We start from the raw sequence: 72,089 nt of genomic DNA, 5'->3' as shown, positions 1-72,089 counted from the left end.
AAATGTTATACTTGGTCTATATTTTTACCTTTCATTATAATGACAGACTGTTAAAAAAATGACATTGAGTTTAATTTAAAAATAATAAATCGAAAAACAATTTTAAAAGTAAAATCATACAGAAGGTATTTTTAAGTCTTTATTCTTAAATAAATTAATAGATTGAGATGTGGAAATGTATTAGGCAAGGTTACATGGTAACACCTTTCTTTATTCCTTTTTTTAAACTGTAAACCATGCTTGACTTCACATTTTCACCATCCTCTCAAAAGCTTTCATATCCCAGCACTCCTTCTCCCTCTAAGCTGGTTGCTAGGCAACACCACAGCTGTCTAAAATCGCCCCCTATACACCTTAAATTAGGGCACTATTTGAAGGGACAGCCATTTGTAGTGATGTCCGAAATAATGCATTGTAAAATTATATGATCAAAAGTTAGGTTGTATATTATGTTTTTACATTGCTTTAACTCATCAAAATAAGTTTGTTATTCAAAATTCTACTAATTTAAGTCAGTTTAATGTGATGAAGTCACTTTAACATCCAAGTTGATTGTACTTAATTTAAGGCAGCAACTTTTTTTACAGTGTGGTGGACGTTATCGAGTGCACTCATTCAAACCCATAATGCACTGCAATAACGAGTGTGCAACCGATGTACGCTCAACGGCTAGTAAATACCCAAAATGCACTGTGAGGGTCACGCCGAATTAATTCACGCATCTCACCAGAAGATGCGTCCACTGCCGAATCATCCATCCATCCATTTTCCAGCTGGTCCAATGTGGCTACTGCGTAATATCATACAGGTATAAATTCATTTTAGATTGGTTTATTCAATTGTTTATTAAGGTTTATACATTAGTTTCCTTTACAGAGGTATTGTAATGAATAAATAAATAGTGCCATTGCTACTGGAGCAGCCAGTTTGGTAAGTTTCAAAGGATTATTAAACAGCAAGCATAAACTGCAGCCCTTCCAGCTTCCAGTGTCCACATTCACTCCATCGTTTTCATTCACTCTTTCAAGTGGACTGTATCAGTGGAGTAATGTAGGGAATAGTGAATGATGGTATAGGGGGCAATTTAGAACACTGCTCAGGTTTCTCAAAAATGAGGCACAGAAACAAAGAAATGCCACTCTTCTCCATGTGGATTTGGTTTGCAAACAGAATCAGGTCATTGGTGCCAGTGCCTGAAGAGCGTCTGACACCTCTGCTCTGGTACATGTAAACAGCAGAGACTCAAGCAGGAAAGAACGTTTCACCGCAGTTGTCAGAGCTACATTTTGAAGAACAAACATTAATGTAGAAGTTGCTAAACATTTCCATGGCGTTATTGAAAATGCCGGTGCCAGGACCGCAGAGAACAAATCCCTGGCTAGAGACTTGCGGCACACAATATAGTGCTCTTATTGTTTGGAGGATGTTTTTCTGGGGGATTTTTTTTTTAAAAAGCATGAAAGGAAATGGTGTAAGCATCTCATATGTAAGGAATAATTGACGACAGGCCGTTGAATTATTAGAAAAATAATGCACACCCGAGGTGGTAATGCGGTCACGACGCGAAGCGGAGTGTGCATTATTTTTCTAATAATTCAATGGCCTGAAGTCAATTATTCCGCTTATACTACAGTTACCACACCTCAAATATTGTTCAGATGATGAATTTCAAGACGTTTGTAAAGTTTTTGTCATTAAAACGCTCTTGTATGTAGTAGTAGGCCTAATTCCTTGCACATCTAATGCTCCGTTGCTAATTCCAAAACGTCATTTTAGAGTTAGTAACGGAGGTTTGAGCCGCTGATATCAGACTAATGCTGGACACACACTTAACGACTAGAAACATTCTCTGACTGTGAATGCAGCAGATTAAAAACACCGCTGTGAACACAGACGCATGATCAGTCATATCAAATTACATTCATAACCGGCCTTATAGTAAGTGTGTCCACGGCTTTATGCAGTTATTAATGCAGTTATGAGAGAGAAGCATGTGCGTCAATATTATTATTTATTTATTCAATTCGTTTTAATTAATTCGTTCATTCTTTTTTTCTATTAGTGACAGTCGACTAGCCTAATAAATGTCAATTATTATTTATTTGTTATATTATTTGCAATAATTATGAAAACCCGTGCTGCAGGACTATCAATTTATTTAAATATTCAGTTTAATTTTCTATTGATTATTTATAGGACTATACTTTATTTATTAAAATTAAACTGCATGTTTCCATTGATTGTGAAGTTAGACATTGAAAATTGCAGATCAAGCGCATGGGGCTGCATGGGTTTTCTTGAATTGTATCCTATTTTCCGTTATTACAGTTGACTACGCGAAGTGATATGGAACTGTAATGCGGTTAAGATCTGCCTGGAACTACTTTAGCCATGTGGTTCCCTGAAAATAATTGCACACCTCAGAACGTTCGTCAACCAATCAGATTCAAGCATTCAACGGCCCTGTAGTATAAATAGCCATAGTCAACACTCACTGTATGAAGATGGACTGAAATAAACTGTTGGACATATGTGAGCTGAGGAGGACAAAACCTTAAAGTCCTAGAACATGCGGGAAATAATTTTCCTCATTCTTCTCAGATAAGGTGATTTAAAGGGAGGATCTTTTCCACATGCTGTGTCAGGTAAGCACCTCGCATGAACATGATCTCAGAAATTTAAAGCAGATGCGATCAAACAGGATTAAACAGCCACAGGGGGTCAGCAGTCTGCCTTATATTGCGGTGTTTATGTAGAACAGGATGGGCAGCGTCGGTCCTGGAGTCCCGCTGTCCTGCAGAGTTTTGCTTCAACCCTAATCAAACACACTTGAACAAGCTAATTAATGTCTGCAGGATTACTAAGGCCACAGGCAGGTGATTTTTGTTCTATTTTATTTTATCAGGGTTGGAGCTAAACTTTGCAGGTCATAAGCACTCCAGGACCAACATTGCCTATCCCAGGGCTGAACCCTCTAAATAAACTTTAGTACAATCCTGGTCCTGGAGTACCCCTAGTACTGCACATTTTAGGCTACGTTTACACGTGGACGGCTTTTTTCATAAACGGACATTTCACCCCTCTCTGTTTTAAAAAATAACATTGTGCATACCTGTCAGTTTTCAGAAAAGTGTTCGATACACGAACCCATGTATATGCCGTCTAGAGCATGTCAAACCTGTAGGTGGCAGTGTAACGAGAAGCTCAAGCCCACAAATCAGTTAGCAAATCAAAATCACGAAAATTGTCACATAATGTGGCGTCATCTAAAACTCTGTTTTTTCTCAGTTTACATGCAAACGTGCAAACAAAGTTTTCCAAAATCTCCACTTTGGTTGGAGTTTTTAGAAAGAATCGTTTGAGGATAATTCTCCGTTTGCATGTAAACGAAGGGCACAAACGAAGGGAAATGTCAAAATAACCATGTACGTGTAAACGGGGCCTTAGCTGTCTTCCTAATCAAACACACCTGATTTAACTCATCAGCTTGTTAGTGAAGACTCCAATCACATAGGCTGCATCCCAATTCACATACTATCCATCCTAAATATTCGAATATAGAATTAGTACGTCCCAAATCGTAGTATGTTGAAATGAGTGTTCCAAAGACACCCTATTTCCGGTCAGAATCCGAAGTGCAGATCGATGCGCACTCTAACGGCTAATATTGCCCACAACCCATTGCGCGTTGGACAAGGATTCGGTTAGAACTACAAACACCAGTGAAAAGTGTTTAAAAAAAAACACTACAGACATGGAGGATGCGCTAGTCCGGCGGTTATGCAGAGAGGTTTAGATAAAGGGGTTTAAGTTATTAATACTGATATCTAACCTGTCGGAAATGTATTTATTAAATGTTGTCTACATTATATTGCATCTGCAGCAGCATTGTGAACTTTTATAAAGATACGTTTAGCCATTAACTTTTAAATGCATCATTCAAATTGCAAACACATGAGGAGAGTATCCGCATTAAGGACCCACGACACGACTGGCAGATGAACATGCTACTACATTTCTCTCCGAAATGGTAGGACATTAAATTAGATTGAATGGAGGATTTTAACTGTGACAAGATGATTGACAGGGCAGTTTACGGTGTCAGGATGCACGCGACAGATCTGTCCGTTAAAAATTACGAAGTAGTATGTCCCAAAGCTTGCCTACTCTTTTGCTACACACTCAAAAGTATGTACTTTTTCTTCACAAAAAGAGTACATACTTTTAGGGCGTAGTATAAGTAGGCGAATTGGGATGCAGCAATACTTTCTTGAGTAGGTACTTCCTTTGAATAAGTAACTACTTCACAACCACTAAAAAAGTATGTCCTTTATAGAATGTGTATGAATGTAATCTTGACGTACTACTTTCGCCATGTTCTCATTATCGTGACCTAGCATCATTTGCATCACTTTACTGCCATTCATAAATCATCTGTGTCCTAATAGGATAGTAACTTCATAATCTCGCGGGAAGTAGTATGTGATGGGAGAGCGGGGTGAGTTGAACCACTTGTGGTGTATTTAGGTGAGTGCATGCCAGTAATGTGTCCAACTAAAATATGTACATTTCAGGATGTTGTGCATCCTTGGGAATAATCACTTTGGATTAAAAAAAAAACGCTTTCAAAAACATCAATCATTGGTCTCTTGGTTCAGCTTGCCCCCAGGGGAAAAATTGTGTCATTTATAATGCTGAATTAAAACGGAACCTTTTTAGCTCATGATATCAAAGCAGGAGAAAATCAATAGCAAACAACTTATTACATTCTGTGTGTGAGCCTTGTGATGGACTGGCCATCCATCCAGAGTGTTTCCCCGTCTGTGGCTCAAGACACTGGGTTAAGGTGCGTGTTCACACTACAAGCGACATTGTCGCTGCAGGTCGTCAGTGGCTGGGGGTTAGGTCGCTAGTGGGCGTTCCCACTACTGGTTGCCTAGTAATGTTTGTTGTGAGTGACGTTCACGGATGTTAAATCCACAAATCCATTTTCATGCTGCTACAAACAAATATTTTGGAAGGAAAAGTCTAAATCTAAATGGAATCAGTGTATATAACTCTATAATATTAAAGATGAATGAGAAACATCGAGTACTCTTTGCCATCTCGGCTATTTAACTGCAGCAAACGGCTAAATACTGGTCTATCTGGGTTCACGAAACCATTCAGGCTCGGAGTCAGCGCAGTGAATACACGGAGATATATCATAAATTATAGGACAGTTTCTGACTGCTAAAATTAGCTTCTCGTTCAACTTGCCTTGGTCAGACTCAGCACTGAAGAGTGACGGATCACGCGTGCTCCACTGACTTCACTCCTATTGGTTGTCGCTCCCGAAAGTCGCTCTTCATTTGCATAAAGTTAAACAGATCTCAACTTTGTCGCGTAGCTGGACACGCCCCATCCAGTCGCCATCAGTCACTTTCGCTTGTGTCGCCGGAAATCACCCGCTCTCCAATGAAATGAATGGTATCGTGTCGCTTTGTCGCTTGTAGTGTGAACACAACTTAGGCTCCAGCTTCCGTGAAAAAAAAGAAAGAAATGACTGCAATTGACCTTGAACTGGACTAATGCTGCGTTCACGCCATGTCGTAATTAACCTAAATAAAGAATTGTGGTACTTTGATGTCACACCGATCTGCACAAGATCTATTTAACATTTTCAGAACAAAATCCAGCTCAAAAAAAGAAGAAAATCAAAATAAATTGGTCTAAAATTCATGAAATACAATGTAAAATTACAGTAAAATAATACTTTTAGTAATCATAAGAAGAGGCGATCAGAGCCACTGGCTCAACTTAACCCTGGATTTATGGCTCAAATTATCACACTCCCACCATTTAACAAACTTATATTATCCAGCTGTTTAGAGCTAACACCATGCTACAGTATAGCCTCATATTATAACTTCCTAAAGCACTAACACATTATATTTATTTATTATATATTTATTTATATTTATTATAGACGCAAGAAGCATGAATCATTGAACAAAAAAATATCACTTGGAAAAAAACATATAATATAATAAATTATTATTATTTTACTTAAACATACTAACCAATTATTCCATGGTCCTCTCTCCATCAGAGGGTGAGTAAAATGGATCACTTTTTTTGTGGTAACATGACCAACTTTGCTTATTGTCCCACCGCGTCCCCCGAAGGTTCAGCAGCGTCCGGTTTTCCTCAGTGGCAGACAAGGATGCTCCTGTCCTGCGTGTGGAAATCGACAATTTTTATGGCCAGCAGCCATATCACCCTGTAGCCCAAGACTGGTTGCCCACTGAAGCTAAGCAGGGCTGAGCCTGGTTAGTACCTGGATGGGAGACCTCCTGAGAAAACCAGGTTGCTGCTGGAAGAGGTGTTAGTGAGGCCAACTACTCTGTGGTCTGTGTGGGTCCTAATGCCCCAGTATAGAGATGGGGACACTATACTGTCAAAAGAGCGCCGTCCTTCGGATGAGACGTTAAAACCGAGGTCCCGACTCTCTGTGGTCATTAAAAATCACCGGATGTCTTTCGAAAAAGAGTAGGGGTGTAATCCCGGCATCCTGGCCAAATTTGCCCCTTGGCCTCTGTCCATCATGGCCTTCTAATCATCATCCCCATATACTGATTGGCTTCATCTCTGTCTCCTCTCTACCAGTAAGCTGGTGTGTGGTGGGCGTTCTGGAGCAATATGGCTGCCGCCGCATCATCCAAGTGGATACTGCACATTGGTGGTGGTTGAGGAGATTCCCCCTCCTCACGAACGAGCTTGCCCAGTCCGTGCTGAACTTCTTGAATTCATATGCTTCAAATGAGAGTGCTTTAGCGCTGGCTTTACGACCGGGTCCCGAGATGGGCATGGTACCGCGGCACTCATCGAGTGGAAATCACTCCGGTCTGTCCCCGGACTTTCATCCCGTAATCGGATCTTGCTTTTCTACAGGCAGGTGTTCCCCTAGTAAAAGTGTGCAGGCATGTTGTTGTCTCAACAGATGCCTCCAGCACGGGCTGGGATGCTGTGTTCAACGGGCATGCAGCCTCGGGCTCCTGGACAGGACTCTACCAGCAATGGCATATCAATTGCCTCGAATTGCTAGCTGTACATCATGCCCTGCGCCGGATTCTACCGTTCGCTGCATGGCAAATGTCCTGGTCCGGTTGGACAACACTTCAATCGTGGCATACATCAGCCGCCAAGGTGGAACTTTCAAGCGCTGCCCCCGGAGAAGGCAGACCCAGCCCTCGTGTTGCTATGTTCTGTTCGTGCTTTGCGTTTGTACGTGGACCGCACAGAGAGCTTCAGAACCTCACTACAGCTCTTTATCTGCTATGGAGGCCAGCAGAAGTGAAAGGCTGTCTCCAAGCAGAGGTTGGCCCACTGGATAGTGGATACCATCGTCTTAACGTACCACTCTCAAGACGAGCTGTGCCCCCTGGGAGTGAGAGCTCATGTCACGGGGTGACAAATAATCCCCGGAACTAATCCCATCAGAGAAGTGTTCCCGCCGGGACACTTTTAGTGTAACACTGTCCCCGGGCTTGTGTGTGTGTCTGTCGTCATGACAACTAAATGGCAGATTGGCAACAGGTGCGGGGACTTCATTTTGAGTGCCTGATTGAGGTGGCGCCAGTGTTTGGAGAGGATAAAACACAAGAGGAAGAGAAGGCTGTGTGTTCTCCCTCCGCGTTGTGTGTTTGTTTCTTTGTCTTCCCCCGGCGATCTGGTGTGGTTCTCTCCTGTTGGGAAATGTTTGTGGAGTGTTGCAGCTGAAGGACCATCGTGAAAGAAGCGGAGTGTTGCTTGTGGGATCCGAGGGCAGTTTTGAAGAGTGGAATTCGTCGTCTGGACTGGGAAAGAGTGAGATGAGTGATTGACAAATTGAATCTCATAAACGCATGTTTTCTACACTAAATTGGATACTGGTTTGAAGTGCTTGGATCACGTTGTATACATCGCACTGAGTGAAATAGACTGATTCCTTGTCGATCTCTAGCCTCCCCCTCGTCCATTGAAACCAGCGAAGTGAAGCCGCTTGTAGTGGTGAGGAAATTATTCACCGCATCTGTCCCAACTCTGACTATCATCGGCTCTTCAGATCGAGACCTCTGGGTGAGTGTTGGCCTTACTTTGCACTTGAAGAGTGGATTTGTAGTGCTGAAATTGACGTTTCCCATCACGTTGCATGTTTGGAATTGGACTGTCGTGTGTGTGTGGAAGATTTACCTTTTATCGCCGTGCACTCCCCATGTGTTATGCTGGTCTACCGTCCATCATAAGAGTCTAGCAAGATCGATTGCAGTCACCTGTTGGATGTCAGAAGGAAAAGCCCCCGTGTGCACACTACACGTGAGAACTGGTTACCTCTGCTTGAAGTTTGTATGCTGTCTGTCCCAGTGAAAGCCCGGCTCAGCTTGTGACTCTGTCCCCTGCAACACACGTGAGAACTGTTTACCTCTGCTTGAAGTTTATGCTGTCTGTCCCAGTGAGAGCCCTGCTCAGCTTATGACTTTGTCTCCTGCCACCCCTGTGAGAGCTGTTCACCTCTATTCGAAGTGTTGATTCCGTCTGTTCCAGTGAACGTCGCTCAGCTTGTGACTTTGTCCCCTGCAACACACGTGAGAACTGTTTACCTCTGCTTGAAGTTTGTGTGCTGTCTGCTCCAGTGAAAGCCCTGCTCAGCTTATGACTCTGTCTCCTACCACCAATGTGAGAGCTGTTCACCTCTATTTGAAGCGTTGACTCCGTCTGTTCCAGTGAACGCCCGCTCAGCTTGTGACTTTGTCCCCTGCAACACACGTGAGAACTGTTTACCTCTGCTTGAAGTTTGAATGCTGTCTGTCCCAGTGAAAGCCCTGTTCAGCTATTGACTCTGTCCCCTGCCACCCATGTGAGAGCTATTCACCTCTATTTGAAGTGTTGATTCTGTCTGTGCCAGCCAAAGCCCCGCTCCGCTTGCGACTTGAGTCTGCTGTAGCCCTGAAACCCACCTGTATGGTGCGAAGTGCCCACCCTTTACAACTCCTGTGAGCCCTGATCCACCTACTCCCCTGCGATACTCACCTGTGATACTCACCTGTTCAGTGAGTTGGCACCAGAGCCAGAATGAAGTAAGCCTGACTCATTTACTTACCTGCGATACCCACCTGTTTAGTACCTACCACTGGGAGTTGGCACCAGTGCCAGAAGGAAGTAAGCCTGACCCCCCACTCACCTGTGATACCCACCTGTTTAGTACCTACCACTGGGAGTTGGCACCAGCGCAAGAAGGAAGTAAGCTTGACTCAATTACTCACCTGCGATACCCACCTGTTCAGTACCTACCACTGCGAGTTGGCACCAGCGCCAGAAGGAAGTGAGCCTGACCCCCCACTTGCCTTGGATTCCTGGGAAGAGGAAGGAAGAGGAATTTTAGATTAGGATTTTCAAATTGTTTTTATATTTAATAAAGCCTGTCATTCTTTTTATTCCTGTCTCCTGCCTCCTCCTTTGACACGCTCCTCAGGGTGATCCTGGTTTAGGGGTGGGTGCAGTCTGGCTTGGCCCACCTCGACCTGTGACACTCACTCAACACGGAGTGTTGGTTCTTCCTGGGCGTTGGCGCACTGCGCCTCTCTGCCAGACATATGCAAAGCTGAGGGCTGGGCGATACCTAAAACATTTGCAAGATTCTGCAATCTACGAGTGGAGCCAGTGTCTTCCTGTGTGTTGTCTACAAATAGGTAATATGCGGGAAGGATAGATCAGTGTCTCACTTGCTGTGCCATTCCCTTCTGAGGACGGTATACGAGTGCTTATTCTGCTCCTCAGGCGAGTTCCCCGACTGTTTAACCCTGGAGGAATTCCTCCAGTATCAAATATGTAAGAGGCAGCAGAGGCATCTGACGCCAGGTCTAGTGTATGCCCGGTTGGTCAGCCCCTGTACTAGACTAGATGCCCATATTTTGTGATCCCATATGTGTATTGTCCACAGTACGGCTTCCCTGTTGGCTAGCCTGTGGCTTTCCCTTGGCAGAGTCCACCCTGCCATCTCTGTAATGGTATTGACTCCACCCCTGAACTAGGCGGGATCTACCACAGAGATCTTCCATATGTACTAGTACTGCTCTAGCGGTCAGTCCATATTTGAAACTCCACGTTGGCATCCCTTTTTTGGTAGGAATGGGCACGCTTTTAAATCTTTTAAAAGTCTAGTTAAAATAAATGTTCCAAATTTGAATAAGCGTAATCTTTGTATTTTTTTATTTCATATACTTTTGAAAACGTTTTAACTGTTTTCTTGAAAAGTTTAAATTTAATGGAACATCATTAAATGTTGATATTATTTACTGTATCATTACTGTTGGTAATAATATACAATTATGCCAAACTACTACTTATACATTTTTTCATGAATTCAGAAAATAAAAAAACATTCATCATAGAAGTTGTATTCAAGTCACTGTATGAATGCTGTTAATGCATTTTCTAATAATTTTTTTTTTATAAATTATTGGAAAGGAAGAAACATGAGTGTGATGTCATCAACCCCTTTGCTAATATTGCCTAGATGAAAGTACCAGACATTCAGAGAGTGCAAATTAGTATAATTAATTATAGGACAAAATTTACACTAGATTTTATGACATCATTACTATCTGACTACAGTGTGTGCTAAATCTTTATTAGCCATGGCGTAATTGATAAAAGCTCTCTCTTTCATCTTTTGTTCACCTCTCTGTGTAAAAGGAATATGTCGTTTTCATGCAGACTAGTTTCAAAAAGACGCTGACCCACCAGGCGAAAACGCTGGACTATGCATTCACCCATCAATCCTCAAGCCTTTTGGATACAATAGATTGATGATTGATGACTTTTTACATTTCTAATGTTTTGACAAATTCTCTTTAGTACTACTTTTATGGAACTGCAGTGCAGGATATAATATCATGCAAATAAAATACTTTGACCATCAAGACAAGTAATCGATCGCTGTTAACCAAGCTTTCTCAGCTGTTTCAGGTGAAAATATTGTTTTGCTATTGTTTTGGTAGTATTTGAAGATTGTAAATTATTATAATTGTGTTTGTTTTCTTCTGTTGTACTTCGTATAGTTTTGATTTCTGTTTTATGCCCTTGTTAGCATTATTCTAAATTTAGTAGCCAGCACTTTTGAGGACATTATGACTAACTCCCTCTATAACACTAATGCTATAATACTACTCATGAGTCAACATATACTGACCCTAACTCTAACCCGTTTTGCCACCATTAATTCTAGCTCACATTAATTATAATTCTGATCTCACTGGCTTGCATTAATGCTAACAATTTCACTATCGTAGCACCCAACTAACCCAACACTAACCAGCCACTTCATTAATAATAACAACATCAACTCTATCTATACAACAACAACAATAAAATAATTCACCAACCCTGAAAAAAAAGTTACAACATATTACTGTAAACATGGCTGTAAATACACATGTTCACAAGAAGAAACTGATATAGCACAACTGTTATACGGTTCAGTCAGATTTTTGCAGATTCTGACTAGAATACATTATTAGGGGTTGTTATTGTTAAAGAAATTAGTTTTTTCTCTGAATGTCTGGACATCTCAAAATAAAAGCAATAGGAGGGAAGTGGCCTGCTATGTTAAGTTCCTCCCCTGTGGGAATCAGGCAGCTGGGCATCAGCTCTCACTGGGTTAATTAAAGGAGATGTGACATCATCTTTGCATTAATGTATCCCTACTGCTTCCTTATCATTGTGATGTGTCAAGCCCTAAAGCTGAACGATGGAAAAGCATGGAGGCCTGCTGACAAGCCTTCAGCAGCCTTAGTGTAAAAAAGAAGACAGAAAGAGGAGGTGGAGGATGAAGAAAGAGAACATGAGTGGGAGAGAGATATAGAGAGTGAGAGAGAAAGAGCAAACATATGATTGCTCTAATTGTTTGCCCTATTTGCTCTCTTCTAATATTTGGGAAAATACAGGCAAAATAATTACGTCAAAATCTGTTTTATTATGCATGGTTGCTTATATAATTAAGCACACATTTAACAGGGTTACCAACCCTGAAATGTAATTCTTCATTTTGAATATTGCCGTATTTATTATAAATGAGTTATCTGGTAACACTTTATTTCGATGGTCCATTTTAGACATTCTACTAACTACAAGTAACTTTGCACCTCAGTACATGTCAACGTAACTCTCATTAGAGTATTAGTAGACTGTCTGATTAATATCTGCTAACTTTTTTTGTTATGCTCACCAACAGACATTCTACTACAAGTAACTTTCAAACTACAGGACATGTCAACTTATTCTGCTAAACCTAATATCTAGCCCTAACCCTAGTCTACTACTAATGACAGTTAGTTGACATGTAGTTGCAAATAGTTAGTAGAAAGTCTAAACTGGACCATCAAAATAGAGTGAGTGAAAAAAAAAATGAATGTGTCCTCATAATCTTTAACTAAAATAAGTTCCTCTTTCTTTTTGCAGTGACATCTCTTCACTTATCTGATTACGTGTTTACTGACACGAGGGTGGGACAACCTGTTACTCACATGAGCTTGACCATAGCAACCCCCGACCATCCAATCAATTCCATTTACAAATTCTGAGATAATTTATACAAAAGTAAGGGTGGCATGTGCACAATTGGTCTTAATTGGGCTATATATTAAAGTATCCCTGTAGTCATTTAGTCTCTTAAAACTTAACTTTGATCACCAAAAATACATATTTAAAGGGGTTAGAATTTAGAAATAAAAGGCATTTATCCTACCCTGATTTTAGCCTCTGATTTGAATGCTCTGTTTTAAGGGGAGTGTCTGTGTTAGACTTCAGTGTAAACGCCCACTGCTGTGATTGGCTAACATGTTTGCATATGAAATAGCCAGCATTACATGTGGACATCTCTGGAATACTTTTACAAAGTTTTTTTCTATTACAGCTATCAATATTATTGAAACGAATTGTGAAAAGTATTGATCCACATGAAAGGTTTCAGTGATGAGCATTGAGCAGATGACAGAGTCTGTCATTTGCTTGAATGAAGTGATCACATCATTACAACACAATTTCTCACAAATGCTTTCACCAAAAAACAATGCAAACAAGATGTAAATACTGTAAGAGCTTCGCTGTGCAGTGTAACAGTGTTATTGATTTCATAACGAGTTTTGGCAAGTGTCCAGATAAAGTGGCGCTGTATGATTGACAGCTTGGGCGATTGGAAAGGGAGCGTTCTTTGATCACTCTCTTTATATAATTTAATCACAGTTTAAATAAGATTAATTTAATCCTTCTAAGAGAAACGATGTGAAGTTCATATTTTAGTCATTGGCTTGAATTCTCAGTTCATGACCCCTTTAAAAGTTTTTTTCCTTGAATAAAGAATTGTCATGCTTTAAAATAGCTTGTATGTAACTCTACACCCTTGCCTAATTTATTATACGCAGTTCTATGAATATGCAAATTAACCCTGCCTCCACTCACACTAGCTCAGAGATCCACTCGTTGATGTGATTGGCTACAAGGTAGTTTGTGATGTCAGAAACACCAGCGATTTCAAACCGCGTTTTTGAGACTGTCTTTTGTTCACTGCAGTTTTGAAGAGAAAATACTTAGCAATAGTGTTAACTTATGAATTTGCACATGGTTTGTCTTAAAGCATATTAAAAACACCACATAGACACATAAACAACATTAAAAAGCTTTACTTTCACCACAGGGGGACTTTAACTCCTTAAGTGTCACCGGCCCAAATTCATTACATATTTAAAGTAGTAATGTCCTATACTAAACCTAAACTAATATTGACAAACTATATCATATGAAAGCTTACAATCTCTAGTTTTTATATTTTGTGACTGATTTTCAAAATATATTACAGAGCTGTAATTTATCAATTTGCAACAATAATATTTTCATACTCCTAAGGTGAACGTCCTTTATTTTGAAATAGTGATGAACATGAAAAATCATGAAAAAAATGGTAGAAACCTCAGTTTGTTTTCATGCCAAGAGTTCAAAAGATAGCATTTGTTCAATTATTTTAGAAAAAAAGGTCTGAAAATGTTTTAGAAATAAAGAAAAACCATATATGGAAATACAGGCGCCCTTATATGGGCAGTAATGTCAACTAGTGAAAAAGTGTGGTACTGCGCCCAAACAAAATCTTACTGAAAGCTCATTTTTTGAGATATCAACCTAACATTTAAAATACAACTTGTTCAGATTTTTGGCTTTGATTTTTGTGCAGTTTTAGATTCACCAGGGTTTTTAAAAAATATATTCTATATAAAATATGAACAATTAATTTTTTTTATTTTTTATTTCCATAAACTCAAACTTCTATAACTTTTTTTCTGTTACACTTTCTTAATTTATTTCACTTCTACAAATATCTGCAAATTTTCTTCTTTAAAACAAGACCAATCTTACATCCATATTCCAAAGCATTCTTGAGTTACAAACATTTAAGTTCGGAAAGTGCATTTTCATGTATTTTCAAAAAAAGGGGGGTGACACTTAAATGATAAAAGTAAAAATATACACAGAGACTGAGGAGGAGTTTTTATCCGCTGGCAATCTGGTTGTTGAATGAGGACACTTGATGAGTCTGTAGAACTTTTAACCCACGCATAAGCACATACATTACATATAGACACACAGACATTCATATATCATATATATTATTGGTTTATTTGTTTTTAACTTATTGTTGTTATAGTATTGTTGCATTGTGGGACAATAAACTTAAGGAAAACCATTTCACTACATTGCATCATGTATATGTGACAAATAAATAAATAAAGAACCTTGAAATTGAAAAAAAAGCAATATTGAAGCCTATCCTGCTGTATTTTCCCTTCTTTTTAAAATAAATTGAGTCAAATGGAGAATCCGGCAGTAACTGATTTAAATTTCACAAGTCTTAAAAACAACACATCACCTTACACTTGTCGCCTTATATATTATTGGTTCCTTAAAATGTACTATATGATTTTGATTTAAAGGGATACTTCAGCATTTAGCATTAAGCTTTGTATCAGTAGAATATCTGTAGTATTTTCGAATTACCATGCTTCCCTCCCTCATATCCCCCTGAGACAAGAGATTTATTTATTTTTTGTCTGGAAAAAAATCCTCCGATGACGCAAAATCGTTATTTTGCGTCATCGGAGGATTTTTTGTCCAGAAGCTAGAGACTACAGCCAGTAGTAGTATCTAGTTCTGCATGTTTTCAACCCGCCCATAGAGGGTGGGATCTTACTTACAGAATGTACAAATAGTGTCAGCCATCTTTTTTTTTTGGAAGCTAAGCTAACAGGCTCTTGTTCTGTGGAGAAAGCTGAGTAGTAGGGGTTACCATACATCCTTTTTCCCGGACATGTCTGGCCGTCGAGATCGTCCAAAATGTCCGGGATTCGGCTTTTGCTTTCTACAGTTGCATTGTTTACATGCACACCTTTTGTTTCAATCTAACGGAATTTATTCCGATTGGTGAATCTGAATGTAGTGTTTACATGAACGCTAAACAAGTGATCGGTTGATGTGCATTTTAGCATTGCTAAGAAAATAACCGCTCCTCCCTGAGAGATACGAGACCGGTGCGTCTCACAGGTCCCGCTCATCAGTAATCACGCCACCGGCCTCGCGTTGTTCTCCCCCGGCCCTCAGCCTTGTCCTGTTCGCCACAGTAAACATAATGAACGGCGACATAATGAAATAAAATAATGAAATAAAAACCTTTGAACTTGACTGTAGAACGCAAAAGCCAAATCCCGGACATTTTGGGCCAATTCTGGACAATCCCGGGCAGACTTGTCACGGAGACTCACGATAAAACTGCGTCTTTTAAGTTTCGAGTCAACTAGTAGCCTAGCCTAGTTGTTTAACTGCACTCTTACCGGTAGGCGTGGCTTCGGAGTGACCTCGTAGGGCAGCGAAAAAAATAATTTCACATTTTTACTACATAAATGACCCATTTTAAATACACATTCATCTTTCCAGAGGTGAAGTATCCCTTTAATTAAAAACAGCATGGCTCATAAGAGTCGTTTGGGAATCGGACTGATTGCTGTTTGTTTTATGAGACGGTAGATGCGATAGTATTTTATCCCTATTGTGTCATATATCCGAGTGAAACGACTTCTTGAACAAGAAAAACTGTAGGGCGGGATGGTTGTAATTTGCTATTGGTCAATCTCAAGTGAGTGAAAGGATGTCCCGCTCTCCTTCCAGTAAACGTGTGGGATAAAAATGTGGGGGAGTGCTCTGGGTTCGGGCCAAATTCCGAGCTCGGGGCCCTCTTCTCGGACAGCATGCCAAATACGCATATTTTATACTATATCTGATTATATGTAACTGTGACCTCGTATAAAAAAAAAAAAAAAATACAGTCACAATTCGTTAAAACAAAATTAATATGTGCAAAGTGCGTGACATTTTTTTCCATCTTTACTCTATGTAATGGAGCATATTAAATGCATTTTTGTGCTCAATTCAGTCAATCAGTGATTCTATTTATAGCTACACATAGGACTACATAGCTGTAGGCATACTGTAATTGTAGCATTTTGATTTTGTTTACAACGTGGTCACCCGTATTCAGTGGTTGACCTATAAAACTCAAATGTGTTACAAAGAAAGAATGAAGAAACTAAGAGTGTTATTTTCTAGGGCTGAGTTGGCAACCCTGCTTTTAGTGTGTGAACTTTGATGAAGATTCACAACATTAAAAGGTGCAGTAATTCTTATTATTTTGGATCAAATGACCAGCCTACTGCTCACTTTATATCAGCCAACACAACATGAGCAATGCTGAAAACATTGTCTTACACTTTTTTTTTTAACCTCAGGGCAGAGGAAGATGGTCATACATAACCATATTAAGGTGGATCTGCCCTGAGCCACATGTAAGATATTCAGCTCAATTCCTACCCAGTGACGGGGATCAAAAGGGGGGTGCTGATAGTGTGAAGCCATTCATCAAAGCATATTTAGACTTTCTCTGAGGGAATCTCTTAATGTCACAATATTGTATACTCTGATTACTACTCAAGTAGAAGAAGGGATTCACCCACAAAAGCTCATGGTGATTCCAAACCCATATGACTTTCTTTCTTCTGTGGAAAACAAAATGAGGCTTTATGAAGAATGTTCACATAATAGTTTCCATAAGTGGATGAGGATCAATGTTGTCGAGCTCAAAAAACAACATAAAGTATTCTTGTTCCAACGTTCCAACAGGGAACGTTCTCAGAACTTCTAATGTTCTGGCAAGGTTCTCTAAAAGTTATGAGCAAATATTCCTCCAATAATGTTAATAGAACGTTATCGGATCTTTGATGTTCTCAAAATGTTAGGACAAAAACATTATTCATACCTCGTTCATGGAAAAAACTAAAAGCATTATGAAACGTTTTAGCTGGAATGTAGCATGGTTTGTTGAAGGGAAGAAGGTGGGAACTCGCAGAGGAACAGAATACAATAGTCTTTATTCAATGAAAACCGTGCTTGAATAGCCATTCCTTTCATTATATGGAAACCAGCAGCTTGAGCATTGTTCAAAATATCTCATTTTGTGTTCCACAGATCAAATTAAATACTCAAATGAGCAATACAACATAATTTTTACGAACTCATGCAATCTTGCATGACTCTAGGTTCAAAGTAAACCGTATTCTCCAGACACTAATGATTCAAATTATCCACGAAGGATGAACATGCTCAATTTCCTTCCAGACAAATATTTTATCTCCCGTATTCATCTTTTTCAATTAGGACCAACCTCCCCAGCCCCGAAGGGCCCTGTATTTGTATAGTGTCCATTATCTTCCATTTCTTCCACTCAGATGATCAATTTCATGTGAAAAATACACAGTTCTTTTTTATGACGCAGAATAAATGAACATCCGAAGTAGAATGCCTCCCAAAATTTGCATTCAAATTAGATCACGCCCCCACATGTGAGCAATGGCTCTGCTCTGTGCCCTGTCCCGTCCTACTTCCCTAGTACTGTCATCAGCGTAGACTCCATCTGTTCATCTGCTGGGTAGCCCAAGTTATAAATCACATCATGACTGGATGATAGCAAGCTATTAGCAGCCAACATTGCGTGTATGTGCATGTCGGTGCATGGTTATGAAAGGGAAATAAAAGAGTATGAAAAGCTGTAATCTGGTTCTTTGCCACAGTGGTTTAAAGGTGAAGTCTGTAATTTGTCATTGCTATAATCATTCTCGTATTCCAGTTTAATATGCTGAGACTGCAATCTTTGAGCAATCATATAATTGTTAAAGCATCCTGACAAGCCTGGCACAGTAACATTGGCTCAACCAATGGGGTGAGTTTAGGGTTAACCCTAAGCCTAGCTATCTGTATTTCTGATTAACGGCAGACAAGGGGAGTGTTCCAAATATTTGCAATTCCTTGAGTCCTTACAAGAATTAGCAAGTAATTTTAAATATATCGAGTCATCTCCTGAAGAATTTGTCTATGCTCACACCTAAATTGTTTCGTGTTATTAGAAGGGATTTATCATGTCAAACTGCAAAACTAGAAATTCATGCAATGATATTTTCACATTTATCATATTGCATCACATCATGGTCACAAGCCTCTTCAACTACATTAAAGACTATTATTTCAATATTCAAACAGGCAATAAAAGTTATGGACAAGAAACCCACGAGACATCATTATGATGTTTTAAGAAAGCATAAGCTTCTTAGCTAAGACAGTTTTATTGATTTTAATTATTTCAAACTGTTTTTTAAAAGTCTAAACAATGATGTGTCACCACCGTTTTCTAAATTTGTCAGTAGGCGTCAGAGCTCTCATTGGGCAAACACACGAGCCACTATCAGTGGTGACTGTGTTGTCCCTACGCATAATACCTCTTTTGGTCAGTCTGTTTTCTCTGCAAAGGGGTCAAAACTCTGGAATGCTTTACCTACTAATTCAAAACCAGTGGCAATGCTTTTAACAGAGGACATAAACAATGGCTAAAAACAAAACAACAGTGCTCACATGAATAGCCTACCACTGGGTTATGGTCTGACTGTGTTGCCTTTGCTCTATAGCTTATGTATGTCAATAATTATGAATAAATTGCTTTCTTTCTTTCTTTCTTTTTTGCTCCTATAATCTTATGGTATATTTTATCTTTCCCATTTTTTTTCCTTTTATTATTAGTATTGCTATACTTACTTTTAATGTTAGCATTGTTATTATTACTTTTATTATCAGAATTGGTATTATTACCGATTAATTATTTATTATTAAATTATAAATAAATATTTATTATTATTATAATAAATTATAAATAAATGTATTATAATTAATTATTATTTTATTATTATTATTATTTCTAAAAAGCATCCAGTGGTCAGGTGTTGAAAATTAGCATGTTTGCTAAAACACTTAAGCAAATACATATGATTTATCCAATGTAATTGTGATGTCCATGTCAAATACAAATCTAATAAATAAATACATTTAAATCATAGCCAGACTCAAATATTGTGTGAAAACATACATGTTCCTATTATTTAGGTACTTTTTAAATGCTAAAGGGCTAATGTATAGGTCATTTTTAACTGAATTTAACTGATATTTTGTTGACAAGCTTTTCCCACAGAATATGGAGCAAATTTGCAGCTGAGTATGTTTGCTGTTGACAGTTGTGTAGGCCTTTTGATGTTCAGTGTTTATGGCTTCAATAAGCCTTACTGTCCTTAGGGACTCGACCATATTATGACAGACTCAGGTCAAATTGACCTCCATTCTTCCCACTCTCAGAGACCGTTTCACATGGCAAAGCTTGACACATAATGTCTTAGACAAGGCTAATAGATACTGTATAAAAAGAATTTCAATAAATTAAACTGCTTAATTCAATTCAGATGTTTGATTTGTATTTATTTATTTATTGTTTAGAATTAATTCTGATGGTTAGTGCTAACCGTGGTGTCCTGGACACTTGTTCTAGGGGAACCCCTGCCCAGATAAATGCAAGGTCTAAATGTACGACGGCAGACCGGCGTGAAAGCCACACGATGCTTCCGCAGCACCATGCCCATCTCAGGACTCGAGTCCGAAGCCAGTGCTGAAGCGGTCTAATATGCATTAACCCAAGCAGCATGACGGCCACTGAGGATGCCATATGCCCCAGGAGCTTCTGAAAATGTTTCAGTGGAAGCGTCGTCTTCCCCATGAATAACTTTGTTCGTGAGACGTGCCGTCATAGAGTCCAACAAGAGCTTGCTATTTTCCCAGTTGACCTGAAGTCTTAATCGGCTGAGGTGTTTGATCACCAGGCTCCTGTGTGTGCACAATAAATCGAGAGAGAGAGAGAGAAAAAGAGAGAGAGCTAGAGCTAGACTCAGCCAGTTGTTGAGATAATTGAGAACCTGAATGCCCGCTGCCCTTAATGGGGAGAGCGGAGGACCATGTACTGATATGCTTGACCCTCGAAGGTGAACCAAAGAAACTGTCTGTGCAGAGGCAAGATCAAGACATGAATGTATATGCTGCAAACCAATCCTTTTGTAAGCTTAAAGAGGAGCCTGTGCAAGGCCCGATTCAAAACTCACAGGTCTTGGAATGGTGGTTACCCATCGCCTTTCTTTGGTACGATGAAGTAATGGCTGTAGAAACCCTTCTCCATCTCGGCTGTAGGGACAGGCTCTATTGCAACCTTCGCCAAAAGGAGCACAATTTCTGCATGGAGAACTGAGATGTCTTTTCCTACCACCAAGGTAAAGAAGATGCCGTTGAACCTGGTCGGGTGCCTGGCTAACTAAATTACGTTGCATAGTCTGATTATACTTATAAGCCAGCGTGACGGGTTTGTAAGCGCTAGCCAGGCTGCCAAATTATGCACGAGTGGCACCAGAGAAGCAATGGTGTTTTACATACCCGCGGTGGGGCGGCACAGTGTAGAGTTGGCTGCCATGTTGGGAGCCGCAATTCCGTGGCTGTAGGTGTACTGGACCACCTACCTTGCTCCGCGAACCCCAACTGTAACTTACCAGTGGGAAGTTGAAGAAGCTTCGTATCCTCAGATCGCGCCACGCTGACCTGTGTGTGTGTGTGTGTGTGTGTGTGTGTGTGTGCTGCGGCTGAACATGAGGAGGCAAGGGGCTCGCATCCATCATTTCGGTCTGCAGGTTGTGTGACCCAGGGAATGAAGAGTCTGCTCTTCCTTTGAAAATGTGGGTACAACTGTCCTTTTAGTCGGCGGCGAAACGAAAGAAAACCAAGGATTCTCCACTGGGGAAAGGAGTGGTGCATTCACCATCTCCTGGAAAATGGAGAGGAGCAGATGACATGCGCGACCTCTACGGCCTATAGAGAACTGCTGGGCAATGTCCTCAACATTGTTGCCAAAGAGGCCACCCTGCGAGTTGGGGGCATCCAGAAAGCACACACTCGAGCTCCCTCATCTCTGCAAGGTTTAGCCAGAGATGGTGTTCCTGGACCTCTAGTGTGAACATTTTCTGGCCAAAAGCTCAGACCAATCATCTAATCGAGAATTTTAGGGACAGGTCGAGGGATTCCACTCGAGGCCGATGCTTTTGGTGGGCCGGGCAAGCATCGCCTCTAACTTTGCACCATACTTTGACTGGGCCACTCCACCTGAGGGTGGGAGCCCAGTTGAGTCTTCCACGTCAGAGGGCACTGGTCCATCCCCTGATAACTCATCCGCAGGCACGAATGAGAAATCAGGTGCATCATGTGATGCAACTGAATCACACAAGAAATGTCAGTGAGACACTTCAAATTTGGATGCATCTAATATAAGGAAGCGTTAAAGGTCAAGCCACTGTGTGATTAGCCATTTAAGTATAATGCATTGTGACAGGGGCATTTACTCACTAAAGCTTTCAGTTATTGAGCAAAAAAGCAGATTTTCATAAATGGGTCATTTTGTTCTGGACTCAAACCTGATTATTACAGGTTTTAATCTGAATCTTATTTTAGAAGTTTCTCTAAATTGTATTTCAAAGTTGGGAAAGTTCCCATTGGTTTTATCACCTCTAGAGCTATAGAGATCAGCAATTTGGTTTCATGAAACAGTGGCATTGCATATAAAGGGACACAGCTGTGTTGAGGTTGCTGGATATTTCCTCATTAAGGTTCTCATTAAAATGGGAACCAGCACATACTAATTTATTCCTCACAGTGAGTAAGACAAATCTGAGACATATTTTTAAAACCTCCTCAAGGTTGTCTTTGTTCTCTTTGTAACAGTGTGTACTATAATTGATGTGTGATTTGTGTACAAATTCCTAATGCAGATAAATGGATGCAAATGGTCAAATTCATTTTATTTTGATTACATTTTAACTACATGATTTTATATCATATTTTATATTTATATAATATAAACATTTTATTTTATTTCACAAAGGAACTCTATGCCAGAGACACTGCTGTTGCTATGGTTACAGAGAGCCGACCAAACATAATGGAGAGTACAAGTGGCAAGACTTGCATGGTTATAAAGGGAAATGAAAGAGAAACCCTTTCTCATATTCCAGTTTAATATGCATAGACTATAATATGTTTCAGCAATTGATGGAGCAGCCTGACACAGTAACATTGGCTTAACCAATGAGGTGAGTTTAGGGCAGGACTGTTTGTATGTCTGGCCAGTGACAAACAAGCAACTCATTTTTGGTGCAACTAGTGATGCAAAACACTTCAGCTTTAAACTTAAAAGATGCTGATGTGACTTCTGTGTAGTGTCTCCGTAGTTCACTTTAAATAGTTTAAAAAACATTTTTTAGGACTTGTCTAGTAAGATCCAGAAAAAAATCTTATCCTTCAGAGAAAGGGCAACAATATAACATTTACAATTTAAATTTGGAATTTCAGATGAGAGTTTGATTATAAACACCAGAATCATAATGACGTGACATCGTCAAACCAGAGTCAGAAATAAGCCTAAATTTGTTATTCTGGTGTTTATAATCAAACTATCATCTTGGAAACTCTCATGTATGTATGTATATGTATATACACACACACACACACACAGCCGTGGTCAGCATTTTTGGCACCCCTGGTAAATATGATCAAAGATGGCTGTAAAAATAAATCTGCATTGTTTATCCATTTTATTTTTGATTTTAAAATTGAAGTAAAATAAATGAAAGTGTGAGGAAAATCACAATATGAATTAAATCCTTTTCTCCAAAACACAATGGCCATAATTATTGGCACCCTTTTATTAAATACTTTTTTCAACTTAATTTTTCCAAGATAGCAGCTCTGAGTTTTCTCCTATAATGCCTGATGAGTTTGGAGAACACCTGATAGATCAGAGACCATTCCTCCAAACAGAATCTCTCCAGATCCTTCAGATTCCCAGCTCCATGTTGGTGCTTCTTCTCTTCAGTTCACTCCACTCACTTTCTATAGGGTTCAGGTCAGGGGACTGCATGGAATTGTCATGCCAGAAGCTTAATTTTGTGCTCAGAAACACATTTTTGTGTTGATCTTGATGTTTGTTTTGGATCGTCGTCCTGATAGAAGATCCAACCACGGCCCATTATAAGATTTCTAGCAGAGGCTTTCAGGTTTCGATATTTTGCTAGAATTTATGATACCATGTATCTGAACAAGATGTCCAGGACCTCCAGCAAAAAAATAGGCCCACAATATTAAAGATCCATGGGTATATTTAACTGTGGACATGGGGTAATTTTTATCCCTGTTTGCACCAAACCCATCTGGTGGGTTTGCACCAAACCCATCTGGTGGGTTTGCTGCCAAAAAGCTCTTATTTTTTTTCCGTTTCATCTGACCACAGAACCAGGTCCCTTTTGAAGATCCAGTCGTGTCTGACAACTGAATAAGCTGGAGTTTGTTTTTGGAAACCCTCCCAAACAACATGTTTTTTTTTTTCAACATGTTGATTTTTTTTTAGGCTTTCTGACCCCAAGACTCAAGTAATCTCTGCAATTCTCTATATCTGTGATACTTGAAGAGTCTTTGGCCACTCAAACTTTCATCCTCACTGTGCATTAAGACAATATAGACACGTCCTCTTCCAGGCATATTCGTAACATCTTTTGTTGATTGTTGATTGTCCTTACGGTGGAAATGGGGATTCCCAATGCTTAAAATTTTCTTACAGCCACTTTCTATTTTGTGGGGCTAAACAATATTTTGATGCACATCAGAATTATATTATTTGGTTTAACTCATTGTGATGGATGATTATGGGAATTTGGCCCCTTTGTGTTTCCTCATATTTATACTCCTGTGTAACGAGAAGTCATAGCTAGACAATTTCATGTTCCTAGTCACCCTGGAGTACTAAAATATAATTTAAATATTTGTTTTACTATAATTGTGTTTTGGAGAAGAACATTTAATTCTTAAAGGGATTTCCCCAGCCACTTGAAAGATAAAAAGGATAAACAATGCAGATTTATTTCTACAGCCATCTTTGATCATATTGATGAGGTGTGATTCTGACCACAAATGGTCACAAAAGATATCTTGAAATATCATGGAGAGAAATTCAAATTCCTTGAAACCTGTCTCAAAACTAGACAAAAGATATACAAAACCTGACCTGACCCTTAAACGTTTATTTCATTAGCATAGCCTACGGTATAGTTAGAATGATTCAGTCTTGGTGTTCTGGAAACATAATCTGTAATGAAGCAGCTCTGATCATATTGAGTAAATCATTCTGACCTTTAACACCCCCAAAATTAATTTCGACTTGGCATGTGTTTGGCCCTCACCATTCACTCAATAGTGTCAGCTTCTCATCTGCTTTATGTAAGGGGAGTGTTTGTATTCAATGAAATGCCAACCTTCATCAGATAAAGAGGAAGGATAGATGCCCGTTAAACTGATTAAAGCACAAGGGAGATGTGATCTTCATACAATCTGAAGATGAAAAGTGCAGAGACAAAAATACAATAACCTGGAAAATGGTTGGTGAGTAAGTGCATTTTTGACCTAAACCAAATAAATCCTGAATTCCTGAATGTTGCACCAAGTATTAGTATTAGATTATTTTAAATTAAAGCTTTTATTATTCCTATTCTAAAAGTGCTACTGATAAACAAACACATAACAGAATATACATATCAATATCATGTCACTAAAATATCTGTAATCTGAAATTTAACATAAAATAGTTTGATTCGAAAAATCATTTTTCAGTCAAAAGTTTAGAATAATTTAAGAATTTAAAATGTTTCTTAAATGTTTCTTAGTCTATTATCCTTACCAAGGCTGAAAAATAGTAATATTATGAAATATTAAAGATACAATATGTTTTTTTTTTTTTTCACTGCTAGGGGTCCCTAACCTCTGACAATAACAAAGGCTTAGGCTGATGACGCGAAATTTCCTGCGGAATTATTGAACTTGTCGTCAAGCCGATGGATCTAATAATGTTTGTGGATGAGTGAATACATTGATGTTTTTATCATGACTGTGGTATTAAGCAGGGCGCGATTGCTAATGAGAGACATATCAGAGCCTCGCGGATATAAAGGAATAAGGACATTTCACTCTACCGAACTACCCGCAAGTGCTGAATAACTACTCACACAGGTCAGTTTATTAGACGAATTAAACTTGTGAGGTAACGCAGCGCTGTTTCACTCGGTCTATGTGTTGAAAGATATAATGTTATTCTATGTGTTAGTTTGTTGGCTATATGAGACTAGCAGTAAGCTAATAACATTCAGATCATATTCTAACATTTCATCATGTTTAACTACATAACATTGATTAGTTTTATGCACATTTGCTCACCTGTCTAATAAAGTGCATACAAGAGCGGCGTCAAGTCGAAGTTTGTCAAGGACGTGGACCTCTCGGCATCTCGAAAACGTCACGCTGATATTGATCGTTTTAGTTCTCCTTTTTTCCCAAAGTCTGCTTGCCATAATGTTTTAACAACAACAGCGTGTAGCTAGACGTTACGCACAACGCAGTTGTCCACGTCTGTCGCCACGGTTACTATGGCAGAACTAACGGAAACCAGGGATAATGCGGATATTACGTCAGTGAGGTGACAAGTGAACAGGGATTCTGGAACGGGCAATTATTTAAAATTGGAATTTCTCTGAAATTTCCCTGAAATTATATTGTAAGTACACAACTGCAGGAAATATATCACACTGTGCAAGTGATTTTTGGATATTTTATTACAAAATTCTTACATATTGTACCTTTAATACAATAATATTTTTTTTTCTATTTTTATAAATTTTACAATTGAATTTATTCCTGTGATTGCAAAGCTAAATTTTCAACTTCATCTTCAATGTCACATGATCCTTCAAAAATAATGATATTACGCTGATTTGGTGCTCAATTGTTACCAATTATTATTGGTGCTCAAATATCAATAATGGTTCTTGATTATTATCAATGTTGAAAGCAGATTTACTGCCGAATAAATTTGTGGAATACATTATTTGATGATAGAAAGTTCCAAATAACAGCATTTATTTGAAAAGGACATTTTTTTGTAACATTATACATATATTTACTGTCACTTTAGATCAATTGAATTGTTACATGCTGAATAAAAGTCTTAATTATTATTATTTAAATTTTTTTTGGTAATTACCCCAAACATTTGAATGGTAGTCTATCACAATCTTTTATTTAATTCATCATTTATTTATTTTAGCTTGAGGCCTCTTCCTGTTTTACTACATCGGTACTGTTGTGTTTTTATCTAGGCTGTAAGTAAATCATTGAAGGAGACGGAAGCAGAGGGATGTCTCTTGGCCCCTTTATATAAATTGCTTTATATAAAATGTTTCCTGTAATAAATTTTGAAAAGGCAACAGCTATGCGTGCTTGATACCACACAGCCACGATCAACATTTCCTTCTCTACTTCCATTAAGGCTGGGCTTCTCCCATGCATTAGTTACAGAAACACTCCTGAATTAGGTCGACAGAAGAATGCATACGTCTTTGTTGATGCAACTACACAGAGATAGATTACTGTACTTTACTGGGAGCAGCTGTTATCAGACTGTAGAGGGAAAAAGAATTCCATTATTTGACCAAAAGCCAACCGGAGCAGAAAATCTGCCCCATGGAGGACTAACAGACTCGTGACCTTTATTTGCATTTACTGTGTTTGTCTTGTTGGTGGAAAGGAAGAGCTTGTCTCTCCCATGAAATTCTAATCATTTTGAAACAATAACACATTGCTTCTGCAAAATTCAACCATATTTATGGTACAAAGTGTTTTAGGCCACATTTACACATAGCTGGGTATTTAGAGAAACAAATATCCCCCCCCCCCCCCCCCCCCCCCCCCCCCCCCCCGTTTTCAATAATAACATTGTGCACACAACCCGCATAAATTCGCCGTCAAACGCCATCATAACTATGCCAAACCTATGGGCGGCAGTGTAGGGAGAAGGATAAAGCCATGCAAGCCAATCAGAATTCTCAGAATCGACAAGAGAGAACCTAAAACCCTGTTTCTCCCAGTTGACACGACAACATATAACCGACGTTTTCAGAAATCTCCACTTTGGCCAGAGTTTTTAGAAATAATCGTTTTCTGGGATAAAAACGGCATTTTCGTGTAAATGACAGGCCAAAACGCAGAGAAATATCTGTGTTTTCCCATCGTGTAAACGGGGCTTTAATATGTATGAAATGAGCATATTTTCAGATCACTCTGTGGGATCAATAAACACTAGATGCTGTTTTATTAACAAGGTTTGGGAGGATCACGTTCTAATGATCAAGCAATCAAGTAATTCCAACCAGCTGTCATCAATCAGTAATCAACAGGTCCACTCAATCAGCATGAATAAAACCTATAAATATACGCAGTCAACGCACCCATATTCCTCGACAGTTTTCAGCATCCCTCCACCACCCATCTCCTCACACTTGCATGGTTATCTTCCTAACCAGAGACGGGGGGAGTACTCTGGGTTCGGGCCCAATTTCTGAGCTCGGAGCCCTCCCCCGGACAGCACGCCAAATACGCATTACCGTTTGCTCTCTGATCATTCTTAAGTGTGAACTCGTGAATAGTTGCTTGCTTCCTTAATGTTCACGCAATTTAAACAATGAATGAAAATGCATAGAAGATCATAAAAATAGGTTGAACAATTAGATCTGATTAGTGTATCTGCCATAGACAATCACTGAAACCTTGAAAAAGCACAGAAAAATAAAGTTAAATAAAATATGATGAAAAGTATAAAAAAGCTGAATAAAATATTACAGAAAAAGTATAGGGAACAGAGAAAAAGACATAAGGGAACATCTATTGTGCTTCTTAGTTTCTAGCTCGTTTATCACTCTGAAGAACTACCCTAACAATCTGAATTTGTGATACTTTTAAAATAGGAAATAGTCACATTGTGAGAAATTACAGTCACAGTTGTGAAATATTAAATCGTACCTGGGATAAAGTCTAAAAAATATATATAGGAAAAAAAACCATGAGAAAACATGATTAGGATGAAACAGAACAGGTGTGTGGGACTAATTAACAAACAAGGAAACTATTTAGGAAATCATGCAAACAGGATCAATCAGGAATATTGCAGAACAAAACAGACCATAACCATTGCAGTCTCATTTTGAGACAAAAGTTGCAATTGTGAGATCACATTACTAGAAAAGTTAAAGAAAAAAGCCACATTACAAGAAACAAAGTTACTTTTCTGAGATATAAATAAAAATGCGAGGAAAAAAATGCATTTGCAAGATTTAAAACGACATTAAAGGGGTGGTTTACTGCTTTTTTTCTTTGCATGATTGTGTTTATGGGGTGCAATATAACATGTCTTCGTCTTCGTCTTTTTTTTTTTTTTTAAGCCTTATTTTTCATAAATTTCCCCTTTATTGTAAGCCGCTTTCTCCTCTGTCATTTGAACGACCGGTTGACTTCCTGATTCTATGAAACCACTCCCTCAGAAACAGGCAATGGGCTCAGATTGGTTAGTTGGGCCGGTGTGTTGTAATTGGCTAAACTGCGTAGTGCACGTTGTCCGGAAACTTCACGCCCATCACCTTTACGGGCGAAAGTCGCATGTGCTCCAGTCAAATAATGGTGTCAATACTGCCGTACAGTTTGAGCCAGAATCAGACCCAGAAAGCGGCAATGAAGAGAGTCAAGCAGAACCTCCCCAAACACGGCTCTTACAAAACGTTTCTGAATGGTACATTTTTTAATGATTATTATTCTATTCTATTCTACTATTATTATTTAATAATTTCGATACGCTGTTACTTGAAAATGCCACTGCTGTTTGTTAGTTTTTGAGATACGGTTTCCTCCCGATTAAACATTTAATATAACAGAATAAATGACTGAGTAATACCGCAGCTGAAGTTTGCTGTTGCGATTACATATAATTTTTTAAAACTTTATACACGTTTGTCTTATACACACAAAATAGCATAACTAAGTGGCTATAACGCGAGCGCTGGCATTTGTTTACGTCCTTGATCAAATTAAAACATTACGTCTGAAATTATACATGCAAACATTTAAAATGATTAAGTCTGACTTACAGGTTGTGGCCCAACAACGGCTGCCTCTGCGTTTAAAGTTGGAACTGCTTCATGTTTTAGTAACAGTTTCTTGTTTAATCCGGCATTGAATTAGTGGAGATTCTGGAAGCTGTCTTCCGTAAAATGCGCAGCACAGAGAGCTACGATTGTAATATTTAGGAACATAATCAAACAGAAATTTTAGCCATTGTTGACGAACTACAGCGTCTGTAGGAAGCCGAACACAGAAGACCTGACAGCTGCGTGAAAATAACACACTTTCGACGGCATGGCTACAGCTCTCCACTCTCCACGAAGCCGCAGAAATATGGCCACGTCCCCTTTTTTGCATATTCCGGAGGGAGGGTTGATGTAAATGTATGGGTTAGTTACGTATAAAACCCAGGAAGTATCTCGTTGTAGTCCCATTCGAGTCGTTTTTGTAGGCATTAAACTTCCTGATTTTTAAAAGATGATATCTCTGCTTACGTTGAACTTTCAGCGCAGCAACTTTGCAGATACTGTTCATGCACCAACAGCAACATTACACACTATTTAACTCTTTCCCTGCCAAATCAAGGTCACATTACAGGACACAAATTTACATTCCCGAGATATAAAATCAAATTACCAGAAACAGTGCATTTGCGAGATATAATGTTACATCAGGCCTACGAGTCACATTGCGAGAAGCAAAGCCGAATTTGCGAGACTTAAAGTCAAATTACGAGAAACAATGTGGCATTTGAGGAATTAATGTCACATTATGAGAATCAAAGCTGCATTTGCTAGAGGTAATGTCACATTATGAGAAATACAAAGTAACTTTTTTAATTGTTCCATAAAAATAGTAAAGTAACTGACAAACAAGTATAGGACAGTTTCAAAGTGAGTAATGGAGACACAGCATTTAAAAACACCAGTGGTATGAGATATATATTCAAGAGTTTAGTGGGGACAATGGCTTATCATCCCAATTATGCATCATCTGTTTAGCATCATAATGGCTTGTGTTATATGGGCTGTGAATATGTTTTATCAACTGTCTAGATTATACTTATAAATTAAAAAATAGGGCTGTGGGTAATTGAAATGTATAAAATGAAAAATAAAGCAGAATGATAGTCTGACAAATAACTCTCACATTTATATGCATCTGTATATAAAGTGTATTAGAAATATAGCGCAAAAAAAAGGTACTAGCTATTCCCATAGCCTCAGGCCTCTGTTTAACATAATTTTGTATTTGTCTAAGCACTCATTTCATTGTGCTTTCATGCATATCAAAAACTACTGTATATGACCTACACCCCAATCACACCAACATATGCCTGGAGGGGGAATCATCTGTATAATATGACATAATTAATATAAACTTGTTCACTTTCTAGGCCTGCTATGGCATTAGATCTACCCTCCCACTCGGATAACATTGAGCAAAACAAGTCTCCAAAGCCATTCAGAAAGGTCTGTTGCTATGAGACAAACATTTAACCAGAAAATATGCCCTAACCTTTATCGATGGCTGAAGGGATTTCCAGATTCTACATTAATAATTGATGCGCTGTGACCTGTTATTCTGAGGACAGCTGTGGGCGTCCCTCCGCCTCCAAACTCTCAGCTCAGCTGTATCAGCTCAAGTTCTATTACGCATTCAATGTCTGGACAATGTCACGGCTGGTGTGGTAAGGAACACGCACAAACAGGAAATCACTAGAATCATTCCTCAAAATAGATCACTGGAAATACAAACTCAGGAACACAGGGTAATACAAACACCACATCAACATAAATTATACCAGAAAAGGAACAGACAGAATTCAGGGTTTAAATAGACAGGGAGAGATATTGCACAGAACTAGAAACAGGTGTAAAATAAATTAATAACCAAGGTAACTATATAGGGACACAGAACACAGGCAAACAAGAACAGGAAACAAAACCAAAACATATACTGTACATGTAACAGACAGCACTTGCTAAAATAATTACACATTATACTTTAAGAGATACTTCACTTAAAAAAAGATGATATATTATAGAAATAATAGGCTATACTTTAAAAACATATACCGGTACTTACCGGTGAACTGGGTGTAATGTTTCCAGACACATAATTGCATGTTAATAGCAATTAAATGAACACGTTTTATACTTTAAATGTAGGCTATATTAAATGCAATTAGCTAAACTTGTTTTTTGTAATTAGCTGAGTTTTTTTAAAAGTTGGGTTTAAGTGCATCTTTATATGCAATTTCATACTTCTATTGTGAAATTGGGTTAATATGTACTGCAATAAGTACTGACAAGCATTGACAGTAAAGTAAAATTAACTAATGATTTATATATATATATATTTGTAATACACATTTGTAATGTGATGTTGCAGATTAGTACATTTAAATTACAATATATTCACTTTAAATGTTACATTGAAAAACACACAAGGGAGACTGGGTAAGGTTCTAAGACATTTTGCTTCAGCATCTGTAACTCACTGAATTTCTGAGCTAGAGTGATCAAACCTTTATACAAAGTATCCACGTTTGTTTACCACAAAAGGCACCAAATCAAACCTTTGCAAGAATACCACAGCTTTTATAAGTTGACGTTGAATACATGATGTGCCTTGTTACATGTGTGCATGTCCCAGGCAGTAACATGGGCCATGTGGAATCCACTAACTATTGTTAACCCTGGAGTGCATGCTTGGTGGGCCCAGAGACTGCATAGGGCACATTTTAACCACTCATCCTTTGGTCTTGAGTTGTCAAATGGCTCCATACAGACAGCACAAAAGTTTTCGTCGTCTGAGGTTTCAGAATCCTCACTATTGGCTTTCAATATTGTCTTCGCAATTGATCTGACTGACCTGCCATTCTTCCTCATCAGTTCCTTATTTTAAAACACTGGCAGGCACACCTCCATCTATCTTTCGTTTCCAATGTCTACACATTCTGTAATATACTTCAAAAGAAACCGTTCTTGTATGTACGGGCATGGTTGTAACACTTTTTAATGTGTCAGCCATTGTTTAGCTAGCTGTATTAGCTAAAATGTATCACATTTTACCTGAGGAAAAAACAATTTAATCGAATATAAGTTACAATATTTTTATCAGCAAGAGTTTAAGTACTAAACAAAATATAGCTTTGGTCAAAATAATTTTTCTTTATAAAATCTGCATGTGCCTATTTCCAGCCTTGACAACCATTCATATAGGATCTGGGAGGAAGTGAGTAAAAACTGAAAAGATCATAGGATCAACCAATTACTCCTTATCCTTGATTTAACCTTGGTTATCCTTGACTGGTGGAATTGGTGGAGTCTCCCCGTTTTACAACCATTCCCGGTATCCCCTACAATTATAATTAAGTACTCTATGTGGTTTAGTATGTTAATCAACACAAGTGTACTTCGAGCACCACAAAAGAGTATTCAAACAATGATTTAAAATGTAGCCTACTTTAAAATGAATGTTATTACAAAGTGTACTTTTTACTTTCGTGTTAAGAAAGTCATGAAAATGTACTCTCTTTTAAAGTGTAACTTGCTTTGTCTTGCTACAGTGTCTGCAGTATATGTAAATTGACTCTTGTTTACTCTTTCTTTGTGTTACCTGGACCGAGAAATTCACTTTTATTTGTCAGCAAAAGTCCGCCGGGTGATGCAAAAGGTGACCTATTTTCGTGGTCATCCGGTTTGAAATGTTGACTACAAACAGGGACTTTTTTCAGATTTTCTGTCGTGGCATTCTCTCAGTATTTACATTCTTTTGCCTTTAGCCACTGCCTACAACACGCTGGATCCTTCACTGGAAACCGAAACTCACTCCCGCCAAACGTTTACTGTGGCGTTACAAACGTTTGTTCAATAAAAAACCCGGGAACAATACAAGTCGACATCATTATGACAAACTGTTTAAGAAGGATTTCATACTAAACCAAGGTGATATTTGACCCTGGTACTGTAAGTGTATTAGCAGACTTTTGACAGGCAGGGCTTTGGACGGCAACATGCGCATCATGGGTGTTGAAGTTTTCTTACCTATTTTGCAAAAAGGAAGACTAATGACTAATGAGGTTGGATGTGGGAATATCCCAAATTAAATGTCCCACTTCAGACCAGTGAGTTCCAGGCGGTCAGATGTCAAGTTCACATGTTGACCATTGTTTTTGTGTCAATTATTGTCAAGTCAAGTCAAGTCAAGAATATTTGTATAGCGCTTTTCACAATACAGATTGTATCAAAGCAGCTTCACAGTATTAAATTAAAATAATAATAAAACGTCCATGTTTAGTAATGCTAATCAATAGTAATATTGATTGATTCATTAAATTGAATATCCCCAACTGAGCAAGCCAAAGGCAACAGTGGCAAGGAAACGAAAAACTCCATCAGGTGACCTAATGGAGAAAAAAAAAACCTTGGGAGAACCCAGGCTCAGTCGGGGGCCAGTTCTCCTCTGGCGGTTATGAACTAGAGGCCGGATTTAACTGTAAGATTAAAACATTTATATGAATGCCTGGTTAAAGAGATGCGTCTTTAATCTAGTTTTGAACTGGGAGAGCGACTCTGAGCAACGAACAGTATCAGGAAGGCTATTCCAGAGTTTTGGAGCTAAATGTGAGAATGCTCTCCCTCCTTTGGTGGACTTAGATATCCTAGGTATAACCAAAAGCCTCGAATTTAGCGATCTTAAAGAGCGCGATGGATTATAGGGCGATAGAAGATCCGTTAAATAAACTGGAGCTAAGCCGTTTAGGGCTTTATAAGTCAGTAACAATACCTTATAATTAATACGGAACTTTATAGGTAACCAGTGTAGAGATGATAAGATCGGTGTTATATGATCATATTTTCTTGATCTGGTAAGAACTCTAGCGGCTGCATTTTGGACTAACTGTAGCTTGTTTATTGAGGATGCAGGACAACCAGCTAATAGAGCATTACAGTAATCTAGTCTCGAGGTCATGAATGCATGAACTAACTTTTCTGCATCAGAAACTGATAGCATATTACGTAGCTTAGCAATGTTTCTAAGGTGGAAAAATGCCGTTTTTGTAACATATGAAATATGATTTTTAAAAGACAGGTCGCAGTCTAGTATGACACCCAGGTCTTTTACTGTAGAGGATAAAGTAGCAGGACATCCTACTATGTTAAAGTTGTATTGTGAGAGGTTTTGTGGGCGGTTTTTTGAACCGATGAGTAGTACCTCCGTCTTGTCTGGATTTAATAGAAGAAAATTACGCGTCATCCAATCTTTTATATCTTTAACACACTCTGTCAATTTTGATAATTTAGCGTTTTCATCCGGCCGTGATGAAATATATAATTGAGTGTCATCAGCATAACAATGGAAACTAATTCCATGTTTCCTTATAATATTTCCAAGTGGCAGCATATATATTGAGAATAATAGAGGGCCTAGCACAGATCCCTGCGGCACTCCATAGTTTACTGAAGTTATGATCGATTTTTTTCCATTTAAATAGACAAAATGGTAGCGGTCAGATAAGTATGATCTAAACCAGCTTAATGCTTGTCCTTGAACGCCAGTATAATTTTGTAGTCGATCTAAGATTATTGTGTGATCTATAGTATCGAACGCAGCACTAAGATCAAGTAAAACTAGTATTGAGATACAGCCTTGGTCTGAAGCTAAAAGTAAATCATTAGTGATTTTAACGAGCGCAGTTTCAGTGCTATGGTGCGGCCTGAATCCAGACTGAAACTTTTCATAGATGTCATTTTCTTGCAAAAAAGAGCTCAGTTGAGCGGACACAACTTTTTCTAATATTTTAGACATAAATGGAAGATTTGAAATGGGTCTATAATTTGCTAGATTATGTGGGTCTAATTGTGGTTTCTTAATGAGTGGTTTTATAACTGCCAGTTTAAATGTTTTTGGAACGTGACCTAAAGATAGAGACGAGTTAATGATATTGAGAAGAGGCTCTTCCACTACAGGTAACACTTCTTTCAGTAGTTTAGTTGGTATAGGATCTAATAAGCACGTTGTTGTTTTAGATGAAGTGATAAGTTTATTTAGCTCTTTTTGTTCTATAGTTGTAAAGCACTGTAATTGTTCTTGCGGGGTGATAATTGAGGCTGATTTATAAGGCGCGATTGAAGATTGAGTGTTTACAATTGTGGTTCTGATGCTTTCTATTTTCTCAGTGAAGAAGTTCATGAAATCATTACTGCTAAACTGTAACGGGATATTTTGGTCAGGTGACGTTTGTTTATTTATTAGTCTTGCCACGGTGGTAAATAAAAATCTTGGATTATTTTGGTTGTTTTCTATTAGTTTGCGGAGATGCTCAGCCCTTGCCGCTTTTAGGGCCTTTTTATAACGTGACATACTGTCTTTCCACGCGATTCTAAAGATTGTAAAAAACTAAATAAAAACAACAAAAAAATCGCTTTTGAAATCAGATGACGAAAGGCAAAAAAGCAACAAAAAAAGGTATTTTTCCATAAACTTAATGTCAAATGTTTTTTTTTACATTTATGCCCAATCGGAAACAGGACTTGCCGAAATTTTGGTAAGTGGCGTCAAATGACGTGTCTCGCTGAGGCTGATCGATGTATCCTGAGTTCACAGGTCAAATGTCTGACTTTGAGTGGCATTCCAGATGTTATTTCCAAGAACGAGGTGGGAAAAATGTTGAGCTGTCTGGAACACAGTATTAGGCAGCCAAGTTTTATTGAATGCCCATTTTGCCAAAGTTGAAGTACCTCTTTAAAGGGATACTTCAGGATTTAGCATTAAGCTTTGTTTTAGTAGAAAACCTGTAGTATTTTCGAATTACCATGCTTTCCTCCCTCATATCCCCCTGAGACAAGAGATTTATGTATTTTTTTGTCTGGAAAAAATCCTCTGATGACGCAAAAATCGTAATTTTGCGTCATCTGAGGATTTTTTGGCCAGAGGCTAAAAACTACAGCCAGTAGTAGTATCTAGTTCTGCATGTTTTCAACCCACCCATAGAGGGTGGGATCTCACTCACAGAATGTACAAATAGTGTCAGCCATCTTTTATTTGGAAGCTAAGCTAAAAGGCTCTTGTTCTGTGGAGAAAGCTGAGTAGTAGGGGTTACCATACATCCTTTATCCCGGACATGTCTGGCCGTCGAGATCGTCCAAAATGTCCGGGATTCAGCTTTTTGCTTTCTGCGGTCGCCATTCATTGTTTACATGCACACCTTTTGTTTCAATCTAACTGAATTCATTCCGATTGGTGAATCTGAATGTAGTGTTTACATGAACGCTAAACAAGTGATCGGTTGATGTGCGTTTTAGCATTGCTAAGAAAATTCACGCTCCTCCCTGAGAGATACGAGACTGGTGCGTTTCACAGCTCATCAGTAATCACGCCACCGGCCTCGCGCCGTTCTCCCACGGCCCTCAGCCTTGTCCTGCTCGCCACAGTAAACATGATGAATGGTGATAGTAGAACGCAAAAGCCGAATCTTGGACATTTTGGGAGATATCAAAATCCCGGGCAGACTCACTAGCTTAGCCTTGTTTTTTAACTGCGCTCTTACCGGTAGGCTTGGATTGGAAGTGGCCTCGTAGGCAGGGCAGCGAAGCAAGTGCATTCTGGGAGTTGTTGTCTTTCATCCCCATAAGCCAAAATTAAATTTTCTGGCTTTTCTCAGTTTAGAAGGCTCCAAATTCAAAAATAATTTCACATTTCTACTACATAAATGACCCATTCTAAATACACATTCATCTTTCCAGAGGTGAAGAGTCCCTTTAAGTACAATTAAGTAGCCCTTTATTTAATTAATATTATATTATATTTAAATTATATTATACTTTTAAGATTTGAAGTACACTACAAGTGCACATTCAGTGCAATGAAGAACACTTCTTTTTCACAATGCAGCTCATCTAATGTTTGTTCGTTCATCACACATCAATTGTCGTTAGGTAGGCTAGGCTACATCTTGAATGTTGTGGTCAAATGTGCGAAAGTTCACCAAGAGTACAGCGATTCTGTCCTCTAAACCCCATTAAGCTGCCAAGAGGGTGGCATATTCGTGCTCACAGACTAGAATGATAATCACCTTTCGCATTTGCAATTCAGATTATTGTCATGGACAAAGCCGAGAGAGTGTGGCGTTTCAATAATCTTCCATTAACAGATTGTATACATGTGTCAACAAGTACTGACTTGAGACCACCAGCTCATCAAACGTGTTTGTGACTATAATCTTGAACCAGGTAAAGAGCCAGTTTGATTATATGGCATTCCAACAGGATTCATTTTTAAAATTACTTAATTTTGAACCCATATTGCTTTTTTTTTTTTACCATAGAAAGATGGTAAACAGTTTTTCTCCGGTCTCACCTCTTGCTGATTATTTGCAACATTTTAAAAAACATTATATTTTTGTGGTAGTCTATTCATAACAATATGGATCCGGATACATTACACATTTGACACGTTCTGACTTCCGTATTAATTATAAAAAAAGATTTTTACTGCATTTTGTTTCATATTCACAAGTCTTGCCTCGTGCCTGCACACCATTATGAACAGAAAGGCGTTTACGTTTTATACCTTATACGTTTACCTTTATGTTTTCCGTTAAATAGATTTGACTAGCTAATTTATTTACTGTTAGAAAATCATGTATATGAGCTCGAAATATTTAGTAAAGAAGAGCTCCTTCAAAGCCAATTATGTTCGCCAAAAATATGATTAGGCTATAAGGCTGTAGAAATAAATCAGTCATATTTTTGGTGACGATAAATCGAACATAATTGGCTTTGAGCTGTTCTTTATATATTTCGAGTTCATACATGTGGCGCATCTACAAAAGCTTTGCCTAAAATCTTTTCGAGACGTTCGCTTGGCGTCACAAAAACATGAATAGGAATAAGGTCTCTCTCTCTCTCTCTCTCTCTCTCTCTCTCTCTCTCTCTCTCTCTCTCTCTCTCTCTCTCTCTCTCTCTCTCTGTGTGTGTTTCTTCTCCTCTGCTCTGTCTCATCCTCGTCTCGCTGTTGATCCGTCTCTAAAATGATCGCAGACGCACATCAGATGTTCCGGATTCATGTACCTGGAGGCTGTACCTCGACGATGTTATTTGGAAGTAAATAGGTTACCTCCGTATACATAGACGACACAGAAAGCGAGCTTACCTGACCGTCCTGAAGCTTTAGTTATTCTTCTGATAAGCAAATCATCATGGATCTGTCATTTATGGCCGCGCAGGTAAGACATTTCACGCTTTCGTCTCGAGCCATAAAGATATACAGTTAAGTCCACTTGAAGTTTATGTGGAACTCAATAAACTTCAGCTTACCATAGCAGCAAAAACGAATTCGATTTGTATTGTATATACTGTGGGGTCCAAAACTCCGAGACAACATTAGAAATGGGATTTAAAATACGTTTTGTACACGGTAGTAAACAGAAAGTTTCAGGATTTCCAGGAAATGTAAAACAAATAGAAGTTATGATGACTATGTACTTGTTAATAGTAGCCTGATACATTTTGCGATACTAAGTGTTTGAACTGCTTTGCACAAAAAGGTCACATTTTCTTTTTCAAATGAAGCTCAAGATGCTCTTTGTAACATTATCAAATCATGCTGGGAAACACAGATCATTGATTTCTGCAACTTGTGGAGTTCATGACAAGCCAAATACTCATTCTTCCTATTGACGCACTTTAAAAACTCAACCTGTATCCATGTGACAGCTATTACTTACACAAAATTTCACTTAAAAAAAGTCAGGTGCACTCATTGTCACTGTTGCTATCAGAAACCATTAGTTTTATAACAATTCCCCCAAAAAATCAAATTATAGTTGCCATTTAGTAAACAGTGATTGCAATCTTACTGATACGCAGAAATACACAAGTAAATACTGACAGACAGACAGATGGTTGGTAGATAGATAGATAGATAGATAGATAGATAGATAGATAGATAGATAGATATATAGATAGATTTGTGTGTGTGTGCATAAATATAATTAAATAAAAGCATAAGACAAAAGCATACAGTAAATGTAGTAAAATTTGTAATTTATTGAAATTAAATAAGTCCTAAACATGTATGCTGTAGCTATATGCAATTTTAATAAATTTGATCAAATATTATTGCATTTATTAGACCATGATAATGTGAGTGCAGTGTGCATGATTCAGAGAGCAATAAAATTAAGAAATTATAGGAACAAATGCAGGTTTTGTAACGAGCTGTAAAGCAATTATTGGTGAAAGGCTAATAGGAGAGAACAGTGCTCAAGCTTTATAGTCATGTTCATTTCCTTGTGTTTGATTAACCTGGCAGAAAAACGATTCTAAAGGCAAAAGTATAAAGTCTTTTAAAACACTGCAGCAGAGGAAAGTTAGTTAAAAGAAAACTCCCCCATGGCAGCCATTTCGCTGGAGTTTGGGGGGGGGGGGGGAAGTGTTTTATAAGCCAATCCTCTGTGATCACACACAGTGCTTGTTTTGGATGAAGACTTTCTTGTAGGCAAACAAGCGAGACGGGTTTTGCTTGGAGCGACATCAGAAAATTGCACTGACAGAGTCATTTAAAAAGATGTATCCAAGCGAAGTGAACATCAGTGCAACATCAGCCATGAGTGCAACTAAACAACCCTTTCCCTCTTACTGGATGGGCTACAGAAATAACTTTAGGTGTAGTTTGTGCAGTATATGGATTTGATCAAAGGCCAGACAGAGATAGGTTGCAGGGCATCAAAGAGTGATCTCTCCATTAGTGTTGTGTCTTTTCTCAGTGTCATTTCTCTTGACAGCCTAGAGGCAGAAGCTTTAATATTAATGGCTGAGACTAACTTAGAGCCATGCTAGGGTCAAAATTAGCCTGCCAGAATAGTGCTATCACCAAGAATAGACATGGCCCTCATAAAGTCACGTCTGATAGGTAAGATTTGGTTTGACTGATTTCTGATGCCAAGTCTGGTCTATTTTTAGAACCGACCATGTGACTGTACAAATTGGTTTGAGGTCTTCTAGTTTCCATATGCTATAATGACTCTCAGTGGAGAGTTTCAGAGATGGGCCAAATCCGAATATTCGGCAGTTTAAGGCTTAATGATTTTTCCGTTTGGTTTCATCCCACATTTTTTCCATTGATGCAAATGAATCTTTGGCTTTATGTGTTTTGACAGGTGATAAAATATGGCCGTGATTTCTCACAATGGCCCTGATTGCTAGCAAGATTTCCACTAATTCTCCAACTTGCCTCATTTATCTCAGATAGTGTTGGATCTCTGCCTTTAATTAAATCGCTTCATTTTGCTCAGATGGTGTAGAACGGTGGAGCTAATTTTTTTGGGAACAAGCTAAACTGTATAAGGGATGTTACAAAAAGTTATGCAACGTATACATAGTGTACTCCACCAATGATGCAGGAGAAAACGAATTTATTGTTCGAAACTGGCGTTCACAAATTGTTCACATTCATTCTTTCACCAAAGATTTTGAGGTATAAAGTAGAACATAACTTGCAATTGAGTTCAGTTCACTAAGTGCAAATGAGTCTCCTGTGTGCATCACTATTTTTTCAAGTTGCTGACTACGTAGAGCGTTCTAAATCTGATCAATTATATGTTAACATTTAGGAATTTGGAAAAGCACTGTTGACTTCCATAGTAATGAACTTGAAGTCTTTTCAACAGCTGTCCTATATGCTTTTCAGCACCTCTTTCGCTGCCTTCATCAATGCTAGATATAAAGAGAAAGTGGCTTATTCTTTTAGCTCTGTATTGTCTGATAACTTTTATCTGTTGCTTGGTTCACACAATGTATTCATAGTACAGTGTAGAAGATATCATTAACATAATTCTTAGTCTCCGTGACTTCAAGTAAAAGTTTGGCTTGTTATCACAGTCCAGTTAGCCCCATCTGGAAATGGCATAAATACACCATCTCCCTTCAGAAACATTCTTGGTCTCAACACACTCCAAGTGCTCGTTTTTGCTATTTTCTACAGTTCACATTGAATGGTTTCCCTGTCATCTGCATCCCTTGTTTCCAGAAAATGAAAAAAGTTCCTCATTTTGCCTGTGCACCTTTTCATCAGCCTTTGAACCTCACCACATGCATATCGGCTTCCTTTATTTCCCCACTGGCCCATGGCTGCTTTTGATTCTTTACTATGTCTTATTTCTGTGAATGCTTTGCTGAGGTTTAGCCTAGGGTCTGTCTGTAGACTCTCTGACAGTCACTGTATCCCTAATGCATGCTACACGTTTGTGGGCAGTTCTCCTTTGGGACAACTCTGTACTAGTAATACTCTACAGTGATAACACATGCTTTGGCTTATTCACCTGGCCCTTGGCATCTTTTGTTAAATGTAGTCATGTAGTTAATCATACTGCATTTGCATTAGAATTTTCAAAAGCATCTTTGAAATTCATTTTTTTTTCTGTCTTTGTGTGTTAGTGGTAATGCTCAATATATCATCGTCTCATCACCTATTATTTATGTAAATTGGGTTCACTTTTTTATTTTGAGTTATTTCTCTTAAAAAAATGCATCTACACTTGTATTATCGGTACACCCAATTTGACTTAGAGATATACATATATAGTCAAAATCTAAAACAGTTTTTCTTAAAACAGTGACCCTTTTGTTGTTGTTGCTGCATTTACTAGGTATCCAAACTTAGCATAACTGTTGTTTTCACTGACCAAAGGCATAGTATACATGATGCAATTCTAATTATTAAACTATTCATGTTAGCAACATAATAAGTCATGCTAGCAACATCCTAATTGATGCAAAAAAATTATTAAAATTGACTGTTTTACATTTTGCTGAATTGGATGGGGGAAAAAAGGAGAAAAAAAGCATGATGATCCAGCCTTAAACATAACCTTCAGTGGGGCCTGGGGCATCCGCATATTGCATCAAAAATGTAAAAATTAGATCATATAAATTCACAAAAGCATAAAATAGATGTTTTGGTCGTCTTCAAAATTCCCTTAGTATCATTTTGTGGTAGTAGATACAGTGATGGTATACCGTATATTGGTATACCTTAGGCCAGATTCCTACAAGGGTCCTGTTTGGTAAACCCTCACCCGCAGTAGTTAACAGAACACCCGTCCTGTTATCTGACAGCAGCACTAATTTAAATCCGTGACCGCAACAAAGACCGCGACCCGAACCGCATCCACTTTAAATCTACATCATGTAAACAAAAATGATTTACTTTATCATGTAACACAAGCAATCAAACCACCATTATGCTTTATGAGTTTATGCATTTAAGAAAAATAGACCAGCAGCCCATCAAGGAAAAAAAGATGAGAATGTGAATCCATAAACAATACAAAACGTTTACCTACATCATGTGCTAGTGCTACAAGCTATTTTGAACAAATATAATTACACACAATAGGCTATACGCATAAATGTCTCTATAAATTAAAAGAACATATAGCCAAATATGTGTCACAAGTTGGTTGTGTACATGCACAAAGACGAAGGAGATTAGTTATAAATGTCTTTAATGACAAAACTCTGGACTTCAAACAGGAAACTAACAAAAAACAAAACTTAACATTGACGGAAACAAACAGAGAATGAGGGAGAACCCAGGGTATAAATACATAGAGCAAACAAATGGAACTAATGGGATAATTGATGAAACAACAGGTGAAAATAATACCTACTTAACCCGACAGCGAAACTAGGTCACAGAGAACCCAGGACACAGCATACATGTTACAGTATGAGCCTTTACTCTCATTTAATATCGGGAATATTCTAGCAGATTCACTCATTTCATTGCGATTGCCTCACCTGAAACTGCAGTGTATACGTGGCCGTTGATCCTCTTAGCAGCATGAAAGATAAAACTTTTATTCAAATTGCGAATAGATTATTTACAGAAAGCTAACAAAGAAAACTCCCTTAATGACTGAATCTATCAATCACGTGGAAACGCTGTGCTCAGCGCTGCAAATCGCGTTGCAATTAGAAACATTATTTAGACGTTTTTAAGACTGAAGAGCATGAACACAAATATGCACAGGACCGTTTGAAATCAGCTGCCTATCAGTAGGTACTGAATTGCGACCAAATAGTCTTGGCTGGACCCGCAGTCTGCCTGTGCCTATTGATTCCTAAACCGCACCCGCACCGCAAATGACCACGTTAATCACGTAAATAAACCTTCACCTGTTACCAAATATTAGCGGTTCACCCGTCGCCTGCGTGCAGGACTCTGCTTTAGGTATACCTTAGCTATTTCATGATACTAAATTATTACCATATTCATGTACCACGATTCATCCATCCATCTTTCTAGCCTTATTCCCACTAATTGACCGTTCGCAAAGACCCGCCCCCCTTAGTTACTGTCACTATGTCCGACAAGCTACTCCGCTCCCCAGCCACACCATGTTCTCATGCAGTGAAAAATACAAATAGCATGGAGTTAAAACAAAGCTGACACAGAGAGAAAATGCAATCCACACAGAAACTCTAAGCCGGGGTTTGAACTGGGGACCTTCTTGCTGTGAGGTGAAAGTGCTACCCACTGTGCCACCCCCATTCATGTATCATGATATTTACATGGTACTCCAAGGTACTTTAAAGAATACCATGGAAATGCCATGACACTTTTTTGGTACTACTTCTGTTTTTGCTTACTGTTTTAATATGTCTTCACCTGCATTGCATAGCTGTTCACAAGCTGCTGGTGTTGAACCTAATAAAATTTCATGTCTGTGTTTTATGGAGTGAGCAAGCACTCCAATTGATTCAGTGTGACTGAGCTATCTGATAGATTCAGACCGATTTGTTAATCAATTCTTTAAATAGAGCTGACTTAAACCATTGATTCATTTATGAATCTGGCTTCGCTATAGTTGTGATTCTAAGAAGCTGACAGAATATATATTCATATGGTATGTTGTATATTGTTAGCGAAAACAAAACAAATAGCTTGTATCAATGCTACCCTGCTTCTTAATCAATAAAAAAGCTTTGCTACTGAAAAGCTACATGCTTTTATAAACAAATAATCTGCCACCTCGCCACTGAGAAATGTAAATTGAGTATTTGGGGTGAAGCTACTGCACGATGCTGGAAGTGATAATCTTTTAATTAAGGTTAATTCAGGTTATGTAACACATTTGAGTGTCTGTGTGTCATGATTAGTGTTCCCTGTCTTGTCTATTAGTTCTCCCAGGTGTCTCTTATTTTCCCACGCCCCCTTGTTATCCTGTTTAGCTCGTTTGTCTCTGATTATTTAAGACCTGTGTTTCTGTCCTGTCCTTGTGAGTTCTTGTTTAATGTTTAACGTTGATGTTGGTTGTTCTCGTTCCCGAGTCCCGTTATCCTGTTTTCTAGTGTGTTAATAAAACGTGTGCTGCATCTGGATCCTGCCTCTTCTCTGCTTCAGCCGCACCTTCGTTACAGAAGAACTCACCGCAACGTGATCCAGCAGCCATGCCTTCCTGGAATCCAGACGTGCAGATTCTCCGTCTCCATCAGGAGAATCGCTCCATAGAGGAGTACGTCGCGGAGTTCATGAGACTGGCGCCTCTCGCGCAAATGAGCACCCAGTGCTTGAAGATATTCTTCCACGGGGGATTATCAGACCCACTTCGGTCACAGATGCCCGGACCTGATCCTTCCGTGACTCTGATCCAGTATGTCGAGTGGGCTCTTTCTATGAGCGGTTCGTCGTCCGCAGTGGGCTTAGCGGAGGAGGTACGGGTGCTTCACGTGGGCTACATTCAACCGGTGCTTCTCACGTGCTCGGCCAAGCCTACGCCGCGGGAGGTTCCCACCGAGTCCGCGCTGCACGTCAGCCCAGCCGAACCCGCGCTGCACGTCAGCCCAGCCGAACCCGCGCTGCACGTCAACCCAGCCGAGACCGCGCTCGACGGACCAGAGCTTTACGTCAGTCTCGACGAATCCTGTGAGTCTACGGAGTCAAGTGCATCCTGTGAGTCTACTGAGTCAAGTGCATCCTGTGAGTCTACTGAGTCAAGTGCATCCTGTGAGTCTACTGAGTCAAGTGCATCCTGTGAGTCTACTGAGTCAAGTGCATCCTGTGAGTCTACTGAGTCAAGTGCATCCTGTGAGTCTACTGAGTCAAGTGCATCCTGTGAGTCTACTGAGTCAAGTGCATCCTGTGAGTCTACTGAGTCAAGTGCATCCTGTGAGTCTACTGAGTCAAGTGCATCCTGTGAGTCTACTGAGTCAAGTGCATCCTGTGAGTCTACTGAGTCAAGTGCATCCTGTGAGTCTACTGAGTCAAGTGCATCCTGTGAGTCTACTGAGTCAAGTGCATCCTGTGAGTCTACTGAGTCAAGTGCATCCTGTGAGTCTACTGAGTCAAGTGCATCCTGTGAGTCTACTGAGTCAAGTGCATCCTGTGAGTCTACTGAGTCAAGTGCATCCTGTGAGTCTACTGAGTCAAGTGCATCCTGTGAGTCTACTGAGTCAAGTGCATCCTGTGAGTCTACTGAGTCAAGTGCATCCTGTGAGTCTACTGAGTCAAGTGCATCCTGTGAGTCTACTGAGTCAAGTGCATCCTGTGAGTCTACTGAGTCAAGTGCATCCTGTGAGTCTACTGAGTCAAGTGCATCCTGTGAGTCTACTGAGTCAAGTGCATCCTGTGAGTCTACTGAGTCAAGTGCATCCTGTGAGTCTACTGAGTCAAGTGCATCCTGTGAGTCTACTGAGTCAAGTGCATCCTGTGAGTCTACTGAGTCAAGTGCATCCTGTGAGTCTACTGAGTCAAGTGCATCCTGTGAGTCTACTGAGTCAAGTGCATCCTGTGAGTCTACTGAGTCAAGTGCATCCTGTGAGTCTACTGAGTCAAGTGCATCCTGTGAGTCTACTGAGTCAAGTGCATCCTGTGAGTCTACTGAGTCAAGTGCATCCTGTGAGTCTACTGAGTCAAGTGCATCCTGTGAGTCTACTGAGTCAAGTGCATCCTGTGAGTCTACTGAGTCAAGTGCATCCTGTGAGTCTACTGAGTCAAGTGCATCCTGTGAGTCTACTGAGTCAAGTGCATCCTGTGAGTCTACTGAGTCAAGTGCATCCTGTGAGTCTACGGAGTCAAGTGCATCCTGTGAGTCTACGGAGTCAAGTGCATCCTGTGAGTCTACTGAGTCAAGTGCATCCTGTGAGTCTACTGAGTCAAGTGCATCCTGTGAGTCTACTGAGTCAAGTGCATCCTGTGAGTCTACTGAGTCAAGTGCATCCTGTGAGTCTACGGAGTCAAGTGCATCCTGTGAGTCTACTGAGTCTACTGCATCCTGTGTTTCTACTGAGTCTACTGCATCCTGTAATGAATCAAGCCCAGTGAAGCGCCGTCGCAGAAGGAGGAGGAGGACTCGTTGGGCTCGCCAGGCTCCGGAGGGCGTTCCCAGACTCCTCGCCCTGCCGGCCCCGCCTCTGCGCCTCGCCCCGCCTCTGCGCCTCGCCCTGCCGGCCCCGCCTCTGCGCCTCGCCCTGCCGGCCCCGCCTCTGCGCCTCGCCCTGCCGGCCCCGCCTCTGCGCCTCGCCCTGCCGGCCCCGCCTCTGCGCCTCGCCCTGCCGGCCCCGCCTCTGCGCCTCGCCCTGCCGGCCCCGCCTCTGCGCCTCGCCCTGCCGGCCCCACCTCTGCGTCTTGCCTTACCTGCGCATCTCGGGCTTCGGGAGCCTTTTCCGGTGGCGGTTCCCAGCCTGGAGGTCTTGGATTTCCCCAAGTATTTTTTGGGGGGGGGCAGGAGGTGCCCTGTGAGGGCCATGAAGGATGCTTCGCCCTGGAGGGCCATGAAGGATGCTTCGCCCTGGAGGGCCATGAAGGATGCTTCGCCCTGGAGGGCCATGAAGGATGCTTCGCCCTGGCCGCCGTCACGTCATGCTCCGCCCTGGCCGCCGTCACGTCATGCTCCGCCCTGGCCGCCGTCACGTCATGCTCCGCCCTGGCCGCCGTCACGTCATGCTCCGCCCTGGCCGCCGTCACGTCATGCTCCGCCCTGGCCGCCGTCACGTCATGCTCCGCCCTGGCCGCCGTCACGTCATGCTCCGCCCTGGTCTCCCACGCTCCATGGCCCAGGCCCGCCTTGCCTGTGTCCTGGTCCCGTTCCCCTGCACGGGCCTGGCCCTCCGTCCCTCCCCCAGGATCGCTTTCGCTCTGCCCCCCGCCTGGTTCGTGTTTGGAGCGTCTGGAAGCCGCTCCTTTGTGGGGGGGCTATGTCATGATTAGTGTTCCCTGTCTTGTCTATTAGTTCTCCCAGGTGTCTCTTATTTTCCCACGCCCCCTTGTTATCCTGTTTAGCTCGTTTGTCTCTGATTATTTAAGACCTGTGTTTCTGTCCTGTCCTTGTGAGTTCTTGTTTAATGTTTAACGTTGATGTTGGTTGTTCTCGTTCCCGAGTCCCGTTATCCTGTTTTCTAGTGTGTTAATAAAACGTGTGCTGCATCTGGATCCTGCCTCTTCTCTGCTTCAGCCGCACCTTCGTTACACTGTGACACTAACATTTTGAGCCAAGACAAATTTGCAAACTACTGATGAGGGAGTTCTCGCCAGCTGAACAAATGGCACCACATCAATCTCAAATCTCCTCCTCTGAGACCCGAGTGTCATTCCCCGCGTCTCCCTGTTATCTGAGGACAGTGATGCCTGGATGGGTAAATGTGGGTCCATAAGGACGATGAAGGCAGCGGGAGGGGGGCCGGAAGCTTGTTCAGCACTGCTGTGAATGGAAATGGCACTTTACTGTAGATAATGCTGTGGAGTTCATTGCACACTGATTCATTTGCTCTAGCCAGAGGATTCCTTCTCTCAGAGGCACAAGCTAATGGTTCACATAAGGTGTTCTTCCTCCCATCTGCCTCTCTTGTATTTCGTGAGCAGTTCTCCGACATGTGGTGATACTCTTATGTAAGCTGTCACATTTATGAATGCATGTGATTCAATCTCAGATGGAGAAACCTAATGTATTTAACTGATGTGTGCTGAATGCACAACATTTTATGTGAGGTCAAAAGGTTAAAATATCAACACACATTATTTGTTAATGTACCAGATGCAGTTGCTAAGATTTACTTAATTGTTTTACTTGCATTTACTCAATTCATACAGTATATTTCATTGATTTCACAGCTTTAAAATTTACTCAATTTTTTTTTGTGTAAAAATGTTTTCTGAAAACTCATTTTTTTCTGAAAAAAAATTCTGGCTGTCTAATAAATATCATTACAAAGCTTTGTGGCACCTTTATCTCTGCTTTTCTCATTGTACTGTATATCTTCATGCAGTGTAACAGCCACTTGTGGCAAATGCCTTTATCTCTTCATGGCATGAGGGCTATCAGACTCTGAAAAGATTTCATTTCTAGAATGCAGAAACTCATTAGTCAACATCAATGTGTGTTATCTTGGCAGAGCTGAAGGACTGGGGTTCTTTTTTCTGTTCTTGGTCTCCTTTAATTTCCTAGTTTAACTGCTTAAATTGATAGAAAGTCAAGTGGTCACACTTCATTCTGCCTTCAACAAGTAGATTCTTGTTTCTCTTTTTTGAGTTAGTGAATTATTACGTGGGTATGAATATAAGCCAATTACTTGGAATATATTCATATCACATATCTCTCTTTTATCGCTGGGCTGTTCTCTTTAACTCTCATTTCTAGCCAATGTTCTCTTAAGTTTCAGAGCATTCATTTACATAATTTAAAAGCTTCCTTTTCCTTTCAGAAGTGGCTGAATATGAGATCAGTCCAAACCCTCTGCAAATTGCTTCAACTCTTTTCCATTTTTGCAGCCCTCTCTCTGGAGGATGAAGAGTAATTGTTATTCTGTGAAAGGAGAGCTTTGGTTTGAGAGCACGACCATTGGCTTGGATAGATGAGGACTGTTTTGTGTCTTACCACATAATGTAAAACAGCTTTTAGCATATGCCACTACTACAGTAGAGTAGGGCTAAATTACACTCCGTCCTTCTGTATCATGTATTGGCTGAGACATAAGAGTAATAGAGTAGAAAAAAAACGCAAGCTCTGTCTTGAATTTTCTTTTGAACCTTACAACCTTACGCTTACTGAACTCTCGAAAAATGAGTGTACAGTTCTACATTTAGTTTAAACTTGGATTTTATTTTCTGATAATAAACATTAAAATTTAAATAAACAAAATTAGGGTTGCAAAATTATCATTATCTATATCTATCATGCTGGGGTGTTGCAAAAACAGAAAATAACTTTTTAATTTTTTAATTCTCATAAACTCAAAGTACACTTCCAAGAAGTACATATCCAAGAAAAAAAACACGGATAACAAAACAAAACCCAAATGTAATGACGAGAACAGACAAAGCGCAACTGAAACACAGGCTTTATAAATACACAGGGAGATCGTCATCGTAACTCAGATGCAACTTTCAGTAACCAAGGACACAAATACAGGAATCAAACAGGCGGGAAAAAATGGAACTAAGGAAACACGCACAAAACACAGAATAACATAACACTGAAAATATACAGTTGTACTCGAAATTATTCACCCCCCTTTGATGATCAGGTTTATTGGCAACATGTACAGACTTTCAGCTGTTTGCTGAACAAATCAAACAAAAGTAACTGAAATAGCTCAGCACAACAAATGTGTCAAGTGGTTTCTCCAAATTCAACTGAAGATGCAACTTTTAATAACTTTTGCAGTCTCAAAATTATTCAACCCCTTCATGGCAAGCATCTTTACTTAGTAGAATACCCCTTTGCTGTTATGACCTGCTGAAAACGAGATATATAACCAGACACCAGCTTTTGGCAGCATTTCTGAGGAATCTTAGCCCATTCCTCATGAGCAATGGCCTCCAGTTCAGTAATATTCTTGGGTTTGTTTCCTTCTACAAATGCCTGTTGCCACCCAGTCTGGCTGCAGGTCTTTTGCAGTCACTCGAGGTATTTTCTTAGTATTAAAAAAAACAAGAATATTCGTGTAACAGAGTTGTGTGATTTTTTTAAATATAATATTATAACAGAAATTACTTTGAATTATCAAGTCATAATATAAAATTAAAAAGAATATGTAAAAAATTGGATACAATCAAAAAGGCCAAGATATCTGTGGTGTGACAGTCCAAAATTATAATTTTAAGGGTTGGTTACAGACATTTCAAAACTAGCTACTCACGCTATATTATTTTTATAATTCTGTGTTTGTGCCTCAAATGCTTTAATAAAACGAAGTGCCATGCGTCACTGAAAATCACCTAAACACAAAAGACTTTCACAATCAGTAGCAGAACTTTCGGTCAGGATTTCTTTATACAATTTATATAGTTAAACTCACAGCAAATGCAAATGTCCTATCCTATCCTAAGCTTAAGGGAAACGTCCTTTCCGGCCACATCCGAGAGACGCTTCATCATTCTGAACTTTCATTCAAAATTTTAATGCGTATTTGCAATAATAAACCACTTTGGAAATCAGTCATTGGTAGTGATGGATGGCCGCTCTTAATCAAATCTCACACTGCCAGAAGTTGAAGAGGTGCAATTTGGAATGTAACTTGATTGTGACTGGCAGGCAAAAGAGCAGCAGACGATATATCACCATATTGAGAGAATCCAAAACTATGAAAAAAGCTGCCATTGTCCTCTGGCTCTGGCAAATCTTTTCCTGGACCCTAGTCTCCTGCTATAGTCGAGGATACGTTATTCTATCTGGCTTTCTTTAATTTGTGGGTGCCTTGAAGGCCAAAGTGCCAGTGGACTGCACCTCAACCATAATAAACCAGAAGTTCATAAAGAAGTTGCTGAAGGAGGTTTTCTAAGTCTGGAAACAAGAACAAAGAGTTGCGGCTGTGAACAGAAAAGAGGATTTTGTCTAAAAAATGTGACATTTAAATGGAACGAGGGGGAAAAAATTGCTTTGAGCCCTGCTGTACGGGAGCGCATTGTCTTTGGCACAGCGATAACACATCTGTCTGAAAGAATGAGGCTTCATCATACTGACAACAATCCATTGACATTATAATAATATTGTAATAAATTAAGCAAGTGGGGTAAGCAGTGCCAAATTTGACTTCTTAGTTGTCCTTCAGGCACTGAACAATGACGAATTATGATGAGATCGAATAGAACGCATGCACAGACATATATCCATAGAACAAATATTTGTCCATGAAAATTTGGTCCTAAATTGAAGATGTATGTATTTGAATGGACTATAAAATTTCCATCCATTTGGATTACACAGTTTTAACATAAAATAAACTTAATATGAAGCATATTTGTAATACATTAATACATGAAACAGGTAACATATGCTGTAGTTCTTATCATCTGAATGTGTTTTAAATACACAATAACAGTTTATTTATCATCAATAAATCAAATTAGTTTCATGCATTTTAACTAACTGAGAATAGCTGAGTATGTTTTTTTTTTACAATAAATGGATTTAAGCTGATTATTTGGATATTAACAAATTGTAGTATTATTTGTCATTTTAAAAGTATGCTTATTTATTTGTTTGTTTACATAAGGAGGCAAAATGTACTATTAGTTATTTACGCAACTTACCCCGAACCATCTGAATTTATACATCACCAACATAACATATATATTTTTTTTAGACTTGAAATTAATTTTACCTGTATGATATAGATATGTGTTTACAGGAAGATCATTTATTTTGTTTTTAAAAGTTATTTATTTATTAAAAAGCTTAGCACGTCTAAATATGAAATTTAATTCTTTCAATTAAAAAATTGTCATATAATTGGAATGTTTTGGTTGGAGAACATTAGAGTTGAGAAAATAAAGTAGTGAAAGTTGAGATTCAGAATATCAGGGCAGGACAGGAATGGTTTGTTGTTGATGCATGTGAATTCCTGAGTAAGTAGACTGAATAAAGAAGCCATGGACATCTATAAATATGCGGTTCAAGTGTGTATGCATTTGTTTGGGTTCGTTATCTTATTTTTTATTAGGCGTTCCTATCCAGAGTGCCTATTCATTGTGAGCCTGTGGGCTCTTAGCAGTTGTCCATTGAATCCTTTATTTTTTTTAGCTCAGAGCAGAGGCTACAGGAAGCATGGGAATCATTAAGACTTAATGCAGCTCTCTGAATGGTATTGAGCTCCAGGCAACTCATTTCAACCACTGCCTCTGCAGTGACAAGATACTGAGTTCATGTGACAGTTGCATTGTATGAAAGCCTTCATATCAAATGTTCATGTAGCATTTCTTTCCCTGCATATTTCAGATTTATTTTTTAATAAAATCCATTAGTGACTGTTATTAAAAGCTAACCCTCCTAATCAGAGGCGGACAGAGTACACAGCTTCATTACTTGAGTAAAAGTACAGATACCCCTTGCTAAATTTTACTCAAGTACAAGTAAAAGTAACAGTCAGATGTCTACTTAAGTAAAAGTACTGAAGTACTTGTTTTTAAAAGTACTTAAGTATCAAGAGTACAAGAGTACATTTTCTAAATATTGCATTACTACTGCCACAGTGCTTACATTTATGTACAGAAACGTCCTACATGGAGTTATGAAAAATGTTAATGTTAATACTTTGGAGAATGTAAAAGGAATTGAAAGTAAAATCAAGTAATTTTCATCTTTTTTCTTTATTTAACATTTCACACTTGCCCACAAGGCAATAGCACAATGGCAACGCTCTGACAAACCTCTGCTAGAGTTTTAACCCTCAGACGGTCCTCGGTCGTTTCTGACCGAAATATTTTCTGTTTTGAATTTTTAAAAATCACAGCTTCCTCTGAATGTTATGAAACTTGGTGACTTGTATGACATTAGGTATGTGAATACAAAAAAAAATTGAGGTCATGATCCGAGCATGCTAAGTGGTCGTGAAAAAAATAGTCACACTTGTGGTCTTCGGTCAAAAATGACCGACCCATAGGAAATGAATGGGAAATTTACAAAAATTCAAAAATTCTCCGCATTTTTGTGTGTACAATCCACAAATCGGACACAATCCTAAAAAAAGTACACCGCAGGAAAGGCGGGAAACTCTACAACATCAAGAGTGCAAAACAGACACACCCACCCACACACACACACATACAAACACACTTTTAGACACATACAGACCAATAAATTCAGATTAAAAAAATATGTTTTGAATTTTTAAAAATCACAGCTTCATCGGAATGTTACGAAACTTGGTGACTTTTATGGCATTATGTATGTGAACACACAAAAATTGAGGTCATGATCCGAGCATGCTAAGTGGTCATAAAAAAAATAGTTACACTTGTGGTCTTTGGTCAAAAATGACCCCCATAGGAAATGAATGGGAAATTGACAAAAACACATTTTTTTTTAAAAGTACACAGCAGTAAAGGGGTGACACTCTAAAACATCTAGAGAGAGAGAGAGAAAAAAAAATATTAATATATATATATATTTTTTATATATATATATTAAAAAATATATATTTATATTTATATTAAACATCATTATATCACTAAGCCATGATGACATATTAGGTGTATTGTGTGATTTCCACTCAAGGATAATTCTTCTAGGCTTTCTAACACAATGTTTAGGTTTGACTAATCATAATGCAAAAACTAACACTTTAAATCACTATTTCTAAAAAAAAATATATATATAAAACTTGATAAGAAATAGTTTTTGAGATTGTTTAAATATATATTCAAATCCACAAAAAAAAAAAAAAAGTAAATGTGTCCATTAAACAGCTGGGGAAGTCACATGCCTCTCCATAGAGTGCTGTTTATGCCATCTAGTGGTTACAACATGGTTCTACGCTTTCTCTCCATACTCTCACCAGATGGCGCTAATCTGCTTCAACCATTTTTTTTGAAGGCCTAGACTCTATATTAAACTAAAATACTGCATAAAAAAAAAAAAAAAAAAAAACTTTTTAATTTTTTGTATTATTTTCAATGGCAAAAATAGACCATAAATATTGCAAAATTAAATACAAAATTAAAAAGAATAAATATTATAGAACAAAAATAAATTGCATTGGTTTTACTGGGATGGAGGAAATAAAATTTTTAGGTGTCCGGTCACTTCTGACTGGGAAGGCCCAGGAGGTGACTCCGAAATGAAGACCGTCTGAGGGTTTTAATGGATTTTTTGCACCCACATTTGAACTAACAATTGAGTGTACATGTGAGTTTCTCTGTTTTTTTTATCAATCAAATCAATAAACCTAAACCAGCAAATAAGGCAATATGAATATAGCAATGTTCTGACACACCTCTGAAAGCTGATTGCTGATAGGCTGTCCCAATCAGTGGCGCCTGCACAATCCAGTCACGTTTGAGAGGGAAACAACAAATTGAGGGTTTCCGAGATTTGTCTTTTTTCCTTTTTTTGAATTTTTTTTTTAGTAGTAACGGGTACTCAGTACTCACGGTTATGGATAGAAATGTAGTGGAGTAAAGAGTACAACATTTGCCTCTCAAATGAACTTGAGTAAAGTCATGAGTACTCCCCAAAAATGATACTCGAGTAAAGTACAGATCCCTCAAAATTGTACTTAAGTACTGTACTCAAGTAAATGTACTCCGTTACTGTCCGGCTCTGCTCCTAATGCATTAAAACAACTGTATACACCTTTTGTGTCTGGATTCCCGGATTCGCTTGGGCACAGTGGGATGTACAGTAAGCTTATAAAACAGTCATAACTTAAAGGGGTCATATAATGCCATTTTTGTACAAGTTAATATGATTCTTTAGGGTCTAAATTAAAAGTTTGTAATATACTTTAATTAAAAATTATCATTAGTATTGTAAGAAAACACAAATTTTATCTGGTCAAAAACAGCTCTGTTTTCAGCACGCCATTTAAGTGCATGTGTCTTTAAATGATAATGAGCTTTGCTCACCCCGCCCCTCTGTTCTGTGGGGCGTTTTGACACAACACACGTGGAGTGTTGCCTTGACAGTTGAGGGTATATTTGGGAGAAAGAATGGCAGCAGGAGTCTCTGAGGACACAACCATATCAATTTGAACCGGAGTCGGACCCAGAACAAGATGACGACCCCTAAGAAGTTCGACAATTAAGGCTCGAACAGGACGTTTCTGAATGTCACGTAATGTCACTTTGATCTATCTTTGTATGTACTGGCAGGGTAACATTAGAGTAGTGAGATACGAACACTATGGGCCCTACTTTGCACCCAGCGCAATTGACTTTGTACACCGACGCATGTATCATTCCTATTTTGCACCCGCACACAGCTGACTTTTCCCTCCACAGACGCACGTTGGTAAATTAGGGAATGAACTTGCGCTCGCAGGGGCAGTTCAGCAAAAAGAGGAGGTGTGTTCCAGCGCAAAAGTTCCCTGGTGCTATTTTCCAGTTTTAGAAAGCAATTCCGCCACTGACCAGGAAAAACCCAGTCTAAAGACAGTGGCGCGTTGCGCTTTAGTCATATGGTATTTTAAAGGTGCCATGTGTAAAAATTGAGGTAAAATTATCCAAAAAATGAGCTACACGCATCAAAAGAATGAGAAGAAATAAGGGCAATGATGTCATTAAAAAAATGTCAAGTTATAGTGCTGCAGAGATATCAACCTTAATTAGCATTAGCATTTCTAGCCACGGCCCGACAGGTGTTGTAATACCAGTTTCGGCCATGGGAGGCGGTATGCGGGCCACATAACCACCAGCCAACCTGCAATACACGACACGAATAACTCGCACGGCTTGTGGGCGTACTTGAACCTGATGTCTATCGTGTGGAAAGTACAGAGCCCACTACTTCATTTCAATTCAGGGAAGAGAGCGGAAGGATGGCTGAAGCCTTTGGCAAGAGACCCCTACAACCACCGCGCTCTGAAGCACAAATCAGATCAGATAAGAAAAGGACCGCTCGTCACGGTCCGGGCTCGAAAGCGCGGGGGACGGCGGGCGAACTGCAGCGCATAGCCCTGTTTTACAACGTTCAGCACCCATTCTGACACGCCCGGGATCGCTCCCCATGCTTTCGCACGCATAGCTAGGGGCAGAATGGTCTCCGTGTTCTGACCGCCGCGCCGCACTGCGCGGGTTCGAGAAACTGAAACGGAGGTATCAACACGGCGCGCGCGCCCTCGTTGTCTGAAGAGTGCTGCTCGCTGACGACAGAAGCCGGCTGTTCTACATTCAATGACTCGGTCGCTAAGGACGGAGAACAATTTGTGGCGCGAACAGGTCATTTGTAGCCTACTGTATGTTTCAACAGTGTTCGTGTTTTTTTTACTATAGTAGAGATGATCGGTTCACGTGCGCTGTCTGATGTTTACTGCATCACTCGACATGGAGAGGTTGGGTAAAGTAATAATTACAAGAGCTTCACGGTTATCAGATACAAGCATTTAACGGCCCTGTAGTATATATATATATAAATAGTTATTTGTGTTTGCGCACGTGATATCAGGAAGCAATGTAACGTTACCTGTAATACACACATGATGGCAATGCGCAAATCGTGTGTGTGTGTGTGTCACAAATCATTATTGTTTCTTCAACTTATTAAAATATCTTACTTTACTGCAACTATCTGTTTCTGCTTCTTTATCATATTTATAGTGTGTGATTTATAAAATACCATATCCTACACATCACATATTTTGATATGTGAGGTATACTGCCCCCATCTGGTATGGAATGTGAAATATGACTTGATTTTTTTTGCCAGACAATGACACATGGCACCTTTAAGGGTGCGTGCTTGGCCATAATTCATTTTTGCAAATCATGCATTATTACAAGGAAAAATATTAACACATGAGGGAAATCATTGTTGTGTCTGTGAAGATGTGAAAAAAATCTATCTAGATAAAATTTTTTTTTAAAAATCTAGATTAGGCTACACATTTACCCAAATTATATGCATGTTTAACCAAAGTTAATTTGGGTGGGTTTCTCCCATCATCCCCAATGTCCCTTCTCTGTGTTTTACGGCCCTGATGAGAACTTCGGTCTCCTCGGCTGTGAATCGCTCCTGGCGTGCGCCTGGCAAATTCGCCGTTATAATAGCGGATTTTATCATCGCTGTGTAATTTGACCATTAAGTGAGTGAGTTTTTGGTTGATTAGTGAATCGTTCTGGGGTGCGTTTCCCGTACAACTATATAGCTCACTGCTTAACTACCATAGTACGATGCATCGTTGGAGAAATCAACTAGCTCGTCACGACTGTTTCCCGAAACTGTATTTCGCAAAGTATCGTTCAACCACGTTGGTTTATGACGTCTTGCACGTGGTTGACTAATAAATTATTTTAATTAATCTGTTTGAGATCGAATTAACGCTAGATTTTGTCATATAAATTACAGACATGGCATCTGAAGACCATTTCTAATTTTTCTCAGTTATTTTGCTTTATTACCAGACTCATTATTTGGCTCGTTCTTACATAGTAGAGCACGTTCGCACATGCGCAGTCTTCAAAAACGGTGTTTTAAATCTCTTGACAAACTAAAAGACGTAAATTACATTTGTTTGAATTCTAAATAAATAACACGGGTTGTACTGAATGTCAGCTTGCTTATTTTGCTAAAGATAAGGATTTATTCAGTCTACATCTCATGTAAACTAGAAACTATGCTCGAGAGCTGTCGTTCCAACCACACAAGTTTGCGATGCTGTTTGCGAATGTTTGTTTGAACGATGGTTTCGGGAAACACCAAATCGGTGAACTATGCTGATAACGACGGAACTTGCGACCATAGTTGGCTAACGATGCTTTCGGGAAACGCACCCCTGGCTGATTTTGTGCATTGGATCAATTGATTCATTGAAAATATTAAATTCAAAAGAACGATTTGTTCACAAATCACCTACTCTTGTTGAACGTGCCAAATGAGAGCTCAGTATATCATTCTATTTCTCACACAAACCTGTCATACTGCTTCAGAAAACTTGGAATATATAGTGGACAAGTTGTAATGAATCCTTTTATGAGACTCTTGCGGTGTTTTTTTTTTCGTCAATTTTTTCATTTTTGTTATTTTGAAAGCTCCAGCATTATATTAAAAAGCATGCAGACTATGTTTTGTTTTTTATGTTTTATGTACTTTTAGTTGGTGCCTATTAGTACAGAATGTGAATGTATACATACACTATGATTGCATGTATTGATTCATATGCTACCTTTTGTACAATGTTATTACATAAAAAAGAAATGTGTAAGGAAAATCTCTGCACTCTGAAAATGTTCTATTTAGAATCCCAGTGAACATCCTTATTCTGATTTATTAGCACCTGTTATTTATGTGTATGTCAGTTTTTATGTTTCAAAAAGACGAGAGAGATTGTTTTTCTCCTCAAAGATTGATGTAGATGTTCTGTCAGTGACGGGCAGCAGGTGCAGTGCTGTATCGATTGCTGCCTAGTTGCCTCTGTTTTACACTGACTTTAATAATCAGCCAATCACTGACCTCTGAGTCATACAAACATAACATCTCAAATATAGGCCTAATTTTGAGGGTCAATTTACAAGATACAGTTTTCAACAAAAAACTGAAAACATTTTATGCGTTTTGGCTGTTCATGTATACAACAACGGCGTTTTGGGGTGCTGAAAACGTTGAGGTTATGACTGTAACCTCTGTTCCCTGAGGGGAAGGGGAACTATAAGGGGTGACAGGTGTCTTTAATCACAATCAAATCACTGCAATCCTATTGACTGGCGACAGCCCATGAATCATTAACGTGCGACCTGGAACTATATAAGGATGCCTTGCAAACATTATAATCTCCTTTTTTTCTGAAGGGACTGTTTGATAGGCAGGCCCCGAGGCATGGCGAAAAGATGCAGTGTCTCGTTCCATTTTTCCAGGAAACAGATGTTACAGTCGTAACCTAGATGTTCCCTTTTGAAAGGGAACTCGCACTGCATCGATTGACGCTAAGGGGAACGATATACCAATGCCACTCCCCTTAGGAGTGCATACCCATTGGCAGTGACAACTGTCAAAACCAGCAAATTCAAACGAAATGCCAGAACCACTCACCCTCAGGTCACACTGGGCTGTCAGTGATAGTATTTCCTACGGTCATAGCCCAAGCTATACGTTCCACAGGAAAACCTCCATAAACATTGTTTAACCCTCTGGGGTCGGCGGTCACGCCGTCGTGACCAGCTCGCTTTTTTTCTTATCAGTGCAAAAGAGGCTCAAAATACTCTGTTGATTTTTATCTTACATATAAGTGTTACACATCATTCAAAACTATCTTCTAAAATGTATTCATTTTTCAAAATAAAAGTCATAATAAAAACAAAATGTTGTGTTTTTCGTAAAATAAGGAAAATAAACATGATGCGCGTTCTGCCGTCTCTCTCAATGTGAAGTTCATTCTGAAATGCGACAGAAAAATACCTGTAACTCAGCAAATATATTTGTCATACAGACTTGAGGCATTTTTTTTTTCACAAACCACGCATAAATAGCAGCTTGTATGTAAAAGTTTGTAAAAAAAGTTTGACATTTATAATGACGACATATTATTGCAGCAGAGTTTGTGCTAAATACAGTGTAATCTGACTTTAGCCATGAAAATGTAACAAGTAACAGAAATAAGCACAAATGTCAGCATGTCAAAACACCTCAGACCCCAGAGGGTTAATGAAAGGCCTACCTGGGCCTGCTCAAGGGCCTAGGACCACAGCTTCAAATTTAGATGGGGGCCCTTTTCAGTGGCTCTAGAGGTGACAGAATTTGATCTGCACCCAACCTAGGGTAGTGGGGCTTGCTTGTAAGCCACCCACCTACAACCCGACGCTCGAGCAGTAGCTCAGCGAGGTGAGAGGAGCCTATTCTGGTAGCCCAAATCCATATATGCTACCTGGCGTCAAATATCTTGAGCACGGGTCTGCACACTTCTGAAAGCACTCAGCCTTCTCAGTGCATTTCATAATTACCTGATTTTCAAGAGCTTACAGACAGAACAGTCCCGACGACGAAAAGATAATTATCATGTTTGCAAGGCAACCTTATATACTTCAAGGTCGCACGTTAATGATTCATGGGCTGTCGCCAGTCAATAGGATTGCCGTGATTTGATTGTGATTTCAGACGAGTCACGCCTGAGGCATTCCCCTTAGCGACAATCGACGCAGTGCGAGTTCCCTTTCAAAAGGGAATGCAAACTTTTGAAAAAGGTATTCAAACTGCAAGTTTTTTTAAAAACTATACCCTTATCAATATCATCTCTGTGTAAACTACAAAAAAAAAGAATTTGTGAAAATAGTGATGTCATGCGTATGCGTCTTACGTGTTCAGTCTGTAGGAGCGTAGTGTTTTTTTTTTTAAAGTGACATCGCCAACTACTGGCCTGGTATGACAATACAGCGTTTTTAGTAGTTCTGTCAGGACCACTATCGTCAAATACGATTGACAATTAGCATACAGTTTGGATTGGCGGTATGGTTCTGTTCTGGGCGAGAACTCCCTGCGCATCCATGAAGCCTAGCATGGATAAGAGCAGGGAGAGCAGCAATAACCACCCTTAGGGTAAACAGAACAGAACCAACATGAATGTATGCAGATCATTAATTCAAGATTTTAAAGTACAACATAATTCGAGAATTTATTCTGATTCAAGAGTAATCAGAATGCCATACTGGCTGACGAGAGGAGGAGCTGGGGATGGAGGAGGGTAATTATCTCCTGAGAAACGCGATAGCTGATGATAATACTGAAGGTGCTTATATATGTAAACAGTGATAGGCGTCGTATTCCTATAGGTAGACGTGGATCAGCTGAGAGTCAGCTGATGCGAGCCTGACTAACGTGACCTGCCAGAACTGTTGTGTAAACGTACCTTAAGTCATTTGAAAACCTCACATTCTGCTCTGCTTACCTGGTCTTAATATAAGCCGGGCAGACTATAATTATCTTGTTTTTTTCCCTTAAGCGAAAGGAAAAACATTGCTGTCAAAGCTGATCAAATGCACAGCAACATAACATACTGAATTATTAATTGCATATTAAATAAATATGTATTTGAATTAAAAAAATATATGTTATATGAAAATGTGACATACATGTTTGTGGTTGAACTCCGGCAGAACACCGGCACCAGCATGTATAGTAAACAGACATCGTTCAATATTATTTGCTAACTTGTTTTGTGTGTGTGATTCCTGAAAATGGTTGTAGATTCAGCTTAAAAAGTGTTCAGCCATGAGTGAAATGACACATTATAAACAATTATACTCTGAGATGGATGATTCATAATGTTGCCTTCAGATATGTCGTCTTTGGTTTTGTTTATTAGCTCATGATGGTTCACTGGTAGCCGCTCATATACAGTAAAGTTTGTCATCCTTCTTCATTCACAGCGTCCCTGCCTCCATCATTCCTCGTTCTCTTCTGTCACCAGTTGCCATAGTGAAGCAGAACAAGGACCCGTCTGTGTATGTGTGAAGTGTGCAGCTTGTAAGGGTTCACACCCACAAACTAGCACAGACAGGTGTGCATGTCAGGCTGAATAGAGAGGAGAGAAATTGGCCATCTTTGGGTTCTTTGTGATATTTTTATCCTGGTGTTGAGCGTCTTTTCATCTTGGCTCAGTGGAGCCTGTCAGACTCTTTACTGCCCCATGCAGCTTTGATCAGTCTTAAAACAGCTCAGACACCTCTCAAATAGCCATATTTGTTATTCGCTCTTATTCACATTCTCACTTTAATCATCAACATGCAACTTGTTAGACAATTTGTTGTGAAGGTTGTGGAAATGAGAACTCTGCTTCGTGAATGACTAAAAAGGAGCATTTCCGAGGCCGAGGGCTATTAGACAGTCAAGTTTTGTCAAATGTAAAATGCAATTCATTTGTAACATGGTTTATCATTATTTATGAAGAAGCTCCTGGGAGATGATTGAATATGTTAGCCATAGGGAGATATAGTTTGGTATAGGTATGTTTCTTGCATTTAATGTGAAAAGTCGTAGGTTTAAAATCTCACTTAACAAAAATAAATAAATAATAATAATAATTATTATTATATTTTTGAGCAGTGATTATGATTTATTAGTATTAACCTTTTTTCTATTTATATAAATCATCCACAATTTCAAATATCTGTGGATAATAGGTGCATTAATTGTTAAAGAGTTAAAAAGAGACGTGCGTAAACCTACTCCCTTGCACGTGAATGTCAGCATTAAAAACGTCAATAGTAAACAAGACAATTATATCTCAGAAAATGTCTTTCTTCCAATAAAACTACAATACAATGCTATATCTAGACAATCAGGTTTTTATGAGGTGTTCTGGTGCTCTGGTCCCATTTCATAAAAAACGGGACCAGTTTTTTTTTTTTTCATAAAAAAACTTCTAAATGAAGTAATTCATAGTTATTAAAATTTTAAAATAACAATTCATCAAATTTCATCTTTTGAACAAACAGCCAAAATCCTTATAGGATATCTGTCTTCATTATCCTCAAATAAATGAATGGGTAACTACAATCCAGATTTAGATTTGTTTTATTGTTTTGCTACACCACACACAAATATATGACAGATTGCAGACTGTATATGGGAAGGCTGTTTCCTGAGGTTATCACTTGTGAAGACAAGGGTTATAAAAAACTCTCCACAGGTTATAAAAAACAATTATCTTGATTTATGGAAAGTAACACATTTATTTTAAGATAGGGCTACATCTGCATTTGTTTCTGAGACCAAAAAGCATATACCTGTTGTGTAGACTTCAGAATTCAGATCTTAAAAAGAGGTCTAGTTACATTATTTAGACACCTCAAAAAAAAGAAGAATAATCCGATAATACTTTTGCAGTTCTCCTGCTTCTTAAACAGTGTATATTTGCTTTTTATATTTTATCAGCTACATCAGTAATACATTTCTGTAGCCATATAAGGTCTGCACTTTTCTGAGTTAGTTAACTAAAATAAAAAGTTTGGTGTTAGTGTCATTGTTACAGTCACTACATGTCCCATCATCCTCTCCGGCTCACACCTGCACTCACTTCACCATTACCTTCACCTGTCAGCATTCATCGTTATCATCACCTTGTTCAGCTGTTGTCACCTTGTCCTCCCTATTGATCAGTGTATTTAAGTTCCTCTCTGTTATCCGTTCATTGTCGGTTATTGTTTGTGCTACTTGCACACTGTTTTGCTCTTTGGCTTTTTGACTGGTTTGGAATTAAACCTCATTTTGTACCTTTGTTGCCTTCATCGTCATTTGGGAACCTAAACGTTACAGTCATTTTTATTTGCAATAAATCTAGTAAAAACTAAATGTAAAGATCCGTTGCAAATTTACTAAAACTGGCACATGATGAAATAAATAAACGCTGTTATTTTGAGTTTTCGATTTATCAAATAAGCCTGAAAATAATGTGTCATGGTTTCCAGAGAAATATTAAGCAGCAAAACGTTTTTCAACATTGAAAATTATAATAAATACCAATCTCAAACTGAATGGTACTATACAGTACTGTATATAATATTGAGATGAATGTAAAAATGGCCTGTATGTATATTTTGTCAAGCAATATTTATTTTACACTAACATGTCAAAGATGTTTAAGGAATGTAAAACATTTAGGCAAAACATTTATCAATTTAGAAAAATGTATTACGGAAATCCCTGCTCTCCCCAGGCTAGGAATAAACTCATCTCATTGATTGTATCTGGAACTGTAATAGCAGTCATTTCAGTGAGACTTGTACGTAACACTTTAGACATTCTACTAACCAAGTAACTTTGCAACTACATGTAAACTTACTCCCATTAGAGTATACAAATATTAGTATAATAAGTTGGCATGTAGTTGCAAAGTTACAAAGTCAGTAGAATGTCTGTTGGGGAGCATCAAAATAAAGTGTTACCAGATATTAAAGGCAGACAGTCTACTAATACTCTAATGAGAGTTAGTTGACATGTAGTTGCATTTACTTATAGTTAGCAAAATGTCTAACGTGGACTATCGAATTGTTACAGAGTTTTGTAAGATGTCTATAAAGCCAGACCACAATGCACATCAGAGTGTTACTGATGTAGAAGATTGAATCATTTGGTTGTGTGGTCATCCGTCTTACCTTATCTCTTCTCCATCATCAGATCCCTGTGATGACAGGAGCCTTCATGGACTCATCGCCTCACGATGACTACAGCACGGATCACTCTCTCTTCAACTCCTCTGCTAGCGTCCACGCCGCCGCTCTGGCAGCTCACAACCAACAGGAGGAGCAACAGTCCATGTCCCGAGATGCCATATGGCTGTGGATCGCCATCACCGCCACCATCGGGAACATTATAGTGGTGGGCGTTGTTTATGCCTTCACGTTCTGACCTCTAGAATGAAACCAACTGAACTTTGGAGATAAATTCATCCCCAAATACAGGGTGCCGGGGCCCTCATCAGACGAACAGTGTGTGCAATCATTCCAGAAAAAAATGTACACGTTGTTAGTTGTTTATTTTCTATTCAGAACAGTATTTAGAAGCTCCAGAAATTATTTTGTAATTTTCATGTTGAAAACTTTTTAACTAGATTGTTTGATGCTAAACAGTGTAGTGGGAAATCCGCTGTTTTTTTTTTTTTTCTGAGTGACTAATACTGCCAGAATTTGCCAAATAATTTGTGTGTGTTTTTTGCTTTTAGTGTGGAATAAGAAATGCTTTATTACGCTTTAAATGTCTAGAGGGCAAACGCTACTCCCTGGAAGTCATCCAGCATCCTTTTTAGAGCAGTGATGAGGAAGTTGAAATGAATCCCCAAAACCTAATCTAGAAAAGTAACCATAAAATAGTGTAAAAGTAGGAAGTGGTGAATGTAAGTGCCCAGAACAGGAAACTAAACCCATTTTTTATACTATTAAAATATTTTAACCTTTGTCTGAAACCATTTCTTTTTTACACTTTGGTTTATTTTTTTATGTATTATTTAATTTTTTGACCCCAGGATACATAAATTTGGAGAAAATCTCCTCACTTAAATCTGCACATAGTACAATTACCAATTTTAGTTTATGGAAGGTACAGTTCATCATTTAAGAAACACACCACACAATGATTTTAATTAAAACCTGCATTCCAGTAAATGATTTCATACAGATAAATCAGCCCGTCCCCTTAGTTGAGGATGACAAGTGCAGTTTGTATTTGGTAGAGGTCAAAGCTTTGCTTTTAATGAGCTCAGCATAAAAAGGTGGTTGCTATGGTGACTGTTTCATGCTGTCTGGGAGAAAGTGGCTATGGCTTCTTATCCCACCATCATACACCTGCAAACATCTTTACTGCCCGCTTGCACAAAGCAACTGTCCAAACAAACACGCATATAAAGACATTTTATTAATGCATAATTATGCTAATAACTTTCCTATTGCTCATTATTATTATATATTTTTTAAAATAGTCTTTTTATAGCGTTTCAAAGCCTTAATGAAGCATATGACTGGACCAACAATCCCTACTGAAAAGGAATTAATTGACTGCTCTAGTTTTGCTGATGCTGGCTAGTTGACCAACATGGTCTTTCAAGGGAGGATCGTTTACTAGCCTACTGTAGTTTAGGAACAGCAAACACACTCTTTTTTCTTTTTTTTATGAATCAATTCTCTTTTAATTCTGATCACGCAACTGCCAATTGTTTATGAGACTAAGTCTTTAGATTACCTTAAATGTCTCCAACTGAAAAAGGTTTAGAAAGTTATACCATACCAGTTGAATTTTACAAACCAGTCCGAACTTCAGCTTTTTCACTGTAAAAACTCGCTGTAAAAACGATTTCTAATTGAGTCATTATTGACCGGACAGTTTTCAGACTGTGACGGTCACAGTATTGATCTGATCAACAGACTTTAGACCTACGGTTCACTTGGATGAAATGGAGTGGGACCAAGCCAAGATGATCATCTATCATCTTTTCTGCAATGGATTGCACTAGGAGATGAAGTTGAGTATATGTTGAACAGGAAAATGGCCTTCACTTTAACATTGACTTATGGACTGGATTTTTCCATTTGTAAAAATACTTTGCAGATAAACTGTAACTGCCACACTGTAGTTTGATTAAGAGTTGATTGTTAATTATGGTGTATAATACGATCTAATTGGAGAGAAGATTGAAATGTCCTTCAAAGTCTCTTTTCCATTAAGTGAATAATCTGCAGTTTGCTGGTACCAATGCAGTTCCTAATAGAGGAACATCTGTTATTTAGACCAGCTCAAATCACAATCCCCTAACAACAGTAAACCTTAATTTAGAAGTGTGATGCAAAGTAACAAACAATTTTCCGCTCAGCAAAAACAATGTAGATATTAAGATTTTTAGTAAAAGTTATGTCTGTTGATGTTGAGTGGTCTTTATATAGAGACCTGATATATATCATGGCAAATGAACACTGGTGTGTTCAGCTAAATTCTGCTTCACCTGCACTGCAATGTGTTTCTTTTTGTATTGAAAAACCACTGTTGAATTAAACGAGTCATTGAACACTAGATGTGCGCCTGTCATATACTTATGATAACAAATGTGCTCATCTTTTCTGAAAATTAACTACGCAAAACCTTGACACGTTCACCTCAATAATCTAGTTGTCATTAATAGAATACATGTGAGTGCCCATGTTTACAATCAATAATCAATTATTATTTTGGAATCAGCAGCTTGGTCCACACAGAAACTGTAAAGGAAAAGGAAGTGAAAACAATCATGGAGAACATTTTAGAGTTATCAAGCGTAGCGTTAGTTCTGGCAGGTCACGTTAGTCAGCTGACTCTCACCTGATTCAGATCAACCTATAGGAATACGACGCCTATCACCATATAAGCTCCTTCAGTATTATCAGCAGATATCGCATTTCTCAGGAGCGAATTGCCCTCCTCTATCCCCAGATCCTCTTCTCATCCAGTCAGGATTTGTCAGGATTGTCAGGATTCCCCTTCAATCAGAATAAATTCTCGAATTATGTTGTACTTTAAAATCTTGAATTAAATATATCTGCATACATTCATGTTGGTTCTGTTCTGTTTACCCCAAGGGGGGTTATTGCTGCTCTCCCTGCTGTTATCCAACGGAACCATACCGCCAATCCAAATTGTTTGCTAATTGTCAATCATATTTGACGATAGTGGTCCTGACAGAAATGTATTTAACCCAGTTCGCTGAGATAGGGATGAGACATGGTGTTGAAGCTATGGGAATTTGTCTGCGGAATCGGTGTCTGACGGTGTCCATCTTATTAACTGATGGCAGTCCTATGACATCACATTGAGCACCGTTCATATACACTTCATTACATGTCTGAATTTAATTTAATTGAATACATTACGACTTTGAATTGTCTGAAGAAAGACACACAGGCATGCCCAAAGCATGGCAACGTGACACAGCATCTCGTTCCCATCTCAGGGTACTAGGTAACATATGTAACCATAAGACGTTCCATTTCAAGGGAACTCAACGCTGCATTATGGTGTTGACGCTATGGGAACATTAATACCCACAACACCATGCTGAACAAATGCCTTCTAATACATAATCCATGGTATTCCTTCCATCTTAAGCTGAAGCAGGCAACAAATGGGATAACAGTGCACATCCTCTCTCTGTCATATCAGCCTACTAGTCCCCTGGCCTCAGCCAAAGACAACTGTAAAGCTCTTAGAGAGCAGCCCTACCAAAGGGAGTGTGTGAGGTAACACCTCTGCAGTAAAATTCCCAGACTTAATGTGATGGAGAGGGTGACAGATGAAAGAATCCATCACCAACTGCGATTTGGTCTACCCCCACTAGCTCCTCATATGCGGGGCCAGCAGAGGAGGCGGACTAACATCTGCCTCAACTCCCTCCATAGAACTAGATAGACACAGCCAATAAAATGTCTCAGCCAGATCAGAAGAGGCCGAGTGGGCTTTCTAACCCGGCATGAGAGCAATGGAGCTAGCGGGAGGAGGAGCATGAAGAAGGGCAACTCCCTTGTCAAATTCCTCTGCCAGCTCCATCTACGATACCCACAATCGAAGGCACCGCGGCGCCAAAATCGCGAGGTGCAAACGCTTGACTCCCATTGTCAACTTATTACAGTGAGTGCATCCAGCTCCCTAGAGAGACAAACGCACCTGCTTCGGTCCTAAACAAATAAGCATGTGGGAACTTCCTGAACTGTTTAGAGCTTGCCATACTGTTTTCTTTTCAAAACAATCGATAATTAACTTGGACAATCTCTTTTTTTTCACATGACACACAAAGCGTCTTCCTGAAGACAACAAAGTTGACGACATGTAATGTAGGCGCCCTTTTATATGCACGGGCGTCTCATTTAGTACATCACAGGACATGTGTAAATGCACCAATTGATTGGCAGATGGCAGCCCTATGACGTCACATGGAGCGCCCCAGAGTATAAAAGGGTTCCTGCCTTAGACATCATCAGCTTTTTGTCTAAAGGAGACTCGCAGGCATGCCTGAAGCATGGCAATGAGACACAGCATCTCTCTCAGGGAACCAGGGTTATATTCATAACCTTTGACGTTCCCTTCGATGGAACTCAACAATGCGTCATAGCGTTGATGCTTTTGGAACGTCAATACCCACTTCGCCATGATAAACAAGTGTCTCCATACTCCTCACAAACCTTTAGAAAACGTTTTACATATATTCTCTATGAATAACACTGTCACCTCTAAGCCAAACTGGAGGGGCGACAGATGAGGTTTGGGGTTATTGCCCAGTCTTTCTAATCTGTACAAGCCTATGGTATATAAACGTTTCCCTCATTATCACCCCCAGATCCAAACTGGAGGGGCGACAGATGAGGTAGTGGAAGGCCAGTGGTGGTATTGCCCAGTTAACCGAACCTGTACCAGCCTTAAAGGCATAGCTCAGGGGAGCAGAGGCCTCAGCAATATCAAACCTCTAGAGCAGGGTTCCTCAAATTCGATCCTGGAGGGCCACTGTCCTGCAGAGTTTAGCTCCAACACTGATCAAACACACCTGAACAAGCAAATCAATGTCTTCAGGATCACTAGAAACTCACAGCTAGGTGTGTTGGATCAGGGTTGGAGCTAAACTGTGCAGGAGAGTGGCCCTCCAGGACCGAGTTTGAGAAACCCTGCTCTAGAGCAAGTGGAGGCATCTTAAAGACAGCTTACCAAGGAGGCTCACAGGGAGTCGTCACACTTGAAATCACTGTTTAGACAGAGCTCTGGGGAGCAGAGTCCTCAGCATGACAATCCTCTAGTGTGAAAGGAAGCCTGTCTAAGCTCTACCCTATAGACAGCTTACAGGCTCACCAATTTATATACCCTCAATCCCCGCGATCCACCACACTGCAAATGCAAGGTGCAGATGCTCGATTCTGATCCCTCAAGAAAAGAATCAAGCCAGAGCAGAGCTTCCCCACCATGACTTATCGGTGTGCGTGCATACAGCTCCCTCAAGAGCTGACAGCACACACTCTGCTGTCCAGCATACATTGACATCTTCACACACACTTAGTCAAACAGCTCCTGAGGACAAAGAGCTAATGACTTCTAAGGCAGGCTCCCTTTTATACTCTCGGCTGCTCCATGTGACTTCATAGGGCTGCCATCTGCCAATCAATTGGCGAGTTTCCACACATGCTTCTGACACCGGTCCCAAAGCGCCAACACTATGACGCAGCGTTGAGTTCCCTCAAAAGGAAACTCAATTATGAAGAGAACTAATATATTATAAATTTTGACTAACATCATGTGTGAGGACCTCAGAGAAAAAAAAGGTTATGAAACCTGAAAAAGCTTTAGTGTCCATCTGCTTGTTGTGACATAAGTCACAAGTATAAGTAAGGAATACTGTTTCTGTGTCCAAGCCTCCACTCGTTTCACCTGAGGATACTATTTTATCAGCCATTTATGAGCACTGCTTATTCAAATCACACATTTAATATAAGCTTGTAAAAACTCACGTTGAACACTGCAGCTCACACTGTCATAGGCCAGTCGCCATATATTTTAACAATTCATAAAAGATGAATTACTGTCTGGCCATAGGATTTCATTATGGAGATAAAGGTTAGGATCATGCTTTTTCAGTAGATTTAAAGCACACCATTTGTTGACTGCTTTTGGCATCTAAACTGTATAAACATTTAAGCATGGTGGTGTAAATGTCAAGATCTAGCTGTGTTTCTTCCTCTGTGCCTCGATGACTACAGATATTTACGGAAATTATGAATTCTGAGGTATAGTTCTGGAAGAGTGGACAAAAGCCCTCAAAACAGATGTCAGAGACTGATTAGTGGCTATGGGAGATGTTTACACCACATTATTGTTGCTAATGGAGGAAATCACAAGCTGTTTACTGATATGCATATTTTTGCACACATTAAATTTGAGTTTGAAAAAATATATAGGGTATTGAAGGCAATATTATAGGCTATCAGAATATTTTTGATCTGTTTTACTTGAACTTGATAGCAGTTTGTGTTTTGTGTGTTTAAGTGTAATGTATTGTGTGTGTGTGTGTGTGTGTGTGTGTGTGTGTGTGTGTGTGTGTGTGTGTGTGTGTGTGTGTGTGTGTGTGTGTGTGTGTGTGTGTGTGTTTAAGTGTAATGTATATTACATTTTAGTTATTTTATATCATCCTTATGCATTTCTGTTAGTTGTTTAAGTTATGTCGATACCTGTGCTTATGTCTTTGAAGCCAAAGTCAAACAACTATAACTACTAACAAACTAACTACTAACTAACTTGTTTTACACAACAAAGGATGTTAAAACCATTGCCTTTTTTGTTGCTTGCATTGACATGCCTGGGAAATAAAGTGAGAGATCACTGCAGCTTGATTCTCTTAGATCAAAGTATGATGATGAAGCCTAGTTCTGTCATCAAACCCAATAAACACTCTCCCGCTTGTCAGAAATTAGAGTTAAATTGACAAGAACAAGTATTGTGCCAATCATAGAATAATTTAACACTTGAAATATATCAAAAGCTTTGTGAAGCTACAGCAATCTACTTATTCTGGAGACCAAACATATGGATATATTTTTTTCTTATTCTCTAGAGGAAACAGTGAGCCTGCAAAATCCCAGTATCCAACCTGTTTCCTTTGATTTGATACATATACGATGAGCCTTTCAGCCTGTTCCCACAAACCCTCATCTGTGTTGACTCGGACTGAGGCAGGCTCCCCAGAGACATCTGCTGTTTCAGAGCTCATGCTTTACAGACGCCTCAATGGTGCTCAGAGCGACACTTAACATAACTCTCACGTCTCTTTCAATGTCTCCCACGAACACTCAGTTCTGATTTCAGTCGACCCAAATATGACTACCCCAAAAGCTTTTACTCGTGCTCTTAGTATTTATTTGAACACACACACACACTCTTACTCTCTCTCTCTCTCTCTCTCTCTCTCTCTCTCTCTCTCTCTCTCTCTCTCTCTCTCTCTCTCTCTCTCTCTCTCTCTCTCTCTCTCTCTCTCTCTCTCTCTCTCTCTCTCTCTCTCTCTCTCTCTCTCTATACTCCTGCAATAAGGAAACTTAAATAGTAGGAATAATTATAAATATATTAAAGGAATTATAAATATAACTATTTTTGATTCTTTATTATAAAATATTATATCATAAACATATCATACATAAAGTGTTATGTTATAATA

At 39.1% G+C, this 72,089-nt stretch overlaps 1 protein-coding gene across 1 annotated transcript; it reads left to right on the top strand.

The window, feature by feature from the left end:
• Positions 1-38,495: 38,495 nt before the first annotated feature.
• Positions 38,496-67,453, top strand: LOC306983770 (uncharacterized protein C14orf132). Its single transcript, XM_079584438.1, has 2 exons — positions 38,496-38,746; positions 64,562-67,453. The coding sequence occupies exons 1-2, from the start codon at positions 38,720-38,722 to the stop codon at positions 64,790-64,792; spliced, it is 258 nt and encodes an 85-aa protein (XP_079440564.1). The 5' UTR covers positions 38,496-38,719; the 3' UTR covers positions 64,793-67,453.
• Positions 67,454-72,089: the final 4,636 nt, after the last annotated feature.

Source organism: Phoxinus phoxinus (assembly GCF_949152265.1).
Source record: "Phoxinus phoxinus genome assembly, chromosome: 16".
NCBI classification, from domain to species: Eukaryota; Metazoa; Chordata; class Actinopteri; order Cypriniformes; family Leuciscidae; genus Phoxinus; species Phoxinus phoxinus.
This window is presented reverse-complemented; position numbering and strand designations above follow the sequence as displayed.

Bases quoted from the DNA above. Each gene is read 5' to 3' on its own strand.
- LOC306983770 (XM_079584438.1), top strand. From the start codon at position 38,720: ATGGATCTGTCATTTATGGCCGCGCAG. The intron at 38,747-64,561 runs GTAAGACATTTC...CTCCATCATCAG, and splicing joins TGTCATTTATGGCCGCGCAG to ATCCCTGTGATGACAGGAGC.